Source organism: Meriones unguiculatus, chromosome 14 (assembly GCF_030254825.1).
Source record: "Meriones unguiculatus strain TT.TT164.6M chromosome 14, Bangor_MerUng_6.1, whole genome shotgun sequence".
NCBI lineage: Eukaryota > Metazoa > Chordata > Mammalia > Rodentia > Muridae > Meriones > Meriones unguiculatus.
In genome coordinates, this window is record NC_083361.1 from 35,420,754 (window position 1) to 35,481,701 (window position 60,948).

Here is a 60,948-nt window from a genome sequence, read left to right on the forward strand (position 1 = left end):
GCTGCCCTCTGAAGGGGCTTGGAGTTCTGGGCCTTTAGAAATTTCATTCTCTGAGGCTTCCTGTATTTTTTCCTTTGTCTTGGGACGGTCTTGCTCTGTAGTCCATGCTAGCATGAGACTCAGGCTGTAGCCTAGGTTGGCCTCAAACTTGTGGCAATTCTTCTGCCTCAGCGTAAGGAATGCTGGGATTACAGGTGTGAGATACCATATTGTCTTTTTTTTTTTTTTGTGCTGGGGACTGAACCCAGGATGTCAGGCATTCTAGATCAGGCTACTTATCTCACCACATGACATTTCCCTCATGCACACACTCTCTGAGACATTCTGGTTCCTCACAAGAGGCTCTGTTGCCAGAGCTGCCTGCGTTTGAAGTTTTGGTTTCCAAAACTGTGAACTAAATAAGACCCTTTTCTTGATAGTTGTCTAGCCTCACGTGTTTCATTACAGTAGTGAAAAATGAACTAATACAGCCACTGAGATTGTACTCTGTCTCATTCACAACAAACGGTGTCAAGTGAAACTGACATGTCAGTCTTCTGCCTTCATGTGAAGGCAGCCATGTGGCAGAGAACACAGTACCAAGTGCACACTGGGCTGTGTGTGTAATTCAGTGTAATGTCCCCCCCCCCCCAGGCATTAGAGGCATGATGAACTTGCCTGTAAACCTCAGTTCAGGAGTGGTGTGTGACACTCTTCCTGGGGAGATGTGAACAAATGTGTGCTCATCCCAGATAGGCAATGGATGACAGGCCGAAGTAAGGATGCCGTGAAAGTCCCACTTTGTGAGCCAGTGAGTTTTATTGCCCTGTTCGAGGGCAGCAATACCCCCACTGATCTAATACCTCCACCCAGGTTCTACATCTGTCTGGTCCTGTTAGCTTGATCTTAGCACATTGAGATCCAGCTTTCCTCACACCAATCCCTGAGAACATGCTCAAGCTGTATGCAAATCACAGGAAAAAAAAAGTCCAGGCTGGGGGCAAGATGGCGGCGCCGGGAGGACTCTCATTCTGAGCAGCAGCACAGCAGGATCAGCACAGTGAACAGCAATCAGAACTCTCGGCCATAAAACACAGTCATTGTGTTTCCCAGGTGAGAGGATACCCCACGGTGGGGGATTCAATCAGCTTTTAACTCACCCGGCTAAACCGCGGAAGAGATCCCGGTTCCGCCAGACGCTTGGCTGCGGGCCGCCAGCCCCAGCCCCAGCCCAGAGCCACAAGCCAGTGTCTCTGGTCACGGTCCCAGACTGAACCGTGTGCACCACACTATCAGAGACTGGAATTTTCAGTTGAGAGATAACCCCAGGGTACAGGAAACGACTGGGACCGGCCGTAGGTCACCCAGACATCCCCTGGAAAAGACTCGGGGTCCACGGGCACCCCAGGAGCCAACCCGGAGCCAGAGCCAGGGACCCAGGTTCCGGCACTGAGCCCTGCCTGCCTGCGCGCCTGACTGTCCGCCTGAGATAGAACTGTGGGCACCAGGGCACCAGCGAATGAGTTTCACTGTCGGGTGCAAACACATAGGGAGGGAAACGGCTGGTCTGATCTCAGAGCACTCAGCCGACACCCCCAACCTGAAAAGGTCCCCGGAAAATTACTCAGCTTAGGGAGGCACCCAGGTTCCCAAAGGCTGTAAAGGCAGACACAGGCAGTTTCTGCGCACCAGACAGCTGGCAGAGACTGAGCCGCCATCACACAGCTGTGCTCCAGGCACAGGCAGTTTCTGCGGTCAGCCAGCTGGCGGACACTGAGCAGTGTGCACCAGGGCAAAAAAAGACACTGGGAGTCTGTGTCTTCAGAGAATCCACAGGGAAGGAAGGAAACTGTACTGACCTAAATCACCCAATCCTTCCCTAGAAAAAGTCTAGCAGACTAGTGGGGCCGAGGCGTCAGCACTCAGCTGTGCTCTAGACACAGGCACAAACAGTTGATGTGCGCCTGATGTCCAACTGGGTCACAGCAGCTGATCATTAAATTTACAACAAGAAACCCAGAAACAGGGCAGCTGCCCTCAGGACTTCCCTGGGTGAGAGGAGAACCCTCTCGACTAACAAAGACCACAGTTACCACTCAGGTCTATATCCCTGAGGTGAGCAACTCCTGAAAAAATGCCAGCCATCCAGGGACTATACCCAAAAAGCTGAGAAGACATCCTTCAGGAAAAACCAGCTTTCTGCAAAGGGGATTCTCTCCACCACAGGATCCCCAGGAACCACCAGAAAATAACCCCAAACACCTAAGATAGCACAATAGGTAGAGGCCAGCGTAAAAGCTCAAGCAACAAAAGACAGAGCAATATGGCATCTCCAGAACCCAGTTACCCAGGGGCAAGTAGCCCTGGACACCCCAGCATAACTGAAATCCAAGAAGATGGCCTAACAACTATGCTCATGAAGATGATAACAGAGGAAACAAATAAGATTCGTAAAGACATAGAGGAAGATAAACTCAAACAGAATATTGCCATCCGTAAAGAAATAGAGGAAGCTGCAGCCAAACAGTTTATGGCCTTTAGAAAGGAAATGCTTAAAACACTGAATGAAATGAAAGAAACAGAGTTGAAGGAACTAAAAGAAAAACAGGAAAGTACAATCAGACAGGTGAAGGAAGTAAACAAAACGACTCAAGACCTGAAGATAGAATTGGAAAAATTAAAAAAAACACAAATGGAAGAAATAATGGAAAGGAAGAATCTAGGGAAGAAAACAGGAACTACAGAGGTAAGCATAACCAACAGACTACAAGAGATGGAAGAAAGAATCTCAGGTGTAGAAGATACAATGGAAGAAATCGATGTATCTGTCAAAGAAAATGTTAAATCCGAAAAATTCCTGACACAGACCGTCCAAGAAATGCAAGACAATATGAAAAAACAAAACCTAAGAATAATAGGTATAGAGGAAAAAGAAGACTCCCTTCTCCAAGGCCCAGTAAATATTTTCAACAAAATCATTGAAGAAAATTTCCCCAAGCTAAAGGAGAGGCCAATTAGAATACATGAGGCCTACAGAACACCCAACAAATTTGACCAGAAAAGAAAAACCTCCCGCCACATAATAATCAAAACAGTAAGTATACAGAACAAAGAAAAAATACTAAAAGCTGCAAGGGAAAAAGGCCAAGTAACATATAATGGCAAACCCATTAGAATCACACCTGACTTTTCAACAGAGACTATGAAAGCCAGAAGGGCCTGGACGGATATCATGCAGACCCTAAGAGAACACAGATGTCAGCCCAGGCTACTATACCCTGCAAAACTCTCAGTCCTCATAGATGGAGAAAACAAGATATTCAATGACAAAAACAAATTTCAACAATACCTACAAACAAATCCAGCATTACAGAAGACACTGGAAGGGAAAATACAACCCAAGAAAGCTAGCTACATTCAAGAAAACACAGGAAATAAATAACCTCACTTCAGTAAAACAAAAAGCAACCAAGCACACAACCTGATGACCACAGCCAACATCAAAATCAAGAGATCTAACAGCCACTGGTCATGAATCTCTCTCAACATCAATGGACTCAACTCTCCAATAAAAAGACACAGATTAACAGAATGGATACGTAAACAAAACCCAGCAATCTGTTGCATACAAGAAACACACCTAAGACACAAAGATAGACATTACCTGAGGGTAAAGGGTTGGAAGATGACTTTCCAAGCAAACGGACCCAAGAAGCAAGCAGGAGTAGCCATTCTAATATCTGATAAAATAGACTTTCAACCAAAATTAATAAAAAGAGATGGGGAAGGACACTTCATACTCATCAAGGGAAAATTCCACCAGGAAGACATCACAATCCTGAACATCTATGCCCCAAATACAAGGGCACCCACATTGTGAAAGAAACATTGGTAAAATTTAAAGCACATATAGATCCCCACACATTAATAGTGGGAGACTTCAACACCCCACTCTCAACAAAGGACAGGTCAACAAAACAGAAATTAAACAAAGAAACAATGTCTCTGACAGAGGTCATGAATCAAATGGACCTAACAGACATTTACAGAACTTTACACCCAAACACAAAAGAATTTACCTTCACCTCATGGAACCTTCTCCAAAATAGACCATATAGTGGGTCACAAAGCAAGCCTCAACAGATACAAGAAGATTGAAATAATCCCATGTATCTTGTCTGATCACCATGGAATAAAGCTGGACCTCAACAATAACAGAAATAACAAAAAGCCTACACACACATGGAAACTGAACAACTTGTTACTAAATGACAACTGGATCAGGGAAGAAATAAAGAAATTAAAGTCTTTCTAGAAATCAATGAAAATGAAGACACAACATACCCGAACTTGTGGGACACAATGAAAGCAGTGCTAAGAGGAAAGTTCATAGCACTAAGTGCCTTCAAGAAGAAATTTGAGACAGCTCATTCAAGCACCCTAATGGCTCACTTAAAAACCCTAGAAAAAGAAGAAGCAGACACACCAAGAAGGAGTAGACAGCTGGAAATAATCAAACTCAGGCTGAAATCAATCAATTGGAAACAAATAAAACAATTCAAAGAATCAATGAAACCAAGAGCTGGTTCTTTGAGAAAATCAACAAGATCGACAAACCCTTAGCCAGACTAACTAAAAGGCAGAGAGACACCACCCAAATCAACAAAATCAGAAATGAAAAGGGGGATATAACTACAGACACTGAGGAAATCCAAACAATCATTAGGACTTACTTCAAAAGTCTATATGCCACAAAATTTGAAAATCTAAATGAAATGGACAATTTTCTTGATCGATTTGACTTACCAAAGCTGAATCACGACCAGGTAAATCAACTAAATAGTTCTATATCCCCCAAAGAAATAGAAGCGGTCATCAAAAGTCTCCCATCCAAAAAAAGCCCAGGACCAGATGGCTTCAGCGCAGAATTCTACCAGACCTTCAAAGAAGAGCTAACAACAATTCTCTTCAAACTATTTCACAAAATAGAAACAGAAGGAATATTACCAAATTCATTCTATGAAGCCACAGTCACCTTGGTACCTAAACCTCACAAAGACTCAACAAAGAAAGAGAATTTCCGGCCAATCTCCCTTATGAACATTGATGCAAAAATACTTAATAAAATACTTGCAAACCGAATCCAAGAACACATCAAAGATATTATCCACTATGACCAAGTAGGCTTCATCCCAGGTATGCAGGGGTGGTTCAATATACAGAAATCCATCAATGTGATCCACCATATTAACAAACTGAAAGAAAAAAACCACATGATAATCGCCCTACATGCTGAAAAAGCATTTGACAAAATCCAACATCCATTCATGTTCAAAGTATTGGAGAGATCAGGGATACAAGGCACATATCTAAACATAGTAAAGGCGATATACAGCAAGCCTATAGCCAACATCAAACTGAACAGAGAGAAACTTAAAGCAATCCTACTGAAATCAGGGACAAGGCTGCCCACTCTCTCCATATCTCTTCAACATAGTGCTGGAAGTCCTTGCTAGAGCAATAAGACAGTTGAAGGAGATCAAGGGGATACAAATTGGAAAGGAAGAAGTCAAATTATCACTCTTTGCAGATGATATGATAGTATATATGAGTGACCCCAAAAACTCTACCAGGGAACTCCTACAGCTGATAAACACCTTCAGCAAAGTGGCCGGATACAAAATTAACTCAAAAAAATCAGTAGCCCTCCTGTATACAAAAGACAAAAGGGCTGAGAAAGAAATTAGGGAAACAACACCCTTCACATTAGCCACAAATGACATAAGGTACCTCGGAGTAACCCTAACCAAGTAAGTCAAAGACTTGTATGAAAAAAATTTCAAATCTCTGAAGAAAGAATTAGAAGAAGATATGAGAAGATGGAAAGATCTCCCATGCTCATGGCTTGGCAAGATTAACATAGTAAAAATGGCCATCTTACCAAAAGCAATCTACAGATTCAATGCAATTCCCATCAAATTACCAACACAATTCTTTACAGACCTGGAAAGAAAAATTCTCAACTTCATATGGAATACCAAGAAACCCAGAATTGCTAAAACAATCCTCTACAATAAAAAGATCTTCTGGAGGTATCTCCATCCCTGATCTTAAGTTGTACTATAGAGCAACAGTTTTAAAAACTGCATGGTACTGGCATAGAAACAGAATGGTGGATTCAATGGAACCGAACAGAGGACCCAGAAATAAATCCACACACTTATGGACACCTGATCTTTGACAAAGAAGCCAAAACCATACAATGGAAAAAAGATAGCATCTTCAACAAATGGTGCTGGTCTAACTGGATGTCTACATGTAGAAAAATGAAAATAGATCCATATTTGTCACCCTGCACAAAACTGAAGTCCAAGTGGATCAAAGACCTCAACATAAAACCAGACACATTAAATCGGCTTGAAAAAAAAGTGGGAAATACCCTAGAACTCATTGGTACAGGGGAAAACTTCCTGAACAGAACACCAACAGCACAGGCTCTAAGAGCAACAATCAATAAATGGGACCTCATGAAACTGAAAAGCTTCTGTAAAGCAAAGGACACCGTCATCAAATCAAAGCGACTGCCTACAGATTGGGAAAGAATCTTCACCAACCCTTTATCTGACAGAGGACTCATATCCAGTATATATAAAGAACTAAAGAAGCTGAAAAGCAGCAAACCAAGTAATCCACTTAAAAAATGGGGAACAGAGCTAAACAGAGAATTCTCTGTAGAGGAATACCGAATGGCAGAGAAGCACTTAAAGAAATGCTCAACCTCACTAGCCATTAGGGAAATGCAAATCAAAACAACCCTGAGATTTCACCTTACACCCATGAGAATGGCCAAGATCAAAAACTCAAGTGACAACACATGCTGGAGAGGTTGTGGAGAAAGGGGAACCCTTCTGCACTGCTGGTGGGAATGTAAACTTGTACAACCACTCTGGAAATCAATCTGGTGCTTTCTCAGACAACTAGGAATAGCGCTTCCTCAAGATCCAGCCATACCACTACTGGGCATATATCCAAAAGAGGCTCAAGTACACAAAAAGGACATTTGCTCAACCATGTTTGTAGCAGCTTTATTTGTAATAGCCAGAAGCTGGAAACAACCCAGATGCCCCTCAACTGAAGAATGGATGCAGAAATTGTGGTACATCTACACAATGGAATATTACTCAGCAATGAAAATTAAGGAAATCATGAAATTTGCAGGTAAATGGTGGGATCTGGAAAGGATCATCCTGAGTGAGTTGTCCCAGAAGCAAAAAGACACACATGGTCTATACTCACTCATATAGACATACAACATAGGACAAACCCACTAAAACCTGTGCATCTAAAGAAACTAAGCAAGAGAGAGGACCCTAACAAAAATGTCCAATCCCCATCCGGAAAGGCAAAGAGGATGGACATCAGAAGAAGAAAACAGGAAACAACCTAGGAACCTACCACAGAGGGCCTCTGAAAGCCTCTGTCCTTCAGACTATCAAAGCAGATGCTGAGCCTGATGGGCAACTGTTGGGCAGAGTGAATGGAATTTTAGGTAAGAACTGGGAAATAGTAAGAGCTGGAGAGGACAGGGTTTCCAGAAGGAGAGCAACAGAACAAGAAAATTTGAACACAGGGAACTTCCCGAGACTCATACTCCAACCAAGGACTATTCATGGAGATAACCCAGAACCCCTGCGTAGATGTAGCCCAGGGCAGTTCAGAGTCCAATTGGGTTACATAGTAATGTGAAGAGGGACTGCCTCTGACATAATCTGATTGGCCTGCTCTTTGATCACCTCTCCCTGGGGGGGAACAGCCTTACCAGGCCATAGTAGAGGACAATGCAGCCTCTTTTGATGTGAACTGATAGACTAAGATCAGAAAGGAGAGGAGAACCTCCCCTATCAGTGGACTTGGGGAATGGCATGCAAGCAGAGGGAGGAGGGAGGGTGGGATTGGGAGGGGAGGAGGGAGGGGCTTATGGGGGGATGCAGAATGAATAAAGTGTAATTGATGAAATTTAAAAAAAAAGGGAAAAAATAATTTAAGAACCTTAAATGACTTTCAAAAGTGGAGGAAAACATGGAGTTAGTCAATTGGCACGAGAGTTAGTGGAGTTAGTCATGGAGCACGTCTCGCCCCTGGGGGCAATGGTCTCCTGAACCTACTCAGACCTCGGACACCACCACTGCTAGTTCTAGAACTGATGCAGGATGTTCCAACGAGGGGGTTAAGGCTTCTCATAATATTTCCTATAAGCCCACACCTGTTTGTTTATATCCCCCATTTTTATTCATTATTAGCCAGATAGAGCCAAGTAATTGTGGTAATGATACTTGCTTTTTTGCCCAATGCTGGAATGCTAGTAAATTTAAGTATGCCCTGGTTACTCGCATGCCTCGCTGGGTGCCTGTGCCCGTTGATGCCCCTCATGCTATGACTCTCTTCAAACAGAAAAGGGATCTTGGAACTACAGCCACCATTGTTACTACCATCTCATTGGCGGCTGTTGGAGCTACCACCGGGGCATTAGCCATGAGTCATACTGGGCAGACTGCTCAGACCCTGAATAATCATTTAGCCAATGTAACTCATGCCTTAGTTGTACAAAAAGGAATTAATGCTCAACTAAAAGGAAGCTTGATGGTGTTCAATCAAAGGATTGACCTCATGCAGGAGCAAATTGATACCCTATGGCGAATCGCTCAACTTGGCTGTCAATGAAAATATGCTGGACTTTGAGTCACTAGCATATAACATGAGAATTTTTCCTGTGCTGCAAATCTGTCTAAACAATTGTCGAGCTATATTTTAGGTAATTGGACTGGAGAATTCGATACTACGATGGAGCAGCTGAGAGTGGCCATTGTCACAGTAAATTCTACCAGAGTGGACGCAGGACTAGCCACAGGATTATCAACATGGATTGCTGCAGCCATGAATCATCTGAAGGAATGGGCGGGCATGGGAGCGTTAGCAGGCCTTCTGGTGTTGGTCTCCTTGGTTTGCCTGTGGTGTATATGCAAGATTAGAGTCTCACAACAGCGTAATGCAGCCATGATCATTCAGGCCTTTACAGCCATTGAAGCAGGACAGTCTCCCCAAGCATGGTTGGCTACCATAAAAAGCTAAAATGTTATGCTCAGGATGCGAGGCTAAGCACTGCACTCAGGGTCAGCCGCTTTGGACCCAGAGAAGAGCATGTCTGGTTGCATGCATGGGTTGATGCCCCAGGTCCCGCCTCTGAGAAAAAGGTATCGGTCGGGTCTGATGATCTTTGGGTGGATGACACCTAAATGAACATCGGTACAAAGTCCCAATTTATTTCTAATATCAGAGATCAGACCTCTACTCTTGCCTGATGCGTCTAAAACAAAAAGGGGGAACTGTAGAGAGCTGCGGAATGCTATGCCTTAAAGATGGAGCTGGTTTCTGCCTTCCACCTTCCCAATGGTGAGTGCTCTCTGTCATGAACAATTCCACATTTGGCTAAGGCTGAGGATCTGGCTTGCTTCCATGTATGTGGACCTATCTGCATTGCCCACGTGGCACGCCTGGGTTGGCTACCCAGAGGCTATTTAAGCTGTGGGCTGGCTTTCCCCTGGGTCAGATGATTGTTCAAGGTTCCTGAATAAACTGCATTGAAAAAAAAAAAAAGTCCATAAAACCTCTTAGATATAGACAGGAGGTGACGCAATGGATGAGTCTCCCTTAGAGCTCTGGGAGAGGTGCTTTTGAAGAGCCAAGAATGGGAGTGTATTGCTTACCTTTCTGTGGCTGTGATAAAACACCATAACCAAAGCAACTTGTAGAAGGAGTTTCATTGCAATGAGCATTTCTAGGTAAAGATGAGTGGGCACATGGGTGTACTGTGTGGTATACAGTATGACACACTGTGACACGCTACAGATTTCACAATGTTTTTATTTTTTATTTTCTTTGGGTGGGGGAGGTTGCAGGGCTGGAGGGCAGATACAAAGAGATGGGAGATGAGTGGGCTTGGGGTGCATGATGTGAAACTCACAAAGAATCAATAAAAAGTAAAAAAAAAAAAAAAAAGAGTTTATTTGGGCTTATGATTCCAGAGAGTTAGGAATCCATCATGGCGACGTGGCAGGCAAGATGGCAGCTGGGACATCAAGCTGAGAGTTTAAATCTTAAACCATAAGCATAAGGCAGAGAGAGCTAGGTGGGAATGGCACAAAGCTTTTAAACTCAAAGCCTAACTGGATAACTCACTTGTTCCTACAAGGCCACATCCCCTGATACATCCCACACAGCTAGGGACCAAGTATTCAAATATTCAAGACAATGGGGGACATCTTCTCCCTTAAACCACCACAGGGAGTCAGGTATTTTTTGGCTCATCTGTAGTCCAGCACTTAGAAGGTGGAGACAAAGGATCAGAAGTTTTAGGCCAGCCTCTGCTATGCTAATGAGTTTGAGGTCACCCTGCACTATAGAAGCAAAAAATGACTCAAAGACAGCTGCATCATCAAAAGCCCATCCCATCATGAGTGACAGCTCATGAAAGCTGGAACCCTGGAGCACAGGCAACTTGACAGTTTGGAGCCTGTCTGTCTTAGTTAGGATTTCTATTGCTGTGAACAGGCACTACGACCATGCCAACTATTATAAGGAAAACATTTAACTGAGGTTAGCTTGCAGTTTCAGAGTCCATTATCATCATGGCAGGACATGGTAGTGTGCAGGCAGACATGGTGTTGGAGGAGCCAAGAGTTCTATATTTTGATCCACAGGCAGCAGGAGAGTGTGTGCCACACTGGGCATAGCTTGAGCATAGGAGACCTCAAAGCCCGCCCCCACAGTGACAGACTTTCTCCAGCATAGCTACACCTCCTAATTGTGCCATTCCCTAAGGGCCAAACATTCAAACACATGAGCCTATGGGGGCTATTTCTATTTAAACCACCATATTTTCTCTTCTAAGTAGCTCAGCTGGACTGAGCATCAGCTTGTCTGGTATGAGATTGTCTCTCAGTTCTTACTGCTTATATATGCTTGGGAAGGGAGAGAATCTAGTGAATCTAGTCTGTTTCAGGGACTTCCTGAAGATTTTAAGTTGTTTATTTCCTGAGCTTAATGAGTTTACTTGAAGCATGGAATGTTTTACCTCCTTTTAGAACATCCTATGTCTTAAGAAGCTTCCCTTCAAAATGAAATGTTTTATCCACGAGGAAACTGCCACACAGTAGGGATGCAGCACTTCCTTGAGATAACATGGAGGTAGTTCATCCCTAGTAAGTTGGAACCCAATTAGGTTTGGGTTATACATATCTTCTCTTCTAATGGTACAGTTGGCAGCCTTGCTTCTTTACCTATATCTTCACCCTTCATTTGTGTGTGTTCTGAGGTTCAAACCCTAGGCCTGACAACTTGTCTGACAAATGCTTAACAATTGAGCCATCCCCCCAACCTGGCACCAGCCCACCAATATTCTTCCTGGCTTAGCAGAGCACTATTTTATTGTGCTGGAGACTGAACCCTGGGCTTTATGTATGCCAGGCAGGTACTCTACCACTGAGCTATACCCCAAGCCTTTTTCACAGGTTCCTTGTTTTATTTATTGGGAAATGGTCATATGTACTACAAGCTGTCTTATGAACTCAGTATGTAGCTGAGGATGATCTTGCATTTACAATCATCCCTTCTACCTCCCAAGTGCAGGAGTGTGCCATCACACCCGTTTTTGTGGTGCTGGAGATGGAACCCAGGGCTTTGTGCTGGCTGGCTAGCCAAGCACTCTACCAACCTTGCGGCTTCTCCAGCCTCTCTCATAGGCTTTTACCTGATGTCTGCTCAGGTTTTCACTTATTTCCCTAATCTTCTCTGACCACAGCCTAGAAGTCATTTACACAGTGCAGAGTACTTAGGGTGGGTGTCAGGCCCCCTTCCCGTTCTCATTACCAGCGTTAGAGTCTAAAAATCCCAAACAACCCAAACAGGCACAAGAGTCTAGCAAAGCAAGATCTTTATTTCAATTAGGCAGCAAAAACTGACCAGTCAGGAATGACAACACAGATTTTAGACTGCATCTTCAAACATTCATATTAGTAAGTATTTGAGCAGGTGACAAAAATTTATTGTACTCAGGCCACTGCTGGTCAATTAGGGCTGCAGAACAGAATTATGAGCTGAACTGCGACCTGAGCCAGAATGTTAGAGTTTTTTTTTTTTTTTTTTTTTTGAGACAGGGTTTCTCTGTGTAGCCTTGGCTGTCCTGGACTCACTCTGTAGACCAGATGGACCTCAAACTCACAGAGATTCGTCTGCCTCTGCCTCCCTGAGTGCTGGGATTACAGGCATGTGCCACTGCACCCGGCATGTTACAGAGCTTTTTTTTTTTTTTTTTTTTTTTTTAGCTCCAAACCCATAAACATCTGTGCCAATTTATCCCACCAATCAAGATTTAGGGATAGGGGACTTCCTTGGGAACATGTCTTTGTGGCACACTCGTTCTGCTCTCACTGGTTGGGTTAATTGAACCATGGTGGGGTGACACTTGCCTAGCATTCATGTCTTAGGTTGCCAACCAAGATGTCAGTTACTCACATGCATGTCTCCTTCTACCAACCAGCACATCAGTTATCCAGAGAGATCTTGGGGACTTAAATGTTATTTAATTCCTATCCAAAATGGATATTTTGTACAAAATGGCTTCAGTTTGGTTCCTTCTTACACCAGGGATCAAATAGAAAGCCTCACAAAGGATAGGCAAATATTTGGCTTCTGTCCCTTGTCCTGAGGTCCTCTTTAGTGGATTCTAGGTATGTGTCCAGCCCCTCACTGGGGCATTCTAGGCAGGTTCTCTGTCATTGAGCCATGTCCCCAGCCTCTTACTGGTGGATTTTAGGTAGGTGCTCTGTCTGCTGTTGAAGCCATAACCCCAGCCACTCAATTTTCGATTTTAGGCAGCCACTCCATCACTGAGCTATAACCCTGAAATACCCAGATCGCGAGTCCCCAAAAGACCAACAGGCTTTGAATCCGATGTAAAACACACGAGGGTCCTTTATTACAAACTCGAGCTGGGTGGCTGCCCTTACAAGAACAAAGGGGGAACAGGGTTTTTAAGGGGTCAAAACGCAAGCAGGGAAGTGTAGGTCTTGGTGTTACAGGATTGGGTGAAAGGGTCTCTAGGGGAGCTGACCTTTAAAATGATTGCTTTGCTTTTAGGCGCCAAAACTGCAAACGGTTAGGTCTGGCTACCTGGGGGACACCTGGCCACCCCCTCATACGTGCAGGTTAGGCTGTAGCAAGGGGGAGGGGGAATTAACACATTCCATGGGCTTTCTTAGGGCCTACGTGACCCTAGTCACACTCTAATGTTAATTTAGGTAGGGGGCTGCTGCTGGACCTCTGCTCTGGAAGGACTGTGATTTCACCCCAGTCGTAGGAATTAACTCTAAGTTTTAGAACCTTTCAACCCCAGCTCTCTTTTTTGCTTTTTGTATTGAAACACTAACCAGTTGAATTGCCCAGGATGATCTTGAAATCCCTGTGTAGCCTAGGAAAGGCCAGAACTTGGAATCCTTCTGCTTTAACCTTTCCAGTATCTAGCATTACAGGCTTGTATCCCACACCCATTTTCTTCTATTTTCTCTCTTTTAAATTTTTTTGTTTATTATAATTTATTCACTTTGTATCCCAGCTGTAGCCCCCTCTCTTATCCCCTCCCACTCCTTCCCTTCCTCCCTCTTCTTCTCCCATGCCCCTTCCCCAGTCCACTGATAAGGGAGGTCCTCCTCCTCTCCCATCTGATCCTAGTCTATCAGGTCTCCTCAGGACTGGCTGCATTGTCTTCTTCTGTGGTCTGGTAAGGCTGACCACACCCCCTGAGGGAGAGGTGGTCAGATTGCCAGCCACTGAGTTGATGACAGAGACAGCCCCTGTACCCCTTACTAGGGAACCCGTGTGGACACTGAGGTGCCATGGGCTACATCTGTGCAGGGGTTCTAGGTTATCTCTATGCATGGCCCTTGGTTGGAGTATCAGTCTTGGAAAAGACCCCTGGGCCCAGAGTTTTTGGTTCTGTTGCTTTCTGAGCTCCAGTCCCCTCCAGGTCTTTATATTTCCCCATTCTTTCACAAGATTCCCTGCACTCTGCCCAAAGTTTGGCTATGAATCTCAGTATCTGCTTTAATACGCTGTGAGGTGGAGTCTTTCAGAGTCCCTCTGGTATGCTTCTGTCCTGTTCCCTGTTTTCTCCATCCGAGGTCTATCCCGTTTGCCTTTCTGAATGAGGATTGAGCATCTTTTCCAGGGTCCTCCTTCCTGCTTAGCTTCATTAGATACACAGATTTTAGTATGATTATTCTATGTTACATGTCTAATATCCACTTATAAGTGAGTATATACCATTGTTGGGAGCGGTGCCTCTGGCAGCTGCTTTGATATTTAAATCTCAGCAAAGAGACTGCTTTTAATAGGCCTTCACTAAGTCAGGGTAGAATTTGCAAGTCCATCTCCTTCTGTTTGTGACAGCAGGTGGGATAGCATGTGAGGATCACACCTGTTCCTCAGGAAATTAAGCCATTGTTCTGAGATGTTTCTACTCTGGCTTAAAAACTCTACAATAAAAAGACAGGCCAACAGTTACTGCTAGGGGCTGACAGTAGCTGCTAAGTGGCTGCTAGGGCTGCTAGTTTTTGCTGCAGAGGCTAAGGTGGCTTTTTGCTGAGTCTGGACCTTCTTAAAAAAGCATCCTGTGTGTTGTGTGTTATTTTATTAATTTTAATCCTCACTCTGGCTCCAGAGGATCCAAATTCTCTTCTGGCCTCTACAAGCACTACACTCAGATCCACAATCCCACATATCTATATAAATTATAACAAATTTTTACAAACAAAAGGAAAAATGTTTAGTGATTTTACCCCTTCAGACGGAGACCAGACTCTAGGAGCATCCACAGATTCTTGTAGGTTGATAGCATCTCTTCAGGAGTGGCTCAGCCTGGCTTGGGGAGAGAAGAATGTCCCTCTAGTCCAAGCTTTTGGAAACTTCAGTCCTCTCTGCACTATTGTATGGCTGTGTTGTGACACTATGTTTCTTTCTTTTTCTGCAAGGTGTGTCTACAAGGACAAATCCATCCTCTCTGCCCAGCCAAGAGCTATGGTTCCTCTATGACAGTGGTTCTCAACTTTCCTAATCCTGTGACCTTTTAATACATTTCCTCCTGTTGTGGTGACTCCCAACCATAAAATTATTTTCATTGCTACTTCATAACTGTAATTTTACTACTGTTATGAATCATAATGTAAATATCTGATACATAGGATATTTGATGTGTGACCCCTGAAAAAAGGTCATTTGACCACAAAGGGGTCATAACCCACAGGTTGAGAACCTTAAGGAGGAAATGTGACTTTTTGTTGTCACTTGTCAAACACCTAAGACACATTTCCTTCTAAAGAAGAAAACCTGACTTTATTTCTAAACTTTATTCAAGAAGGCCAGAAAAACCTCAATATATCCTTTTTCTTCCAGGCCCCCGCAGGGACCTACAGATGCTTTGGTTCTATCATTCACCCCCTCCACAAGGGGTCAGATCCCCGTGCCCTCCTGGAGGTGATTGTGATAGGTGAGGAAGCTTCAGTCCAACCAAATACCTTTCCAAGCGGAGGGCTCTGTATGTGTGTGTGAGTGTAGTGTTCTGCCGTGGTGAGGCCAAAGGATTGGCACTGATTGACAAGGAGGGTCAGTCATTAGGGAGGAGAGCCATGCCACACCATGCAGAGCCACTTGGAGAAGTTGGGCTGGCTGCAATTCTGCAGGAGAGAAGAGAAAGGAGAAAGGAGAGGGAGGAGAGGAGAAAGAGAAGGGAGAATGTAGGAGAGAGAGGCAGGGTCAGGATGCTTTGTTGTGGTTTTATGGAAAAGCCAGGGCAAACAGGTTTCAAATAGATCCATTCCAGTGGTTTTAGCATCTCTGGGGTGCACCTTAGTTCTCTGTGGACTGACCTGAGGTCATTAGGGAAGAGAAACACTGAGACCTGGAATGGAGTGAAGGTGTGTGGAGCGTGGGCTCTGACTTGGTGGATTTGGTATGAACAGTGCGATGGTTGCTTTGTTTATGACTTAGCCCTGGGACAGGAATTCTCCAGAGGGCCAATTAGGCTCCAAGATTCCAGACCATCAGGAACACAGAAAACAAGAAAATAGTCAATTCAGAGGCCACAGAAGTGACCCCAGGGGCTCCCAGGCGCATGAGCGGGAGTCTGGGCTCTGAGTTTACGCCCTCACAGAACATGCAGCCTGGGACCATCAGAACTCGTTTCCTAGGTGGGGTAAGTTTTGAAAGAGGGGTTAAATTTGTGTCCGGGGGATTCTTCAGGATCCACACTGTAGAAACAGGCAAAGAGAAGGCTGAGAACAGTACTAACAGTAGCTGAGCCACTGCATTGCTGGGCTCACGGGCTAAACAGGAAGTGGGAGGGCTTTGTGGAGTGAGTTTAACTGGGTCAGGAAGTTACTGGTCATTAATTTATCTGGCCATCGGAAAGGAGGGGGACTCACAGGGTGAACTAGAGCAACATTAGGAAGCTGTCAGGTGTCTGCCGTTGGACCGACATTCACTCTGCGCTGGGAACTTCCTCTTAGAGTGAGTCAAATGAACTAGGTTTCTTTTGTCCTGCTGAGCATGGGCGGGGCGTGATTTTCCACACAGGGGCTCTATGGCAATAGCTGGGGACAGGTTGGTTATGACTAGGGCGTAGTGTAACTACTCACATGGTGGGTGAAGTCCTCGGGCGCTGCCAGCATTGTAAAAGGCACAGGATAATGGGCTTGTCTGATGTTTTTAAATAGACATCAAGGAGGATTTTAAAGACTGACTCACAAAGAGCTTTCCTTATGCACATCTCTGTTATTGGGATGGGCATCCATGAGCATAACCGTGTAGGAGCCCAAAGGAACCCTCACTGTGACGCCTGTTCACCACTCACATGCTTTTCCTCTTAGGTCATGTTATAACATCTGTAGGGACTCTGTTATACATAATTGACCCAGACCAGTGGGTCATTCTTCAATGACAGGGTCATGAGAGTGAGGGCCAGGAGGTCAGAAGAAAAGAGGATAGAAGGTAGAGAAGGTAAGAGAGTTTGGGATCAGGTCTTGCACAAGTTATGTCTTATGCCAAGCAAGCTTATTAAGAAGTATGGCATCTTTAAATTTTAATTATTTATGTATTTTTAAAATGTAGGAGGGTTCTGTCTGCTTGTACACCTACATGCCAGAAGATGGCATCAGATCCCTTTATAGAAGGTCATAGGTACCATGTAGTGTCTGGGAATTGAACTCGGGACCTCCAGAAGAGCAGCCAGAGTTCTTAACCCCTGAGCTACCTCATCAGCCTGAAGTACATAGTTTTATATACTGTTTCACAGAGGAGAAATAGGAAAAAGTAGCGGAAACTGTCATACAATGGGATAAAGACAGCAAGAGGCTAATCAAGCAATGCTTTACAAAGGAACACAGGATATCTCAAGAACATATCAGACTTAGCACACAGTGTGACTGATAACTCCATATCTCTTCAAGGGGAAAGGCCACATTCACAGGAACCAAAGCATTAATTCCTTTGAATCCCTGTCCCCAACCCACACTCGTCTTTTCAAATCCATCCCTAGCAAAGAATACAGATCGAGAAGCCTTGGATTGGCCTGTCTCTCAACACATAGTTTTGGGTGCCTTGACTTGATAAGCTGGTTATCTTGAGGCTCATTGACCTCTGCATACTACTCCTTTCATGTGCTATCATATTGGCAAGATTTGTTTCAACTGAGAGATTCATTAATTGTCTATTTGTATGTGTGCATTTATACGTATGTGCATATGAACTTATCCATCATCAACATAGAGATTTTAATGAATGCTTTTTCAACTGGGGAAGGAGAGAACAAACCAAACCCCAAAATTAGAATAGAGCTATGCTGTCACAGAGTGGTCGGTATTATTAAAGAAAAACAGAGCAAGGTTCTGAAGTAGAGAGGGATGGTGATACTTTATTGATGCAATGGGAAGGAAAGCCCTCTACCAAGAGGGTAGTCATCGCACTGTGGAGTATTCACACCATGATGTGGAAACAGAGCATGCAAAGGCCTGGAGGGTAGACATGCTTGCTGTACTCCTCGAAGAACAAGGATTGTAGCATGGGTGGAACAGAATGTGCACGTGGTAGACTGTAGATGTCACAGCAGGGTATATCAGTCTTATGGTGGCCATATTGAGAAGTCATTTCCAGAGGAGGTGATGGAGTGTGTAGGGGTTAAGTGTAGTTAAGAGGTTGTGTCCCTTTGATTTACTTGGCTTTCTCCTCCTCTAGGAATGTACAAAAAGCCACAGATTTTCAGCTGTGCTCAGCTGCTCTATGGCATCCTGTAAGAAGACCATCCTGCAATGCAGAACTATGGTGTGATGTGTTTCTTCTGTTCTAGGAGCACAGCATGAACTTTACCCAAGGCCTGAAGTCTCAGTACAGGCAGGCTCTTTCAGGCCAGCCTTGTGATGGGCTCTGAGTGGAAGGCCCGAAGGGACACCCACAGATGCCAGTGTGCTAAGTTCTTTTCCATTTCTATGGTTAGACCCTAGTGAGCCCCTGGCATCACAAGGAGAGGGAAGTGAGGAGTGAAGATGCTGACCTCTGTTCTGTGCAGGATCTTAGACCCCCACCCGTCATCTTACTTTTATCTGTGTCCTTGGTGATGTAGAGGTGACCCAGATTCTCTGAAGACAGAGAAAGAAGTTAAAAAATACAGTGTATATCAAGGGATACCCGTCCTTCATGGCAGGAAAAGCTCACTGTGGCTTGTTTGTGAGCCAAAATATAACCTTCAGGCCATGCCACAGGGGCCTATGTACCAGCTAGACCTGTATTTTAAGAGTTCTACAACGTCTCAAACAAGAATGCCAGTTGGGAAATGTAGGAGCATATCGAGGACATTTCACATTCAAACCATTCTAACTGTCAACGTGACACAGCTTAGATTTGTCTGAGAAGTGAGTTCTAACTGAAGGAGTGTCCAGATCAGTTTGGCCTGTAGGCATGTCTGTGAGGGATGGTCTTGATTTTTAATTGGTATGGAAAGACGATTCCCTGGACAGGGTGTCCTGGGATATATAATAAATCTGAATAAGCATGAGTTCACAAGCCAGCAAGCATCATTCCTGGCTTTCTCTAGTGATGGACTACAATATGGAAATGTAATCCAACTAAACTTTCCTCTCCAACTTCCTTTTGGTGATGGTGTTTGGTCATTGCAGCAATAGAAACCCTAGCTTCTTTCCAGGAATTCTCATTTAGAGTGAACGTATTTAATGTCATAGAACTGTATCTGCCACCTCACCATAAGTTACACAAAAGAAGAAGTGTTGGTATACATCTCATGTGAAGAACACTTGCTGCTCATTCAGAAAACCTGGGTTTGATTTGTACCCACATCAAGGCACTCATAACTGCCTGAGCCCTACCTTCAGGGAACCAGACACCTTCTGGTCTCAGTTCAACATACACAGAAAAATAAAAAGAACACTGAAGATCTCTCTTAGGGAAATTTAAGTATACAATACAGTACTGTCAGCTAAATGGACTTGGCTAGATGGGCACAGGAATGTCCTGCACAGCATCCATGTACTATAGAAGTGCTGGTTCTCTGCACCTTTCCTTGTCCTCTCTTCTCACCCTCCATTTTCTCAGATTTAGTGTCTTCCTGTGCTCTACCTAGAATAGCCTAGAATAGTAGTGGATTCCACATTTTCATTCAGTGCTGTCCAGCTGCACCTAAATATAGCACCTCCCATGAGTTTCCTACATCAGAAATGCAGAGGCCAGGGGACAGCTCACAGACCTCACATGTCTGTGGCTAACAGTCAGAAGAGGAAGTGTAAAGAGGAACTTTTAGTCATCCCGAGAAACTTGAGGAGAATTGAGAGGGCAGAGCTGGTTCTTGTGTGAAGAACAGCTCCCTCTTCTCTCTTCTTCATCTTTGCACCAGGTGTTAGCATTTTGACAGGCGTTCCTGGCTCCAGTCTGCTCTGTCCATGGGTGTCCCTCTGTGCAAATTGTGTTACCAGTTCTCAGTTCTGTGTGTGTGAAGATCTGGCACAAGATCTGCTATGGACACTATGGTTACTTGCTGTTTGGACTTCGTAAGTGCTGTAGGGGTCACCATTATTACACAGAAGGGTAATGACTGTAAACACCCAGATTCATAATCTGGTGGCTACGTACGTAGGCCATTATTCCTGGCACCCATTTCTCTATCTGAATCTAATCTCTCCTCCCCCCCCCTTTTTTTCTGTTCGAGAGGGTTGCCAGTAGAAACTGGTTTATTCCTAAGTCAAAACACCTCAATACAATGAAGGGGTTTGTGGAGAAATCAAATTTGTTTACTTTGACCACCTGTCTGTGTGATCCTCACATAAACAAAAGGAAGTGGCCTTGGCAAAACATCCTGCCTATCCCTGTCTGCAGGTGAAGGCCAGGGTGAAAACATGTTTTTTACTGAGAGATCTCCACAGGTCTCCTTTTTTTATATTTTTAAAATTGACCATAACTTAAGAGCTATGGAGCAGAAAATTGTGCTTGTCTTTAGTTGTCTCGCTTGAAAGATATCTTCTTTCCATCATTCATGCCCTGTCTTAGGTTGAATGTTTTTCAGAGAGATCTTACCCATTTTTGACAAGTAACCTCCACTAGGGTAGACACTGGAGTTTAATCTTATGCAGATCAGCTTTAACATTTATCACTGGTAGGAGACATGCTCCTAATAAAGAGTAATAAGCCAAGTTTTATAATACTTGATAAAAGTGACTTAAAAGATGACTCCTTATGAGAACACCAACCCTGAGAAACATTTACAGGAACCACAATAAAAGAAGGCTGTCGAACAACCAGAACCTGTTGTCCATTTGAAAACTTAGAAATACAGTTTGTTAGTTTACACTGATGAACCTAATCTCTTGCCCTGAGCATCAAGGTTGGGATCAGTGTATTAATGACCAATGGTTTTTAAAAGGGATTAATATATATATATATATGTTTATATAAAAATGAATATATATTATATATATCTCATCCTGACTGCAATTTCCCCTCCCACATCTCTTTTCAGGCCCTCCCCCACCTTCTCGCTTCCCTTCCCCCCATTCATGCCTCCTCTGTTTCTCTTCACCAGAAGGCGGGCCTCCCATGGATTTCAACCAAACATGGCATATCAAATTGCAGTAAGACTAGGCATCTCCTCTCCCATTGAGGCCAGACCAGGCAGCCCAGTAGGGGAAAATAGTTCCAAAGGCAGGCAACAGAGTCAGAGACAGCCCCTGCTCTTACTGTTTGGAATCTCAATATGAAGAGTAAGGCCTAGGTCAGTCTCACACAGGCTCCCTGGTTGGCAGTTCACTCTGTGAGCCCCTATGAGTCCAAGTTAGTTGATTCTGTGGGTTTTCTTGTGGTATCATCGACTCTTCTGGCTCCTACAGTCCTTCCTTCCCGTCTTCCACAGGCTTCCACAAACTCCTCCTAATGTTTGGCTGTGGGTCTCTGCATCTGTTTCCATCAATTGTTGGGTGAAGCATCTCTGATGACAACTGGGCTAGCCACCAGTCTATGAGTACAGCAGAATATTATTAGGAATCATTTTCTATCCTAGGTCTCTGGGCTATCCAGTTTCTGGGTCCTGGCCCTCTAGACAGTGTCAGGGGTGGACTCCCTCTCATGGCATAGAATGATCAGTGATTTATTTTTATTTTTTAAAAATAGTTCTTTGTTGTATGTATGTTTATATGTATGAATGCTACAATCAGTGATTTTTAATTCCTGTTATTTTGTTGTTGTTATTGTTGCTGGATGTGTGCAAATATACACACATGCATGTGCATGTGTGTGTGTATGAATGTGAGTGTGTGCTTGCGCTTTCCTTATTTTTGTTTTGCTGGTGAAATATTATTTATCTACTGTGTTTTCATGGATGTAGTTAATCTCCTTGGTTGGAGTTTTCCTTCTAGCTGTGCTCTGGTGGTGACATATTACCTTGGCTGTTGTTGACTGTGTTCTTATGCTGGTGTCTAGGTGTCTGGGTTGGTGGTGATTAAAGATCTAGGTGCATATTTTTGGGCTTGTCTTTGTTGAATGGGGATTTTGTTTCTTGGTTTCTGTTTCCACTCTGGTGTTCTGGTTGGTTGAACTGTGGTTGAGCTTGGGGTCTCCACCCAAGTTGTAAGTTGGACTTCTGGTGGCTGGCATGGCCTGTGGTAGAGCAGGGGTCTCTATTGGAGTTGGGAGTTGGGACATAGCAACAAGGAGGCGAGGGGTGATTGGGGATATTGTCAGTGGGAGGGCACTGAGAGTGTAGCAATGGTCCAGGGCTGTGCAGCCTCTCCGGAGTTATGGAGGCCAGAGCTGCTTCTGGTGAAGCAGGGGACCTGAGTTGGGGGCTGGGATGAGGAGGAGAAGGGGATTGTGGAGAGTGTGTGTGTGTGTGTGTGTGTGTGAATGGCACTGAGAGAGTATAGGAGATTAGCGGGCAGGTGGGCTACCTAGAGTTCTCAAGGCTGAGGTGGCCTCCTGTTGTACAGGGGCTCAATCATGTTACTTTATTCTTGTGTTTTTAATGTTTCAAGTATAACATGTCTCAAGGAGTTTCTTTTCTGGGCTTGTGTATTTGCTGTTGTATTTGCTGTTTCATGGGCCTCTTGTATCTGCATGGGCATATATTTCTCCAGGGTTGGGAAATTTTCTTTTAGGTTTTATTGAAAATACTTTTGCTATGGTTTTCTGCTATAAATAAAACCTAAAAGAAAGTCATCTTTCTTGTGTGAGCAGAGGTGTTTGCATTTTCAGGATGGACACAATTCCTTGCAGGTTTGTGATCTTTGTTTCTTCTGTTTGTCGTGTATTTGAGGACACAGCTTCTATCCAGATCTTCTGTTTCTTTGCTGTTGTCTGGCATCCTCAGTAGTTTGGTCAAGGAGCTTGGAACAAGTTTCTGCTGGTTTTATGGTTTTGTCCTGTGTCTCAAGATTAGCCAGAGCAACTAGAGCAGTGGTTCTCAACCTTCCTAAAGCTCCTACTACCCTTTAATACAGTTTCTCATGTTTGGTGACCTCCAACCATAAAACTATTTTTGTTGCTACTTCATAACTGTAATTTTGCTACTGTTATGAATTATAATGTAAATATTTTTGAAACTAGGTTTGCCAAAGGGGTTGTGACCCATAGGTGGAGAACCTGTGAACTAGAGGGTCCCAGTCAGGCAGGTGACAGGACTCTTGGTCTCCTGTCAGCTGAATGGCTGAAGGAGGACTCACAGTCTCATCAAATCCTGGAACTGGAGTTATGTTTGCAATAACCATGGGTTTGTGTTGAAAACAGAACTCCTTATCTTCCATCTGCCTTATTTTTAGAAGCAGCTTTTGCTTATTACCCTGTCACTAGGAAGCTACTCAGATGAAGCAGTATTTGACCCCTTCTTTGTGTCACCTATCCTTTTTTCTGCCCTTTTCATATATCCTTTCATTTACTTTGTGGGTTGTCAAAGTCCTTCTTTTTTCTCTTTTGGAACAGAGTCCATTTTCCTCTAATTCTGACTATCTTGCTCACTGGCTTACAAGCTGAATCCTCTAAAGTCATATTTTTAAAAATAAAATCCTGCTGTATAGTTTAGGGTAGCACCGAACTTGCAGTCCTTCTGTCTCAAACATCCAAGTGTTGTCTTTACAGATGTGACCCCAATGCTCAGCTTTATTTGTGTTTACAGATGTGACCCCCAATGCTCAGCTTTATTTGTGTTTACAGATGTGACCCCAATGCTCAGCTTTATTTTTTTTAATTCTTTGAAATTTTCATACATGTATACAATATATTTTGGTTCTATCAACCAACCCCTCACTCCATCCCAACTCCTACCAGATTCTTCTACCACACCTTCATCTTCTCTTCTCACAGTTCACTGAGACTAATGAGTCCTTTCTTTGTGTGGGTATGGGACATCTAGTAGAGCATGGGGATCTCAACAGAGGACATTTTCCTGACAAGAATTCTATTCCCTCTTTTTTTCAGCCTTCAACTGTCAGAGTCCTTCACATAAGGGTGGGGCTTAATGATGTTATCTCTCATCTATGCAGAAATGTTGACTGGCTTGGATTTGTATAGGTCTTATCTAGGCAAGCGCAACCACTCTGTCCACAAGATAGTGTCTTCTTGTAGCTATTCTCCCCAACTTCTTACCCTTAAAATGCACCCCCTTCAATGTTCCTTGAGGTCTTTGGGGAGGGAGCATATTGGATGTATTTGATGCTGAGAACTCTACAATAACTTATCCTCTACACTCTGATCATCTGTAGATCTGTCTTGATTGTCGCTGACTGAAAAAGCTTAATTTGTTCTTAATGGAGTTTTAGCGGGTTGTGGCTGTGAAACCCACATTGTTGTGTGTGCTAGCGTCAGGGTCTTGAATACAGGTGAAAAGGAGACAAAGCAAATGTTTGTTAATGAATTAATTAGATATGAGGTTGGTTGGCCTGGAGAAAAAGGGACATTTATAAGAATGATGACCATGGGATTCAGTCCCAGGCTGTTGAGAAACAAGCAGAGAAGCCACTCAGTATGAGAAATTACATTCTAGTGACATCAGTGTTAAGCAGGTGCCTCATTCTTAATATGTGGGATGTTAGGAAGTGGTGAGTTCTTAGGCACATAAAGGAGAAAGGGTACAAAGCATGTGTGTTACAAACACAAGTAAAATTGTGATGAATGAGGAGGCTATCTATGGGAGTGTGGTAGTTAACTCACACGGGAGAGCTGTAATAATGCTGACACGGTCTTGACTTTGGTTGTATGTGTACAGTGATGGTGACGGGTGAGGATGCATTATGTGGAGTAACAATTAAGTCTTACTAAGCCCTGTAGAGCAGGTGTACTGCTCATATATCATAGCAATAGGACTAGAGTAACTGGAGGTTATGGGGGCAGTACGGAAGTGATTAATTTATTTTAGGAGGACCTTGGGAGTCATGTGATCTTGGAGGTAGATGTAGTGGTTGCATTTTATGTGAAAGGGCATAAAGACATTGGACAATGATTTTTTTAATTTTAATTTTTTATTTTAATTATAGTTTATTCCCTTTGTATCCCCAGCTGTAGCCTCTTCCCTCATTCCCTCCCAACCCTACCCTTTCTCCCTCTTCTCCTCCCATGCCCCTCTCCAAGTCCACTGATAGGGGAGGACCTTCTCCCTTTCCATCTGACCCTAGCCTATCAGGTCTCATCAGGACTGGCTGCATTGTCTTTCTTTGTGGCCTGGTAAGGCTGCTTCACCCTCAGGGAGAGGTGATCAAAGAACCAGCCACTGAGTTCATGTCAGAGACAGTCCCTGTTCCCCTTACTGGGGAACCCACTTGGATACTGAGCTGCCATGGGCTACATCTGTGCAGAGGTTATAGATTATTTCCATGCATGGTCCTTGGTTGGAGTATCAGTCTCAGAAAAGACCCCTGGGCCCAGATTTTTTTGGTTCTGTTGTTCTTCTGTGGAGCTTCTGTCCTCTTCATGTCTTTCTATCTCCCCCTTATTTCATAAAATTCCCTGCACTCTGCCCAAAGTTTGGCTATGATTGGCCAATGATTTAATTAGATACAGTATTGACTGGCTTAGATAACTGGGGACAGTTTAGATGATAAGAATGGTGACCCACCCAACCCCGCCACAAAAACCCTCGACCCACAATTTGTCCTGCCTACAAGATGTGCAGAGGTAAAGTTGGAGCAGAGATTGAGGGAAGGGCTAGCCAATGACTAGTTCAACTTGAGAACCATGTCATGTCTACCCATGACACTATTAATGATATTCTGCTATACTTGCAGATGGGAGCCTAGCATATCTGTCATCGGAAGAGAGGCTTCACCTAGCAACTGATGAAAACAGATGCAGAGACCCACAGCCAAACATTAGGTGGATCATGGGGAATCCTGTGGAAGAGGGGAGGAAGGATTGAAGGGAGCAGAGAGGCCACAGACATTGAAAAAAACAAGCAAGCAAACAAACAAACTACAGAATCAACTAACGTGGGCCCAAAGGGTCTCATAGAAACTAAACCACCAACCAGGGAGCATGCATGGGACTTACCTAGGCCCTCTGCACATATGTAACAGTTGTGTAGTCTGGTCTTCATGCGGGGCCTCTAACAGCAGGAGCAGGGGCTGTCTCTGACTCTGTTGCCTGCCTTTGAATCCTTTTCCCTTTACTGGGCTGCCTGGTCTAGCTCCAGTAGGAGAAGATATGCAGTTCTTTCTGCAACTTGATATGCCAAGCCTGGTTGATATCCATGAGATGCCTCCTCTTTTCTGAGGGGAAAGAGAAAAGCAGTTCACGGTGGGGGATGGTGAGGTGAGAGGGAAGGACTTGGAGGAGAGGAGGGAGGGGAAGCTGCAATCAGGATGTAAAGCAAATTGTAATGAGAATTTTGGTTTCTTTAAAAACACAGAAATTTAATGTGAATAATCTTTCTGTTTTAATCCCAGGTGTGAGATATGGGGTGGCTTCTGATTGTCCACAGTAGCTAATTGTGATTTGTCTTGTGCCCTGGCAGGGTCTTGGTTTTGCTAGCTGCAGATAGTTTACATTTGGAATTCTGGGGACTCTTCAGAGGATATGTAAATAAATGACAGAGCTCTGATAGAAGGGGCTTGATGGCCAATTGGTGATTGGATGCTGTTGGTTGCAGTTTGTCAAGTGATTGTGTGCAAACAGATGAGAAGAATTAGATATCCCGATGTGAAGATCAAACTCACCCCCCAGGAACTAGATGTCCCTAATCAGCAGGAAGCAGTCTACCAAGATCGGCACTCCCTTTCTCATCTAACCTCCCATACCTAGTGTTGGGGAGTTGGAAGGGATAAGGGTGGGGTAGGGTGGAAGGGAGGTAGAGACATAAGAACCCAAAAAGTAGCCAAAAAAGTCTAGCCACAGTAAATGATTAATAAAGACAAACCTCAACACCAACCAACCAACCAACCAACCAGCCAACCAAAGAATGGTGACCCAGAAGGTTTCCTCCCAGGCTGGTAAGAGACCAAGTGGGAAGCCACTCAGGTGAAGAGTGAGAGTCCGTGCTGCACTGTCATGAAACACAGTGTGGGTCAGGGCATTGGAAATACACTGGAAGTGTGACTCATTCGTGTGTGGACAAACTATTCTGGAATTCAATTAGGAGTAAGTGTGTGTGTATATGTGTGTGTGTGTGTGTGTATGTGTGTGTGTGCATATGTGTGTATTCACATAGACAAATAAATGAATTATATGTAGATATACACAACCTACTGCATAGGTTATATAGAGATAGGTAAGTGACAGAATGGTGATAGATGCATAGAAAGGTGGGTTACAGATTGAGGGTATTGAGAATGACTCAAGAGTAGATTTTTGTAGAAAAGAGAAATTGATAAAAGGTCTGAGCTCAAAGACTCTCCAAACTGTAGTGTAGTTTGAAGATGACAGAGAACATCAAGGAAACTAGGAAGCATTTTCAGGGCAGACAATGGAATGTGGCCTCTGGAAAAATAGAGCAGGCTGGGTGGTGACACATATTTCTGGTATATTGCGGTGCAATATATGATCTCAACATCTGGGTGAAGGGCTAACATTCCTACTCAGAGCCACCAATCCTGATGAAGCATGTCCGAGATATACTGCTAGAGGTCACGGCTCAGATCCTGGGGTCTAAATCACCATGTGGTCAGCTACTCCACCGCTCCTTAGGAACCAGGCTCTCCTGAAATCAGCTAACTTGAGCTCTTTTTCTGTGACTCTCCAGGTCCATTGCCCCAGGCTTCTATTTGGGCAGTTCCAGGAGCTGTGATTTCACAGGCAGTGCTGTGACCGTCTTCTGCAGGACCCCTCCAGGAGGGACCAGAGTGTGTCTAACCCACTATGTATCTTATAGAGAATGCCATGATTGTATTGCACAGGAAACTCAGGAGGTTTTTTAGTTCAGTCTGCAGAATGCAACACACACCAATGCAGGAGTTTACTACTGTTTATATAAGGAAAACTGATGGTCACTACCTAGTGTCAAACTGGCGCTGGTGGTGACAGGTAAGCAACTGTCGCGAAGCACTGTTCTTCAGCCTGAATCTCTGCTGCCTACCTCACTGAACCACATATGCCCCATCATGGACCCTGCACTCTACGTCCACACCCATGTATTAGTCCTTTCTCTTTCCCTTCTTCTCCTCCTCTTCCCTCCCCTTCTGTCCCATTTTGTCCTCTCCCTTCCCCTACTCTTCTCTTTTGTCCCCTCTGTTTTCTTTACCTTCCTTTGCTTTCTCTTCTACGTCCCCTCTTCCTTTTCTTTATTTTTTAAAATATTTTAATTCACTTTACAGCCTTGTTGTAGTCTCATCCCTCCTTTCCTCCCAATCCCATCATCCCCTCCCTCTCTTCCTTTTCTTTCTTCTATCTTCTGTCTTATTTTATCCAATTCCTTTATTTACTTTTATTTTTTTTGGGGGGGGACTGACTTTCATGTATCTCAGGGTTGCATTTACCTTGCTCTGTAATGGAGTATAACCTTGAAAGTATGATCCTCCTGCCTCTACCATCATACTGCTGGCATTATGGACATGGACCACTGTACCACTTATATTTTGCTGAGACTTAAACCTGGGACTTTATACATACTAAACAAAAACTCTACCTCTAAGTGACATTGCAGAGCTTCTGTGCTAGTTTGTGCTCCTCCCTCTGTGATAACTGCAGTCTCAGCTCCCTTGACAATGGTTGAGTGAAATACAGAATGGAAATGCAGTTTGTGGGAACTAACAACAGCCTTCTCTACTCACATAGGTCTTGGTTTATAGAAAATGAAGCAAACATATTTTGTGATCTTTAAAGATTAGCAATGGATAAATATGTTTTTGTTTTTATTTTTCTCGTTGGTCTAGCTGTGAATTGTGGGATTATTTCATTAATGGTTTTTTTTTTTTACGTTTTTTTGAAATGTTTGCTTATTTATTTATTTATTAAAATGTATTCACTTTGTATCCCTGCTGTAGCCCCCTCTCTCCTCTCCTGCTAGTCCCATCCACCCTGCCTCTTCTCCCGCTATGCCCCTTCCCTAGCCTCCTGATAGGGAAGGACCACCACCCCTTCTATCTGACCCTAGCCTATCAGGTCTCATCAGAGCTGGCTGCATCATCTTCCTCTGTGGCCTGGCAAGGCTCCACCCCTCAGGGGAGGTGATCAAAGAGCCAGACACTGAGTTCATGTCAGAGACAGCCTCTCACCCCCTTACTAGGGTACCCACTTGGAAACTGAACATTCAGTGTATGGGCAGGGGGTCTAGATCCTCTTTATGCATGGTCCTTGGTTGGAATATTGGTCTCTGCAGGGGCCCCTGGGCCCAGGTTTTTTGGCTCTGTTAGTCTCCTTGTGGAGTTGCTGTCCCTTCCAGGTCTTTCTGTCTCCCACTTCTTCCAAAAAGTTTCCTGAACTTTGTCCAAAGTTTGGCTATGAGTCTCAGCAGCTGCTTCAAAACCCTCATCAGTAGAGTCTTTCAGTGACCTTCTGTGGTAGGCTCCTGTCCCATTCCCTGTCTTTTCCTGCTTCTGATGTCTATCCCATTTGCCCTTCTGAATGAGGATTAAGCATCTTCCCTAGAGTCTTCCTTGTTGTTTAGCTTCCTTATGACTACAGATTTTAGTATGTTTATCCTATGTTATATATCTAATATCCACTTAAAAAATTTTTAATAATTATACTTTATTCACTTTGTATCTCCCCATAAATCCCTCCCTCCTCTCCTCCCGATCCCACCCTCCCTCCCCCTTCTTCACGCATGCCCCTCCCCAAGCCCACTGATAGGGGACATCCTCTTCTCCTTCCTTCTGATCTTGGTCTATCAGATCACCTCAGGAGTGGCTGCATTGTCATCTTCTGTGGCCTGGTAAGGCTGCTCCCCCCTCAGGGGGAGGTGATCAAAGAGAAGGCCAATTAGATTATGTCAGAGGCAGTCCCTCTTCCCATTACTATGGAACCCACTTGGGCAATGAACTGCCATGTGCTACATCTGTGCAGGGGTTCTAGGTTATCTCCATGAATAGTCCTTGGTTGGAGTATGAGTCTCTGGGAAGTTCCCTGTGTTCAAATTTTCTGGTTCTGCTGCTCTCCTTGTGGGATTCCCATACTCTCCAGCTCTTACTACTTCCCACTACTTACATAAGAGTCCATGTACTCTGCCCAACAGTTGGCCATAAGTCCCAGCATCTGCTTTGATTGTCTGCAGGGCAGAGGCTTTCAGAGGCCCTCTGTGGCAAGTTCCTAGGTTGTTTCCTGTTTCCTTCTTCTTCTGATGTCCATCCTCTTTGCCTTTCAGGATGGGGATTGAGCATTTTAGTCAGGGTCCTCTCTCTTGATTAGTTTCTTTAGATGTACAGATTTTAGTAGCTTTATCCTATATAGGTTTATATGTCTATATGAGTGAGTATATACCTTGTGTGTCTTTCTGCTTCTGGGACAGCTCACTCAGGATGATCCTTTCCAGGTCCCACCATTTACCTGCAAATTTCATGATTTCCTTATTTTTCATTGTTGAGTAATACTCCATGTGTAGATGTACCACAATTTTTGCATCCATTCTTCAGTTGAGAGGCATCTGGGCTGTTTCCAGCTTCTGGCTATTACAAATAAAGCTGCTACAAACATGGTTGAGCAAATGTCCTTTTTGTGTACTTGAGCCTCTTTTGAATATATGCCTAGGAGTAGTATGGCTGGATCTTGAGGAAGCGCTATTCCTAGTTGTCTGAGAAAGCACCAGATTGATTTCCAGAGTGGTTGTACAAGTTTACATTCCCACCAGCAGTGGAGGAGGGTTCCCCTTTCTCCACAACCTCTCTAGCATGTGTTTTCACTTGAGTTTTTCATCTTGGCCATTTTGATGGGTATAAGGTGAAATCTTAGGGTCCTTTCGATTTGCATTTCCCTAATGGCTAATGATGTTGAACATTTCTTTAAGTGTTTCTCTGCTATTCGATATTCCTCTATTGAGAATTCTCTGTTTAGCTCTGTTCCCCATTTTTTAATTGGATTACTTGGTTTGCTGATTTTCAACTTCTTTAGTTCTTTATATATACTGGATATTAGTCCTCTGTCAGATAAAGGGTTGGTGAAGATCCTTTCCCAATCTGTAGGCAGTCGTTTTGTTTTGATGACAGTGTCCTTTGCTTTACAGAAGCTTTTCAGTTTCATGAGGTCCCATTTATTGATTGTTGCTCTTAGAGCCTGTGCTGTTGGTGTTCTGTTCAGGAAGTTTTCTCCTGTACCAATGAGTTCTAGGGTATTCCCCACTTTTTCTTCTAACCCATTTAATGTGTCTAGTTTTATGTTGAGGTCTTTGATTCACTTGGACTTTAGTTTTGTGCAGGGTGATAAGTATGGATCTATTTTCATTTTTCTACATGTAGACATCCAGTTAGACCAACATCATTTGTTGAAGATGCTATCTTTTTTCCATTGTATGTTTTTGGCATCTTTGTCTAAGATAAGGTGTCCATAAGTGTGTGGGTTTATTTCAGGGTCTTCTGTTTGATTCCATTGATCCACCATTCTGTTTCTATGCCAGTACCATGCAGTTTTTATAACTGTTGCTTTATAGTACAACTTAAGATCAGGGATGGAGATACCTCCAGAAGATCTTCTATTGTAGAGGATTGTTTTAGCAATTCTGGGTTTCTTGGTATTCCATATGAAGTTGAGAATTTTTCTTTCAAGATCTGTAAAGAATTGTGTTGGTATTTTGATGGGAATTGCATTGAATCTGTAGATTGCTTTTGGTAAGATGGCCATTTGTATTATGTTAATCCTGCCAAGCCATGAGCATGTTTCCATCTTCTCATATCTTCTTCTAATTCTTTCTTCAGAGACTTGAAATTTATTTCATACAAGTCTCTAACTTGCTTGGTTAGGGTTACTCCAAGGTATTTTATGTCATTTGTGGCTAATGTGAAGGGTGTTGTTTCCCTAATTTCTTTCTCAGCCCTTTTGTCTTTTGTATACAGGAGGGCTACTGATTTTTTTTTTTTTGAGTTAATTTTGTATCCGGCCACTTTGCTGAAGGTGTTTGTCAGCTGTAGGAGTTCCCTGGTAGAGTTTTTGGGGTCACTCATATATACTATCATATCATCTGCAAAGAGTGATAATTTGACTTCTTCCTTTCCAATTTGTATCCCGTTGATCTCCTTCAACTGTCTTATTGCTCTAGCAAGGACTTCCAGAACTATGTTGAAGAGATATGGAGAGAGTGGGCAGCCTTGTCTTCTCCCTGATTTCAGTGGGATTGCTTTAAGTTTCTCTCCGTTTAGTTTGATGTTGGCTATAGGCTTGCTGTATATCGCCTTTACTATGTTTAGATATGTGCCTTGTATCCCAGATCTCTCCAATACTTTAAAAATGAATGGATGTTGGATTTTGTCAAATGCTTTTTCAGCATGTAGGGAGATTATCATGTGGGTTTTTTCTTTTAGTTTGTTAATATGGTGGATCACATTGATGGATTTCCGTATATTGAACCACCCTGCATACCTGGGATGAAGCCTACTTAGTCATCGTGGATGATTTTTTGATGTGTTCTTGTATTCGGTTTGCAAGTATTTTGTCGAGTATTTTTGCGTCAATGTTCATAAGGGAGATTGGCCTGAAATTCTCTTTCTTTGTTGGGTCTTTTTGAGGTTTAGATACCAAGGAGGCTGTGGCTTCATAGAATGAGTTTGGTAATGTTGCTTCTGTTCTATTTTGTGGAATAGTTTGAAGAGAATTGGAGTTAGCTCTTCTTTGAAGGTCTGGTAGAATTCTGCACTGAAACCATCTGGTCCTGGGCTTTTTTTGGATGGGAGACTTTTGATGACCGCTTCTATTTCCTTGGGGATATAGGACTATTGAATTGACTTACCTGGTCCTGATTCTGCTTTGGTAAGTCGAATCAATTAAGAAAATTGTCCATTTCATTTAGATTTTCAAATTTTGTGGCATATAGACTTTTGAAGTAAGTCCTAATGATGGTTTAGATTTCCTCAGTGTCTGTAGTTATGTCCCCTTTTCATTTCTCATTTTGTTGATTTGGGTGGTGTCTCTCCGCCTTTTAGTTAGTCTGGCTAAGGGTTTGTCGATCTTGTTGATTTTCTCAAAGAACCAGCTCTTGGTTTCATTGATTCTTTGAATTGTTTTATTTGTTTCCAATTGATTGATTTCAGCCCTGAGTTTGATTATTTCCAGCTGTCTACTCCTTCTTGGTGTGTCTGCTTCTTCTTTTTCTAGGGTTTTTAAGTGAGCCATTAGGGTGCTTGAATGAGCTGTCTCAAATTTCTTCTTGAAGGCACTTAGTGCTATGAACTTTCCTCTTAGCACTGCTTTCATTGTGTCCCACAAGTTCGGGTATGTTGTGTCTTCATTTTCATTGATTTCTAGAAAGACTTTAATTTCTTTATTTCTTCCCTGATCCAGTTGTCATTTAGTAACAAGTTGTTCAGTTTCCATGTGTGTGTAGGCTTTTTGTTATTTCTGTTATTTTTGAGGTCCAGCTTTATTCCATGGTGATCAGACAAGATACAAGGGATTATTTCAATCTTCTTGTATCTGTTGAGGGTTGCTTTGTGACCCACTATATGGTCTATTTTGGAGAAGGTTCCATGAGGTGCTGAGAAGAAGGTAAATTCTTTTGTGTTTGGGTGTAAAGTTCTGTAAATGTCTGTTAGGTCCATTTGATTCATGACCTCTGTCAGAGACATTGTTTCTTTGTTTAATTTCTGTTTTGTTGACCTGTCCTTTGTTGAGAGTGGGGTGTTGAAGTCTCCCACTATTAATGTGTGGGGATCTATATGTGCTTTAAATTTTACCAATGTTTCTTTCACAATGTGGGTGCCCTTGTATTTGGGGCATAGATGTTCAGGATTGTGATGTCTTCCTGGTGGAATTTTCCTTTGATGAGTATGAAGTGTCCTTCCCCATCTCTTTTTATTAATTTTGGTTGAAAGTCTATTTTATCAGATATTAGAATGGCTACTCCTGCTTGCTTCTTGGGTCCGTTTGCTTGGAAAGTCGTCTTCCAACCCTTTACCCTCAGGTAATGTCTATCTTTGTGTCTTAGGTGTGTTTCTTGTATGCAACAGATTGCTGGGTTTTGTTTACGTATCCATTCTGTTAATCTGTGTCTTTTTATTGGAGAGTTGAGTCCATTGATGTTGAGAGAGATTAATGAGCAGTGGCTGTTAGATTCCTTGATTTTGATGTTGGCTGTGGTCATCAGGTTGTGTGTTTGGTTGCTTTTTGTTTTACTGTAGTAAGTTTAATTATTTCCTGTGTTTTCTTGAAAGAAGCTAATTTTTTTGGGGTTGTATTTTCCCTTCCAGTGTCTTCTGTAATGCTGGATTTGTTTGTAGGTATTGTTGAAATTTGTTTTTGTCATTGAATATCTTGTTTTCTCCGTCTAAGAGGACTGAGAGTTTTGCGGGGTATAGTAGCCTGGGCTGATATCTGTGTTCTCTTAGGGTGGGCATGATATCTGTCCAGGCCTTTCTGGCTTTCATAGTGTCTGTTGAGAAGTCAGGTGTGATTCTAATGGGTTTGCCATTCTATGTTACTTGGCATTTTTCCCTTGTACCTTTTAGTATTGTTTCTTTGTTCTATATATTTACTGTTTTGAATATTTTGTGGCAGGAGAATTTTCTTTTCTGGTCTAACTTATTGGGTGTTCTGTAGGCCTCTTGTATTCTTATTGGCCTCTCCTTTAAGTTGGGGAAATTTTCTTCAGTGATTTTTGTTGAAAATATTTTCTGGGCCTTGGAAGAGGGAATCTTCTTTTTCCTCTACTCCTATTATTCTTACGTTTTGTCTTTTTATGTTGTCTTGAATTGCTTGGATGATCTGTGTCAGGAATTTTTTAGATTTAACATTTTCTTTGACATATTCATCTATTTTTTTCATTGTATCTTCCACAGCTGAGATTCTTTCTTTCATCTCTTGTAGGTTATGCTAACCTCTGTAGTTCCTGTTTTCTTCCCTAAGTTCTTTCTCTCCACAGTTTCCTCCATTTGTGTTTTCTTTAATTTTTCCAATTCTATCTTCAGATCTTCAGCCGTTTTTTTTATTTCCTTCTTTTGTCTGACTGTATTTTCCTGTTTTTCCATCAGTTCCTTCAGCTGTTTGTTTGAACAATCCTCTGTTTCTTTTATTTCATTCAGTGATTTAAGCATTTCCTCTCTAAAGCCCAGAAACTATTTAGCTGCAATTTCCTGTATTTTTTTATGGATGGTCATAATCTGTTTGTTTTTATCTTCCTCTATTTCTTTACACATTTTATTTGTTTCCTCTGTCATCCTCTTTATGTTAGGTCATCTTCTTGAATTTCAATTATGCCGGGGTGTCTAGGGCTACTTGCCCCTGGAGAACTGGGTTCTGGAGATGCCATATTGCTCTGGCTTTTGTTGGTTGATCTTTTACACTGGCCTCTACCCATTGGGCTATCTTAGGTGTTTGGACTTGATTTCTGGTTGTTCCTGGACTCCTGTGGTGGAGAGAATCCCTTTGGCAGGAAGATGGTTTTTCCTGAAGGATGCCTTCTCAGCTTTTGGGTATAGTCACTGATGTCTGGTGTTTTTCAGGAGTTGTCACAGCTCACCTCAGGCGTAGAGCCCTGAATGATAACTGTGGTCCTTGTTAGTCAAGAGGGCTCTCCTCCAGGAGAAGTCTTGAAGACAGCTGCCCTGTTTCTTGCTGTGAATTTAGTGATCTGCTGTTGTAACCTGTGTGTCCCATAGTTTGGTCGGTTTTGTTAGGGATAACTGGTTGCCCCTTGGAGCAGTATCTGGGGATTGATCTTGGGGATCCTGGGCTTTTGTAGGTCTGAGGTTGGGGCTCTCTGCAATCGGTAATCTGTGGCAGGTGGGTACCACTCTTCTGGTAACAGCAGGCTATCTGGTGCACAGCAGGTCCCTGGTTTGGGCCAGTCTGCGGGACCTTTTCTGTGGATATACTGGGTGGTCTAAGTCCATCCCTTTTGCTTCATTCCATGTGAGGATTTCTCCCGACAGTGACTCCAAGTCTCTGGTGTCCTGGGGCGCACAGTTCTGTCTGTGAGGAATAGTTAGTTCAAAGCAGGTCTCTGATCTGGCAGCGCGCACCGCCCGCTAGTCTGCGGGAGCTGGGTGCCCAACAACTGTCTGTGCTTCTGGCTTGGGTCCAGATCAGTGATGGCGGCTCATACCCGCCGGTCTGTGAGAGACCTTCCCCAGGCAAAGCCTGGGTGGCCCAAGTCAGCACTGTTTCCTTCCTTCCCTGTGGGGGCCTCTCCGAACAGGGACTCCCAGTTTCTGTTGCGCTAGGCCGTGCAGCTCCATTTGTGCTAGAGAGCTGGGCATGCAGTCACTCTCCGTGCTGGCGCTGGCGTCTGGAGCCCTGTTCAGTGTTCAGTGATGGCGGCTTGTACTACCCGGTCTGCGAGACTTTTTCCAGGGAAAGTCTGGGTGACCTGTGGCCAGTCCTGCTACTTTCCTTCCCTGTGGGTTTTTCTCGAGACTGGGACTTCCAGTCTCTGGTGTTTTTGTGCCCACAGTTCAGCCTGGGAAGGTGATTGGGACACGTAGGCATGATCTCTTTCGGGTTCTGGCTGGGTGGCCTGAGCATGGACCCTACTGGTTCCCATGCGGTGGGGGTTTCCTCTCACCTGGGAAACACGATCACTGTTGTTTTAGGGCCCAGAGTTCAGTCTCTTGGTCACTGTACAGAAAATGTTGTCCTGCTCCTCAGATGCAGTGTTCTCCTGGTGCCGCCATCTTGGTTCACCCCGCCCCAATATCCACTTTTAAGTGAGTATATACCATATGTGTCTTCTGCTTCTGGTTTACCTCACTCAGGATGATCTTTTCTAGTTCCCATCATTTGCATACAAATTTCATGATTTCCTTGTTTTTAATTGCTGAGTAGTATTCCATTGTGTAAATGTACCACAATTTCTGTATCTATTCTTCTGTAGAGGGACATCTGGGTTGTTTCCAGATTCTGGATATTATGAATAAAGCTGTTATGAACATGGCTGAGCAAATGTCCTTGTTGTATACTTGAGCATGTTTTGGATATATGTGTAGGAGTGGATCTTGAGGTAGCACTATTCCTAATTTTCTGAGAAAGTGTCAGATTGATTTCTAAAGTTGTAAAAGTTTACACTCCCACCAACAATGGAAGAGTGTTTCCCTTTCTCTACAACATCTACAGCGTGTGTTGTCTCTTAGGTTCAGATCCTGGCCCTTCTGATGGGTGTAAGGTGAAATCTCATCACTTTGATTTGCATTTCTCTGATGACTAAGGACATTGAGCATATCTTTAAGTGTTTCTCTGCCATTCAATATTCTTCTGTTGAGAATTCTCTGTTTAGCTTTGTACCCCATTTTTTAAACTGGATTACTTAGTTTGTTGGTGTTTAACTTCTTGAGTTATTTATATATTCTCTGTCAGATAGAGGGTTGGGGAAGATCTTTTCCCAGCCTGTAAGCTGTCATTTTGTTCTGATGACAGTGTCCTTTGCTTTATAGAAGCTTTTCAATTTCATGAGGTCCTTAATGGTTTTAATAGCATAGTCTACTTACATCTAGGTTTCTATAAGGACAAACCACTCCTGAGTGTTCATTCAGAACCACAGGGGGCCACAGGAAGAAATGTAATGTTCTGTCACACACTTCATTTTTACAACATTTTTTTCTTATGTAGAGATGGAAATGCTTCCTTTCCCTATATTTGCTCACACCAGGACCACAGCACATTCCTCATCTCCCTCTGTGGGACCAGAGGGTGGGAGCACCCAACGATGCTTTGGAGCTTTCCAAGACAAATTCTGTTTGTGGTCCCTGGCTAGTGACCCCCTTGAGCTTTCAATTACAGGTGAGTGCATGTCTTACACTAACTCTTTAAGTTTATGCCCAGAGAAACCTCGAGATATGTTTAGCAGACAAACCAAAGCCACTGTGTGTCAGCTGTGTGTTGTTTGTTGTACACTCCACCACTGTCCTATCTGGAGTCAGGTCATTTGCATTCTGGAAACTGAACATTATCTGATAATTATGAGAATTAGGGCCAATGCAGGTGTATTTTATGGTGGGAGAGATGTCATTATCCATCATGATATGTGGTGTGATACTCAGTTGATGGCTGTGTAACTTACTGCATCAAACACAGAAACACACAAACAGTCACAGAGTCTGTGCTTCTGCCAGTTGCCATGTAGATGTTTATGGTCTCTGCTTCCATTGCAGGTCATGTTGATGTCTGTGGTCTGCATTACTACCAAAGGCCATGGGGATGTCCTGGGTCTGTGTGACCACCTGAAACCATGTTGATGCATGTAGTCTGCTCTGCCACCAAGGGCTATGTTGGTGTCTTGTTTCTGCTGTAGCTGGGGATTGTGTTGATGTCTATGGGTAATGTTACCACCAAAATCCATGGGGATGTCCATGGTTTGTGCTGCCACCCCAAGCCATGTTGACAGACGTATTTCGTGCTACCACTGCTGGCCATATTTACACCTGTGGCCTGTGCTGCAACCTGAGGTCTGTGCTCCATGCTATGCCAGGGCCATGAAGGTGTCCATGCTGCAGACAAGGCTATGCTGACGTCTGTGGATTGTGCTTCAGCCTGAAGCCATGTGCATATTTGTGGTTTGTGCTGTGGCCAGAGGCTGTATTGTACTACTGCTGGAGGCCATGTTGATGTCCATGGTCAATGTTACCACTAAAGGCTGTGTTGATGTCGATGGCCTGGGAATGTCTGGGGTCTGAGTGGCTACCTGAATAGTGCATGCTGCTGCCAAGGACCATGTTGGTGTTCTTGGTCTTGCTGTGGTTGGGGATGATGTGGATGTCCAGGGCCTGTGCTACATCTGAAGGCCACATGGATGTTCGTGGTCTGTTATGACATCTGAATCCATGTTTGTGTTCATGACCTGCCCTGTAGCCAGAAACCATGTGGAAGTTCATAATCTGTGCTGCCCCTGACTACAATGTTGTATTGATGTTTGCAGACTCACAATGGAGATTGAGAGACATAGAAGGCTTCTGTGACCCTGTGACAACATCTTCCCCCAGTCACCCTTGTGACTTCCCCAAAACAAAAATTTAAAAATATGAAAAAATCAGATCCAAAGAAAGAAAATATCGAGTCCAATTTGTGTTGCCCATATACTCATTGGGGTATAGTCAAACTCCCAGTGGGCCGTCCCTTAAAGAGAAGATAATCCTTCTCCTTTCCCCACTCCCACCCCTGCCAGAAGGCATGACCTGTGAAGAGCTGCAGTTCAGCATCCCTACCACAACTTTTAAGAGGACTCTTTAATGGCTTCCTGTCTAGACCATTTCTTTGTGAAGAATGTTTAATAAACAACACAGTTTATTGATCTTTTCCTTAGCCCCATTCATGCTTTTGATCTTCACTAACCTCTTTGCCTTGTTAATGCCACATGCATTTTATTCTTACACCTTTTCTTTAAAATCCATTTTCCCATTCTTGTCTCATTTCTGGTTACATGATGTCATCCCTCACATATAGATATGCATCTAAGTTTATTCTTCTGCAGTGGGATATTCAGTTTTGCCAACACCACTTATTGAATAGGCTGATCCATGGTTTGTGGCTTATTTTGACACCTTTGTCAAAATTTGGGTGTTCATATCTATGTAGGCTTATGTTTGTATCCTTTGTTATGGTATATGGGTTTGTACGTCTGCTTTTGTGTCAACAGCATCCTATCTTAGTCACTCTTGCTGCAGAGTATAGATTGATGTTAGGTAATGTGCTGTCTCCAGCTGTGTTCCATATGTTTAGAATTACTCAATTTATGCTTATACCCATAGACAAATGCTACTCTCAGCCTTAACCAGAGAAGACTCTCTTTGCAGTGACAGGTAGTTAACGCAGAGACATTAATACTCAATGTGCTAAGGATAAGTAACCGAAGAATTAGTACTTAGCCCTAAATAAGGTATTTACACCATTCATATAAGGTTCCTGCTGTACTTGGAAAAGTAGTTGGAAAAATGTAAGAGCTGGAAGATGGTAAGAAGAGGTATAGAATGCCATTCTTTCGACTTGAGGTAGCATTGAGTTATGAACTCAATGCAACATTGAGGCTGTATCTTGCCACTGCAGCTTGCCACTGAGGCTGCATCAGACTGAGCTTGTAAACATCCAACTATGAATGGAAGAAGGGATTAAGAGGTCCTGACATCCTCCTGATGAACTAGTCCCCACTGGCTTATTTTGGAAACTGTGGAGTCACTTCCACTGACTTTGCAATCGTTTGTGAGTTTCTGTGGAGAGCTGCAAACCCCTGGTCATACAGACAGCCATGGTTATTAAACACATTGGCTCTCACCGAAAACAAAAACACATAAGTTTATAGGAAAAGGGGTTTGTGAAGAGGATGGTACAGGCTGGTAGGAGAGAAGGCAGGATAGGAACCCAGAATTATCAGAATATACTGTCAAAGAACTGAGTACACAGAGACATTTAGTGTTCATGAAACTGACTAGATTGTTGCTATCTATTGTGAAATTAAAGTTAAGAAACATAGCACAAATTCGAACATTCACTTTGGAAATAGTAACTGGGTCTTCAGTAGTTAGTGGTTGGGGTTACGCAACTGATTCTAGTGACTATACTAGAAACAGAAAATCCACAATGATAGTATTCTAGCAGTCAGCACCAATTCCATTCCATATTGCATGTGATGATTTTGATATGGCTCCAAAATGCTTTTTTTGTGATTTGTTCCAAAGAAATACAATCCTTGCTTGAGTCTAATAGTGTAGAAGGGGCAGTAGCTGCACTTTGTAATCTATTTGCTCCTAGCTCTCCTATCCAGGAAGCCTCCTCAACTCTTCCTACAGTTCTGTGTGTTTGGCAGAAGTGGTCTTTGCATAACTCATGTAGATATGTATTCTGTTCTAAGACCAAATTTGTGGTCATTTAAGCAAAACTAACCCATAATAAATTTGATCTTTATAATTATATCTTTTGACATAAAACTTTAAATATTTTTTTTTCTCCACAGAGTCTTCTACTTCAGATTACAGATTAGAGAACTGACTGACTCTAGCTTAGCCTGGCTATTCCCTTCCTGTTGGGCTTTGGGGTTCTATTTTTTGATGCTTGCAAGATCAGGAGTAGTCTTTATAGGGCCCACAGGAAGCCCTCAGCTCAGAGCCTTGCTGTCTCTTTTTAGACTTTTTCAAGATACTGTGAATAAAGAGTCTAAAAGGAGTTGTGATTTCTCTAATGAGTGTTCAGTGTTTCGAGATGTGGTACAATACCTGTGATGTCTTCGGAATTTCAGAATTCTTTGTGCATTGTTAGCAGAAGAGATCCTGCAAATAGTAGAGCCCCATTTCTCTTTTCTGTCTCCTGTGTGACTCTCTGTGCAGTGCCCATCCCTCATTTATTTCTTTGCATATTATTGTTTTGCTTTTCTTTATTCCCTTCTACCCTGAGGAGAACAGATTTTGGAATGTGAGCTAATGCGCACTGTCAACATGAGCACAGCCATGTCATGGATACCAACACCCTAGACTCATGGGAAAACGCAAGCCTTCCCCTGCCTTTTGTGTAGATGTTGATAGTGAGTGCAGAAAAAACCATTTTCAGCTTCTTCATCCAGGATGAATGCAGCCTCAGTCTGCTCTCCTGCAGAGACCCTCTTTGAGACTAGCTGACTAACCCCTCACTCCTGAAGCATATATAAGTGACTCAATGAGTTCCCAGTTTGCCTGTGTAGATCCCTCAGAGGGTGTCCTGTCCACCCATCACAGCTTTGCTGGTTTGACTTGAGTCTTTGTTTCTTCATTTCTCACTGTTCCAGTCAGTTTCTCTCCTTCAGCTTCATGTACTTCATCTCTACCACATCTCATGCAATCAGTTCCCTGCTCTGTCCTGCTCTCTCACTGTGCTCCTCCATCACTCACCTTGTGAGCAACATCCAGCCTCCAGAAGGAGTTTCCTTGTCAAGTACAGCCCCTGTCGTCGTCGTCATTGTCATCGCCGTCGTCTTCTTCTTCTGCTTCTTTTTACATTTATTCATGTTTATTGTCTATTGAGAAAGATTCTTCTCTCATATAATACTGCCCAGCTACAGTTTCCCTTCCCTCTACTCCTCCTGGGTCTCTCTCCTCCCATTTCCCCCGGAACCACTCTCCCTCTGTTTCCTCTTTTGAAAAGAGTTGGGTTGCAGGAGATGACAGCCAGACAGGAGAAACCAAGATACAAAGAGATAATGTGAAACACCTCCTATTGAGGGTAGACAAGGCAACCCAATAGGGAGAAAAGAATTTAGAGAACAGGCAAAAGAGTTAGAGACAACAACATGAATAAATAATAATAATAATAGTAAAAAAGAGTTAGAGATACACCTGCTGCCACTGTAAGGATTCCCACAAAACCACCAAGTTAACAGCCATAACATATGTGCAGACCCATCCACGATGTCCACTCCACAAGGAGCCCATGTCCTGTACTGCTTGGATTGCCAGAAACGCAGGTGTGGACAGGCCAGAAACCTAGGGTAGAAACAAACATGACTTGTCTAAAAACACAGTGAAAGGATTCCTAATAATATTCTGCTGTACTCATTGACTGATGCTTCAGCAGTCATCATCAGAGAGTGCACGTGTCTCTGCAGCAGGGAATAGAATCATTTAGTTATTTGCCAGGAGCAATATAGTTGGGTCACATGGTAGATCTACTTTCAGTTTTCTGGGTAACTACTACACTGACTTCCACAGTGGCTGTACCAATTTGTATTCCAGCCAACAGCAGATAAAGTTCTCATTCACCACAAAATACACAAATGTGTTTTTTCTCCTTCCTTCCTTCCTCCCTCCCTCCCTCCCTCCCTCCCTCCCTCCCTCCCTCCCTCCCTCCCTCCCTTCCTTCCTTCCTTCCTTCCTTCTTTCTCTTAGCTCTTTATGGATTCTTTATGAGTTTCACAACATGTATCCTAATCCTGCTCATCTCAGCATCCCTTCTCATCCTCCCTCTGCCCTTGCAACCTCCTCCCCAAGGAAGATGAAAAACAACAACAACAGAAATCCAAAAGCAAACATAAAAGAATCTCCTCATGGAAGCTGCAGTGTTTCTGTGTGTCACACAGTACACCCTTTTGTCCACACATGTTTATGCAAATGTTCATTGCAACGAGTCACTGGTGTGGTTTAACACCTCTGGCTTCTGCTACACTACTGAAACGGGACCCTGCCTGGGCCTCCTCTAGAGTACTGTTGTTGCCCTGTGTCATGGAGATCCGGCAGCATTGGTTCTGTAGGACCAGCTCTTTCCAGTGCTCCAGTAGTTCATAGATGAGGCTGATGTTGGGGTGGGCCAAATTAGACTGTGGATCTGGGCCTGGGTGGCAGCTGAGTTGCTCAGCCCACCAGCTCTCCACCACCCACACCACCAGAGTGAGCTCTCCAGCACTGCTGTGGCTTGCTAACCCAATGCCTCAGCTGGCAAAGGGCAGGACCAGCTGTCCTTCTCTCCAGCCTGTAGGGCTGGCTCACCCATGCCATTGCCATCAGGGCCAGCTCTATTGTGCAGCCCAGTTGAGGTGCAGGGCCTACTCTCCTGAGTGCTGCAATCATCAAGGGGTTGGCTAGCTCTCTAGAGTGCTGTGGCCTTTGAGAGGCGGGGCTAGCTCTTCACAGCCCTTGGACATCAACATGGACCCAGGAGGCATCCCAGAGCAGGGACATTCACATGGTCTTTTGTGATAACATGAGCCATGCTGTTCATGGCCATGAACCTGACATAGCTCTCAGCAGCAGCATGGGCTTGAACTGTACCATGGGCTCAGGTGCAGGGCAGGTCATTATTTTTAGCCACATCAGGAATTTCCCCTCCATTCTCATGTGTGTAGTTCTGCCTGTCTTTATAATTCTCAAACCATGCCGTTTCTCTTTCTTTACTATCTCCATACCACATACTTGCACATCATAGTGGCTCCCACTGCAGGCTGCAGTGGGTTGGCCTCTGGGTGCCTTTCATTCACCTGTGCCACAGGCTGTGGCTGCTGACAGGCCTCTGGTTGTCTTCCCTTATGTGTGGCATGGTCCTTCTTTTGTTTTTTTAATCACTCACTTTGGATGGGTAATAAGAAATTTCAAAATAGTTTTAATTTGAATTTCTGTGATGGGCAAGGATTATGAAAACTTTGGAAATGCTTCTTAGCCATTTGTTCTGACAATTCTGTGTTTAGTTCCATAGCCTGCTTTTAAGTTGGGTTATTTATGTTCCTGTGTGTTTCCCTTTGGTATTGTCAACTGTAAGGATTTGGCTGTGTAGTCATTTGGTTGGGATGTATTTGCTGAGAGCATTCACATATTACAGAAGCATTGGTGTTTTTTTTTCCCCTGGATCTCTCCTCCTGTATTTCAAATTGTCATATTTCCTGTCTTCTTATATTCCATCCTGAATATTCTAACTGTTGCATGGGATTCATGGAGTATCTGGGATCCATGTTTTCTGCCTCCATCTCAGTTTTCTCTGATACATTGCCTACAAGTCTACAGCAGAGGATAGTATACCCACACTCATAATTTCTGTGAGACTTTAAATCCAGAACAGGATTACTTGGCTTGCTGCTTTTCAGCTTCTTTAGTTCTTTATATATACTGGATATTAGCTCTTTGTCAGATAAGATTCTTTCTCAATTTGTAGGCAGTCGTTTTGTTTTGATGATGGTGTCCTTTGCTTTACAGAAGCTTTTCAGTTTCATGAGGTCTAATTTATTGATTGTTGCTCTTAGAGCCTATGCTGTTGGTGTTCTGTTCAGGAAGTTGTCTCCTGTACCAATGAGTTCTAGGGCATTCCCCACTTTTTCTTCTAACCCATTTAATGTGTCTGGTTTTATGTTGAGGTCTTTGATTCACTTGGACTTTAGTTTTGTGCAGGGTGATAAGTGTGGATCTATTTGCATTTTTCTACATGTAGATATCCAGTTAGACCAGCAGCATTTGTTGAAGGTGCTATCTTTTTTCCATTGAATGGTGTTGGCATCTTTGTCAAAGATCAGGTGTCCATAAGTGTGTGGGTTTATTTCTGGGTCTTCTGTTGGGTTCCATTGATCCACCATTCTGTTTCTATGCCAGTACCATGAAGTTTTTATAACTGTTGTTCTATAGTACAGCTTAAGATCAGGGAAGCTGAAAAGCAGCAAACCTAGTAATCCAATTAAAAAATGGGGAACAGAGCTAAACAGAAAACTCTCTGTAGAGGAATATTGAATGGCAGAGATACACTTAAAGATGCTCAACGTCATTAGCCATTAGGGAAATGCAAATGAAAACGACCCTGAGATTTCACCTTATACCGATTAGAATGGCCAAGATGAAAAACTCAAGTGACAACACATGTTGGAGAGGTTGTGCTGAAAGGGGAACCCTCCTCCACTGCTGGTGGGAATATAAACTTGTACAACCACTGTGGAAAGCAATCTGGCGCTTTCTCAGATAACTAGGAATATCGCTTCCTCAAAATCCAGCCATACTACTCCTAGGCATATATTCAAAAGAGGCTCAAGTACACAATAAGGACATTTGCTCAACCATGTTTGTAGCAGCTTTATTTGTAATAGCCAGAAGCTGGAAACAGCCCAGATGCCTCTCAATTGAAGAATGGATGCAGAAATTGTGGTACATCTACACAATGGAGTATTACTAAGCAATGAAAAAATAAGGAAATCATGAAATTTGCAGGTAAATGGTGGGACTTGGAAAGGATCATCCTGAGTGAGCTGTCCCAGAAGCAGAAAGACACACATGGTATATACTCACTCATATAAACATATAATACAGGATAAACCTACTAAAAATCTGTACATCTAAAGAAACTAATCAAGAAAGAGGACCCTGACTAAAATGCTCAATCCCCATCCTGAAAGGCAAAGAGGATGGACATCAGAAGAAGAAGGAAACAGGAAACAACCTAGGAACCTGCCACAGAGAGCCTCTGAAAGCCTCTGCCCTGCAGACTATCAAAGCAGACGCTGGGACTTATGGCCAACTGTTGGGCAGAGTGCATGGATTCTTATGTAAGAAGTGGGAAATAGTAAGATCTGGAGAGTATGGGAACCCCACAAGGAGAGCAACAGAACCAGAAAATTTGAACACAGGGGTCTTCCCAGAGACTCATACTCCAACCAAGTACCAGGCATGGAGATAACCTAGAACCCCTACACAGATGTACTCCATGGCAGATTAGTGTCCAAGAGGGTTACCAAGAAATGTAACTGCCTCTGACATAATCTGATTGGCCAGCTCTTTGATCACCTCTCCCTGAGGGGGGAGCAGCTTTACCAGGCCACAGAGGATAACAATTCAGCTACTCCTGATGTGATCTGATAAACTAAGATCAGAAGGAAGGAGAGGAGGACCTCTCTTATAAGTGGTCTTTGGGAGGCACATTTGTAAAGAAGGGAGAGGGAGGGTGGGACCGGGAGGGGAGGAGGGAGGGGTTTATGGGAGGATACAAAGTGAATAAAGTATAATTAATAAAATAAAATGAAAAAATAAGTCCAGAAGAGGAAATACATAGAGGAACTGTTGCCTGGCCCAGAGCTTTGATGTAGAAATAAGGAGTCAGAAGCAGATCTTGTGCAAGAGAATATCCTCTTCCTGGATTTTGAGATGACATCATCCTTGACAGGGTTTCTGGGCCACAGTCTACTCTCCCCCATAGGTGTGTCCACTGTGCAGACTGTGCCCCTAGTTTTCTGTGTGTGTGTATGTGGAGATCTGGTGTGAGGCACTGCCATGGGCCTTGAGGCTGTTCTTTTTGGATTTGGTAAGTGCTACAGGGATCGTTATTCTTAGCCTGAGGCTGGTGACTCCAGACTCTCAGATTTCAAACCTGGGATCTTGTCACAGAACTTTTCCTCTTTGAAGACCTGGAATGGGGACAAAGCAGTCACTCCTGACCAGAGTATGTTCACCTGGCCCTGGTCTTTTTTATCTGAGCTCTAGTGTTGGGGTCAGTGTATGACATGACATCTCTCATCAGGTCTTTTCTTTTCATGTTTCAGTGTGTTTAATAGAGCAGAGGATCTGGGCACACTCTGGTGAGTCTGTTCTCTGCTTTTACGTTGGGAAACTGAATTTGTGTGGGAGTAGCATGGGAAGCAGCTTGCCACATCTTCCTCACATCCTGAGATGGATGTCCACCAGCAGCCACCCACACACTTTCCTCATATTTAATCTGTATGTTGCAGCCATCTTTGGAGTGTGGATTCTCCACTTTGGTCTAGTAATACTCACATGATATCTGGCTCAGAAGCATATCAAAACACACACACACACTTCCTGAGGATATAGACACTTAATTTTGTGTGTCCTTTCCTCTCTCTCCATCTCTGTTCACTTGGCCTGTGTCTTCCTGTGTCCACTCCTGGGAAGACACATCATCCATGGGACAGAACTGAAGCTAATGCTGAATATTGAGGGTGTGGCACAGACAGGATTCCTTTATTTTCAGAGGCTCCCAGATGTTGTGTGCTACTGGAGGTGTGCAGAGTGGTTGGCAAGAGACAAAGTAAGACATAGGTCAGGTATTTATTGGGACACCGTGGTGACTGTCCCAGGGAAGTGGCATGATGTGGTGCTAAGAATGACAATGCTGAAGGTTCGTTCCTGGGCTGGCAGTTGATGAGAAGAGAAGACATTAGATAGCAGTAAGGGATGAGAGTTATTCCAACATTGTTTGTGAACCAGAAAGACGATTAATTATGCCACTTGAAATAGGTCAGGAATTCTGAAAACTGTGAGTTGAGCCTTCACGTTGGAGGTGTCTGGTTAGTTTTCTTTCAACACAAAATAAGCTGAAGTCATGTGGGAAGAAGGAATGCCAGCAGAGGGATTTCTTCCACCATATTGGCCTGTGAGCATGCCTGTGTGGCATTTTTCTGGATGAATGATTGATGTGGGAGCCAGTGCATAGCTCTTTGGGAACCAGGCTCTCCTGACATCTGATTGCTAGAGTTCTTTTTCTGTGTCTCTCCAGGTCCATTGCCCCAGGCTTCTATTTGGGCAGTTCCAGGAGCTGTGGTGTCCACAGGCAGTGCTGTGACCATCTGCTGCAGGACCCCTCCAGGAGTGAGCAAAGTGTATCTGGTCCATTCTGATTCTCATAGAGAGTGCCATGATTTTACTATGCAGGGAGCCCAGGAGGTTTTTGAGTTCAGTCTGCAGAATGTGGCTCATGTCAATGTAGGGGATTACTACTGTGACTACCACAAGGAAGACGGATTGCCTGCACGTAGTGAGAAACTGGAGCTGGTGGTGACAGGTGAGTAACTGCCAAGAACAGTGTTCTTCTCAGTCTTTGTTGGCTCCCCTCACATATGTCCCCTCACTGGCCCTGCCCTAATCTGTGCTCCAACACCTTGGTCTCTCCTCTTTCTTTTCCTTTCCTCTATTTTCCTGTTGTTTCTTCTCATATCTTTTTCTGTCCTCTCCTTCTTTCTCCTCCTCTTCTTTCATTTCATCCTTTTGTTTTCCATTTCCATTTTTCTTTACTTTTATTTTTTGAGGCAATATCTCAAATATGTCAGTCTGGTCTTCAAGTGCATAGAAATGTAATCTTGAACTTCTGCTCCTTCTGCTTCTAGGACTAGCCTCAACAATCACAGCATTCATGAGTTGACAGGAACAGAACCCAGGGCATTGCTTGTGTTAGGCAAGATCATACCAAGTCTTATTCCCTGACCCTCTGTCAGTTTGTGACCCTCTCTCTGTGCTGACTGTGGTCTAGGCTCCCTTAAGACTGGTGACTATGGTCCCTAAGAGATGAAGTTCGTGGGGAATGACAACATCCTTCTCTAACTACACAGAGTCTCTCTATGGTCCTGGCTTATAGGAAATAAGAGAAACACATGTTGTGGTTCCTACAGATTACCAGTGGATGAATTTCCTTTTGTTTTCACCTTTTTCCTCTCTCTGCACAGACTGTGAATTGCAGGCTTAATTTTAATAATGTTTTAAATAACAGGACTTTTTTGTGATCTTTTTTGAGAGAGGGTCTCACACGTAACTCTGTCTGGTCTTTGAATTTCTATACAGACCAGGCTGGTTTTAAAGTTGCAGAGGTCTATTTGCCTCTGCTTCCTGAGTTCTAGGATTAAAGGCATGTGCTACCATGGCCAGCTAATAACAGGGTCTTTTCCCTTCCAGGTGTTTACCATGAAAAGCCATTGCTTACTGTTGATTCAGAACCCCAGGGACTCTCAGAAAGAAATGTGACTCTCCTCTGTCATCCACCTACTTTCTTTGACACCTTCATCTTCTGCAGAGATGGAAATGCTTCCTTTCCCCAGAACTGCTTATGTCAGGACTCCAACACATTTCCTATCTCTCCTGGGAGCTCAAGGCACAGGAGTACCTATAGATGCTTTGGCTCTTACAGAGACAACCCTAACCTGTGGTCACTGCCTAGTGACCCTCTTGAGCTCTCTTTCTCAGGTAAGCATGTCTGATACTTGTTCATTTTCTCTGTGTGTAGAGATGCTTCAGGGATGATGCCATGTGGGATATATCAATTCCATCTTATGTCTGCTTTATTGCACACTGCACTGGTATTCTGACTGAAATTTCTTCATTTGCATTAGGGGCTATGAATATTATATGTTACTGATATTATTTTGGGCAGATTCAATTATGTTGATCTGTGAAATAGAATTCCTTCCCTACTCATAATGAGAACCCTGCTGAATGATTCTGTACCACTTGATTGCTGACTGTTTTCCACCAGAGGTATGTAGGTATGCGTGTGTGTGTGTGCGTGTGTGTGTGTGTGTGTGAGAGAGAGAGAGAGAGGGAGAGAGAGAGAGAGAGAGAGAGAGAGAAGGAAATCACTTGGCAATAACGATAGAATGTTGAAAGAGAGTCTGGTAGATTTTTCAATGAACATGACTTTCTAGAACTCAAAAGATCACGCCTGCCACGAACAGGCCCAGTCGGGCTCCCGGTGTCTGAGGGAGAACAAGGCTTCGGACAGGAAGACACGGATTCGGCGAATTGATAGACAGACCAGTGAGGCTTTGAAATCTGCTGCACTTTACTGAAATCAAGCTAGTATTTTTATAATGATTTTACAAAAGGCACCTTAAAGTTGGCATACTTCCCAGAACATTTAGACTTTTACCAAGAATACAAAGTTTACATTTTAACTCAAAAATGTAGTCAAACATAAAGCAGTGCCCACAAGAAATCTTGGCCTTAAAACTTTTTGATCAAAGCAAACAAAGAAAAAGAAACCTCAAATGTAGTTTTATTATTGCTAACCAGTGAAGAGGAAAGTCAGGAGCTAAGTCAGATGCCTGCCAAAATCTTTCTCTATATCAAAATCTAATTACACCTTTGTTAACCATCCTCCCATATGTCCTGCTAAAGATTTACGATCTTCCCTAGGAACAAGGCACTGAAGGGAGGGGAAACTTCCGCCAGCTGAACCTCTCATGCTGCTTTTTCTTAAGAAGGAGCCCATTATTTTTTTTTACTATTCTTATAATATCAATTGATACGGAATCTGATTCATTACTTTTCTTAAACTTATTCCTTTTACATATTATTTTTATTAAAGCTTTTAGTAATCTACTAGTAATAAATTTCTTTATAAAATTAGTTGTGCTGTTTCAGGAGTCACAGAGAAAGATCAAAGAATTCAAAATTCCATTCCCAAGACGGCGCCCGAAAAGCACAGAAATCTCAGAATACATCTCGTTGCCAAGTGGGATGAGTCTGCCAGGGACCTTCCAGGGAGCGAATTCCCGAAAAAAGTGTGTCTCCCGCCCTGTAGCACATGCTACTATGGCGACACTGGCGTGGGTGTAGCAACACCTTTCTTTCCTTTTTTAGGTTATAATATAATTTAATATAATTATATCATTTTTCTTTTCCTTCCTTCTAAACTCTCCCTTATTCCCCTCCTTACTCTCTATCAAATTCATGGCTTTCTTTTACATTAATTGTCAAATGCACACACACACACACACACACACACACACACACACTATAACCACCTCAATCTGTATAATGTTTTTGTATGTATGTTTTCAGAGTTGGTATGCTCTTCTCTGGGGAAGACTGTTTCTCCCATTCTCAGCATCCCAAGTTCCCTGTAGTTATTTGGGCAGGGTTGAGCCCTCATCGGCTTTCTACCATTCACACTGGCATGCCTATTTTGGTGTTTTTGTTCAGCTCATGTTTAGGCAGTCATGTTGGTGAAACTTTATGGGTGTTGCTTCTGACATTTCAAGGAGACACAGACTCACAACAAATTCCCTGTTCCTTTGGCCCTTATAATCTTTCCTCCCCATCTTTCACAATGTACGTGATTTTTTGGTAGATGAATTCATTGCATCTGAGTTCCATACTCTGCATTTTGATTTGTTGTGTTTGTAGTGGTGTATGTAATGGTCTTCATTTGTTAAAGGGAAGTTATTTTTGATGAGGGATGAGGATTCCACTTATCTGCCCCACCACATTTCATCATCACAGTGCTACCTCTGAACAACCCTCTGTCCAGTGGAAAATGTAGGAAACATTTACAGAAGAGAACTCAGGAGGGTTCCCTTGAATGTCCATATTCATGACACAAAAATAGAAAAGAGACTGGATAAGAATAGAAGACTGGTGGGACTGGGAACAGAGACAAAAGAAAGTAATGGAGGCAAATTCTCAGAAGAGAACATGGCAGTGTCAGCTTTCTTGGTGGAGGGAACTTGCTTTTGTATATCTTAGAACTTTTGGTCTTTTGGGATGTCTTGGGAGTTTAAGAGATGGGACATGTTTCAAGAATGGGGAACAAAGGAGGCAGGGCCATGGAAGTTCAACTTGACAGTTATAGAAAACATCAAGGGGGTATGGGTTAAAGATGGAAGATGGTCATGAGGAGGCAGGGGAAGAAATCCCATGTAGAATAAAGAAGAGGATTGAGCACTGAGTTTTTACGTGAGCAGGTGGCTTATAGGAGTGTTTGTGGGGTCTTCACATACTGAGACATCTACTTCTGTGCAACATTTTCTGATGGCTTTTAATATTACTGCTGCAGCCAAGAAATACTGTTTGACCTTCAGAATTATATCTCCAACGGGATATTTGAAATCTGTCTTTTCAGCCATTTAGCACACATCTCAACAGAGCCCCAGACTGGAAAGTATCCACACATCCTCCTCACTTCTGTCCTTGTATTGACAGACAGTCCGTCTGTCTTTCTTGAACCAGAATTCCTCAGGCATCCTCTTTTACTGTCAGTTTTCACATTGTCAAACTATCTTCTGTGTCTGGAATATTTTTTAAATCCTGTTTCTTTTTTGTTGTCATCTCTGTCATGCCATCATCGCCTTTAACCCAGCAACTTTATTGTCTTTCTTCTTTCTACCTGATGTCTTTTATCCATTTATCCCACAGGAAGTTCACATTAAATATTTTTTGTAAGTTTCTGTTCATGGCACAAAGTGATAGGTTTCATAATGACATAATGATACTGTTGTTTAAGTATATCCCATACAATGACAATATTCATCTCCATTCCTTTCTTTTGTCTCTGACTCCTGTCAGTCTTCTATTATTATCTAGTATGTTTTCTACTTTTATGTCACAAATATGTATATTCTGTAGACGTGTACACACACACAGACACACATCTCAAGATTCCATAGACATCATTTGAGTTTGGTTTATTTTATTCAACATGAGAACCCCATTTTCATTCATAATTCTGGAAAATTACATGTTAGTTCATCTTTATGTCTGAATGAAACCTCATTCTGTATATTCTACTGTTTTAGGTACCTTCTTTATTGCTGCAATGAGACATGTGACCAAAGCAACTTAAGGAAGCCAAAGTTTACTTCATTTCATAGTTTGAGGTATTTGAGGTACCTTTATCATAGTGAGGAAGCCATGGTGGCAGGAACTTGAAGCAGTTGGTCATGTTGCATTAGCATTTAAGAAGCAAGGAACAGAGAGAGGAGATTGCTTGGGCTCACTAAACTTTCTCCATTTTTTATACAATGCAAGACTCTAGTCCTGGGAATGGAGCATCTCACTTTAGAGTTGGTGCTTCCACTGCAGTTAATATAGCCAGTACTATCTGTCATAGGCACGGCTAGGTTACCTCTAGGTTACCCCTGAATCTAGGTTACCCCTCATAGACATGCCCAGAAGCTTGCCCCCTTGGTAGTTACTGCCTAGTTGCTAATCAGTACTATCATCACAAGCACATTTATAAAAATGTTTTTGTATTAGGACACACAAAGTAGTGAATTTTATTCAAGCATCATTGCACATATGCCATTATACTTTGTTCTCATTGTCCCCCCTCCCCCGTGTCCCTTCTCTGCTGCCACCTGGTTTCCTTCTTCCCCACAGTTAGTCCCCAGTTCTCCTTTTTTTTTCTTTCTAAGTGTGAGTTTGTGTGGCTTGTGAGTGGTGTATCACATGAGGATGTGGATGATACACACATGTGGAGGCCAGAGCAAGATGTCAGGGATTTTCCTCTACCACTGTCCATCTTAATTCCTTGAGATAGGGTCTGTCACTGAACCTGCAGCTCACTCTTCTGGTTATGCTGGCTGAGCACGGAACTCTTGAGACTCTCCTGTCTCCATTCCCCAATGCTGAGGTTACAAGCATAGACAGCTTATGCCCACTTTTTCATGTGGATGCTGGAGCATTAGACTCAGCTTCGCATGCTTACAAAGCAAGTAATCTTATGCACTGAGCCATCTCACCAATCTTTTGCTTTTTTTCTTTTTAAACAAATGATTTTTTTTTTTTTTTTTAGTCAGGTTTCTTCTGTGTAACCATGGCTGTCCTGGAACTTTCTCTGTAGACCAGGTTGGCCTCAAACTCAGAGATCTGCCTATCTCTGCCTCTCAAGTGCTGGGATTTGAGATACAATGCCACCACTGACTGGCTCAATTAACTTTTAAAGTAAAACTTCAGGCCAGGTGTGTGCCACACACACACCTCTAATCCCGGCACTCAGTTCTCTGTGAGTTCAAGGCCGTGTGTATTATATTGCTACTTGTTTCTCCCCCAGGGAGGTCTCTACTGCTGCTTTCCCATTACATTTTCCTATTATGCGTTCAGTTTCCTCCTTATCCTGAGTTCTCTTTCTCTCATGATCCCTTGAGATCACACACACACACACACACACACACACACACACACACACACACACACTCATATACTTTTAGATAAAAGTGTCATATATGAGTTAAAAACATCTGGTATTATCCCTCTGAGTCTGGCTTACTTGGTGTAATATATGATTTCTGGTTTCTTTTATTTTCTTATTGTCATGATTTCATTTCTCTCCAGCTGTGTAAAGTTTCACCCTGTCTATGTACTATATTGTCTATATCCATTTATCAGTGCATGGACATCTAAGCTGGCCTGGTTCAATTTCCTGGTGCTTGCCTCGAGTAGTAGTTAACACAAGTGTGAAAGTCCCTGCTATGTTAGAGTGTGCCCATGTTTTTAAGAGGCTCTGTTCTTCTTGTTAAAAACAAACAAACAAACACAGTGCTTAGTCATTGCATGCCAATCACCTTTTGTAGGCTGTATTTTCATTTAGACTTGTCTTGGTAGCGTGCTATGTTTTTTAGTTTCTGACTGTTGCATGTCACTTTTGACTTCTGATTTTTATTAGAAACACCTTCCCATCCTGATTGTCCTTTCTGTATGTGTTTCACTCAGGCTTCTGCTCAAGATTAGTGTTTGTTCTTTGTAGACTATTTGGGAAGAGTTCTCCCTGAGCCTCGGAGGGCTGGTGTTTTTTTCCTTTATGGACCTTCTCCCCAAATGAATTTTCTTTGGTATTGTATTTAATTTGTCTCATCAGTTGTGTGTGCTGGTGCATTCCTGTGATCCCAGCTTTTGGCATCTGAAAGCAGGATTGTCTCAAGGTTGAAGTCATCCTGGTGAGACCTGGTAAGATGCTGTGTTTAAAAGACTCATCAGAGATACTACCTATATAATCAATAAGACATTGATTGATTGCTTCAAGTATTTTATTAGGTAGGTTCCGTACAGTCTTTTAAATGCTTAGTTCTGTGTTTGGTATAAGGTAAGTACTCAATAAATGTTTGAATGAATGAGTGAACTAATGTAACAGATGTTTAATAACAGATCAATACTGTTTTCTTGTTCCAGATTCACTAGGTCTTTCTGTGGTTTGGGGCTCAGTTGCTGCTGTCTGCTTCCTCCTCTTCCTTATTCTCCTCTTCATCTGTCTCTGCCACCACTGGGCCAAATGCAGTACGTGCCAGGGTTGGGGAAGTGGATAATCTGGGATGGGTGTGTGGGGATTGGTGGATTCTATGACTGATATATGTATATCTGCAGGGACCACCAATGGCAAGACCAGGAGCCAGGTGAAATATAAGAGGTAGGGAAATTTGGACTCTCCCATGAGATACAGCTAAGAGTTTTGTCTGAGCACTGGGAATTGAAGCCAGGGCCCCTTCCTGCTGGACAAGCATTCTATTATTGAGCTATCCACACAACTCCTAAAAATCCTATGTATAGTTTCGCAGGCATACTTTAACATTTCCACTTCTTTTCATTCAGCTCCAGCCCAGCCCTGGACATTGAAGAAAACAATAAATGTAAGGTGGAGTGAGTCTCACTGAGGAAAGGGATGCTTGTGGGGCTTAGGAGGCCTTCAGGGAAGAGCAGAAGAGGTGGGAGAGGTCACCTTGCTGTGTGATGTTATTGTCTTTCCTTAGGGTTCTGCTGGTCGTCTACAAAACATAAAATACAACATTACATGGTTTAAAGGCTCACATGAAACAGACCCATCTTCTCACCTTTTCTTCCAGATGATGACTTGGAGGGCATTCAACCTGAGAACAGCAGCCAGGTGGACACACAGGTGAGCTCTCTTTTCCTCCCTGCTCTCCTTTTCTAGAATCCTGGGTATTCTCTTCATAATTTGTGTCTCATGATGGCAGGTGTCTGCAGCAGAAGACTCACAGGAGGTGACTTATGCCCAGCTATGCCGAGAGATCTTCCCAGAGAGGATGGATTCACATCCCTCCAGTAGTTTTCAGGACATGTCTACACAGACCTGTGTATATGCTGCCCTCACATTATCCCAAGAGGAAGTTCAGAGCTAGCAGTGAGTTGTGCAGGTGCTTCTTCAGCAGGGGGAGGCTCCAAGAACAACACTTTTCATGTTCTTCAACTCAAGCCATTAGCCTGGAATGCCAATGGACTCAAGTGTAGAGATGCTTGTTCACTGTGAAGGGACTCTGGAGCTCATAAACATCTTTCAGGAAACTTCTGATTCCTTGTGATTTGCTCACTCACCTACTCACTAGTGTACATGTCAGATGTGTGCTTTCCTTGGGTTCATGTTAACTTTGTAAGCCATGGTTTATATCATTTAGTGAAAGAAATGCTGCACAGGCTAGACCCCTGGTGATTAGTGATGCAGAACACATCAACCTTGACTGTCAGGTTGATGGACTTTAGAAGCATCCAGGAGACATAGCTCTAGTTATGTCTGTCAGAGCTCTTCCAGAGATGGAAAGACATACTTTGAATATAGGTGATATTATTTCATGGTTCAAAGTCTTAGATTGACTATAAAGGAAAAATTAAGTGTAACATCATTACTCATTGATCTTTCTCTGCTTCCAAACTGTACACACAGAATGATCTGATGTATTGTGCTCCTGCCACTACTTCTTGAGGCATTTCATCTACTGTATTCTCACTTCCATGATAGACTACACCTTCAAACTACATCAAAACAAACCCTTGGTGATGGTTACTTTCAATTGTCAACTTGGTGATGAGAGACCAAAGATTTAAAAATTAGATTTTTGGGGTATTTGTTTAAAGTTTAAATCATAAGTCTGAACAAAGGCCAGCCAGGTGTAGACATGTCCAGCCACCTGGGTAAAGGACCTAGCTTTACTGCATTCTTTTCCTACCCACTAGAGATACAGTTGTTAGAAAACTGGCCCAGATGGCCACGCCAGAACCGCTTATGGTCTTGGTGCCTAAAGTAAAAGTCAATTTCCCTTACCCAATCATGTACCTAAGGCATGTAACTCTCTGTTTGCGTTTTTTTTCCTTTAAACCTTGTTCCCCTAGACCACGGAGCCACATTCTTTTCCTGCTTCTGCAGGAAGTTTTTGCAACCCGTGGCTCAAATATTTATACAATAAACCCTCGTGTATTTGCAGTGGAGTTGATTTCTGGTGGTTTTTGGGGTTCTAATGAACTGGGCGTAACAGTGAGAAATAGTCTCCTAGGAGACTACAGTTGGAGGTACCTGCTGGTTGAGGTTGCAATTCTTGCCTGGTCCAGATAGCCATTGTGAGGCAATACTCCTTCCCCTTAGCAGGGTCCCCTGCTCTTTGCCTGGCTTCATCTGGAGAGTGTCTTTAGACACAGATACTTCTAACCACATTTGATATATGGTCTCTGACACACCTTCCCGCTAGTTCTCCATTCCCTGCACATATATGTTAATTACGTACTGTGTTTTCATTCATATGATACGAGTATGCTGTATAATGTAAATCAAGCATCCTTGAAGTGCCTAGTTGCAACCAATTATGTACACCTATTCTTGGAGCCCCCACCCCACAAGAGGTATATAGCCTTTGTTCTCTGGAATTAAAGTTGAATTAGCCATCAGCTGTTCCCTGGGTGTGTGATCCCTGTACTTGGTGCTTGGTGCTCGGTGGCCATCCTAGGCATACTTCTTGTCTTGTACCCCTCCTGACTTCCTGGGCTGCTGGGAGACAGCACTCAGGCAAGAGTGTTCTGCCCAATTCTCGAACCCCAAAAGACCAGGAATAAATAGACTCTGCTGTAAATACATGAGGTTCTTTTTATTATAAATCATTACAAGCTGCAGCTTGCTCCCCGCCCCCCCCCCCCCCCCCCCCCCCGCTGAAGCAGTGAGAGCCAAGAGCCTCATGCTCAGGTTAGTTGAGTGATTTAAAGATTCTGGTCCCTCCCAGCATGCCCAAGGCAAAGGCGATTCCTGCCTGGCAAGTATCTATTGGTTGAAACACTACATTTTGAATTGATTGGCTATAGGAAGGTCCCCAAACCATTAATGATCTGGTGTCCCTCCCTAGGGGGATGGGCCAGTTTCCTAGCAACTGTTTCTCTAGTGGGTGGGGAAAGAATGCAGTAAGGCGGGTTCTTCCCCTCAGGGCATTACTGGAACTCTCCACCCACCTAGTTCAGGCCTTAAATATTATTAACAGCTGCTGATTTTTAATCTTTTTGGTCTCTCAAGAGGAGAACCAACAACTGCCTTCTGCACATGCTTGTGAGGGACTGTTTTGATTAGGTTAATTGAGGTGAGAAGACCTGCCTACTATATTCTCTGAGCTAAGAGATTCTGGACTAGGTAAAATGATCAGGTGAGCACAACGTTTCATCACTTCCTTCTTTTTGGTTGTAGGTACAATATGTTAGCTACCTCAGGTTACTGCTGCCATGACTTCATCACCATGATGGGCTGTAACTTTGGACTCTCCCTTAAGTTGCTTTCTTTGTCAAGGTGTTTTATCACAAAAACAGAAAAAGTAGCTAAGACACCTTCTCTTCTCAACTTGGTTTTATCACAGTCACCAGAAAAATAACTAACACAGAAAGTGAGAAGGTAGTCACTCTCTAGAGCTTTTTAAATGAAACTTTTGGTTTCCGGGTGGGTAAAAGCACTCAGATCTGCTTAAAGAGACATACAGGCACCAGGGAGAAGTCAAAAATAAAGAAAATTCTTGCTACAACTTGGTGAATAATGCTGAAACAAACATGGGAGTGCAAGAATCTTTATGAGATGGTGATGTTATTTCATTTGTGCATATATGCAGAAGAAGTGATTACGGTAACACAGTAGACAGGTCTTTTCAAATTTATTTAATAACTGTACTGTTTTCCATCAAGGCAGTACCAGTCTATGTTCCCTCCAGCAGTGTACAAGGGTTCCCTATTCTCCACACTCCTTAAAACCCTTTGTCACCTCTTCCCTTTGGTGATGGACATCCTAGCATGTGTGAGGTGATGTCTTACAGTGGCTTTGATTGGCACTTACAGTATGGTTAGTGATACCGAAAACCTTTCTGGGTACTTACTGGGAATTTTATATCTTTTTGAAGACAAATAAAATCCAGGACTTTGTCCATTTTATTTTTTATTAGTATTTTTTAGTTAGCATATAAAACAATGTGCTTCATTAAGACATTTTCACATATGTATATCATTGTACTTTGTTCATATTCCCATTACCCTCTTATGTTTTCACCTCCTACAACTGACAGTAGTCAGTAGTCAGTGGTCAGCTCTCTCACTGACAGTAACTCTGATGTACCTGATACTGTCAGTAACTCTGACAGTAACTCTGATAACTACTTATAGGTACTTTGTATAGAAGAAGGAGGAGATGTAAACTAGTCTTTGTGGGAGGTGTCTGTAAGGAAAAAGTCTCAGGTTGTAGTCATCATGGAAAAGGAAGATGTGGTTGCTGGTTTTTGCCCATGCTGGTCAAAAATTTTTAAACATTCTTGCTTGGACCAGAAGAAGGCTTTGCCATCCTCTGAGCCTTACCGCAGGAAGGTTTTGACATTTTCATGGATCTGGAGCATTGAGGTCCCTGACAGGGTTGTTTCCATGTCAACAATACACATGCAATCAGGACTTTATCTGTTTCCCATAGGTATAATCATATTTCATCATATTCATGTATGAAATTCTTTTTTTAAATTTAATTTTATTTGTTTGTTTACTTTACACCCCAAACTACTCCTCCCTCTCCTCCTCCTTCCCTTCTTTTTTTTCCCCCAGAGAAGTTGAGACCACCCCTCCCTCGTATCAACCCTCCTCAGAAAATTTAGAAGCATCAGGACTGAGCATATCCTCATTCCCTGAGGCCAGGCAAGGCAGCCCTGCCAGGGGGAACTGGTCCAACTCACCAGGGAACCTACACGAAGACCAAACCACCCATCAGCCATGTATGTGGAGGGGGCCAGACCATGCATGCTCCTTAGTTGATGTCTCAGTTTCTGTAAGCCCCCATGGGACTGGGTTACTTATCATTGTTGGCCTTCTTGTGGGGTTCCTGTTCCCTCCAGATTCTTCCATCTTTCCCCCAACACTTCCACAGGACCCCTGGAGCTTATAAGTGAGTACATACCATGTGTGTCTTTCTGGGTCTGGGTTACCTCACTTAGAATGATCTTTTCTAGTTCCATCCATTTGCCTTCAAATTCTTAAAGAATAAAAATGGGGACAGGGACTGTCCTGACATGAACTGATTGGTCTGCTCTTTGATCACCTCCCCCCGAAGGGGGAACAGCCTTACCAGGCTACAGAAGAGAATACAGTCACTCCTGATGAGACCTGATAGACTAAGATCAGAGAGAAGGGGAGGAGGACCTCCTTTTTTAGTGGACTGGGAGAGGGACACGGGTGGGGTAGAGGGAGGGTGGGATTGGGAGGGGAGGAGGGAGGGAGGTACAGGGGGGATACAAAGTGAATAAACTGTAATTAATAATAAAATAAAATAAAAAATTGTAACAAGAATGTTTTCATTAAGTGTTGACAAAAGTAGGAAGCAGACACAGCGATGAAATGCCTAAGGGGCTGCCATCTTGTCCTGATTCTATTTTGTGTCTGCCTAGACACTCCTCAGCTGTCCACTCCCCATGTGCCACATAGCCACATCTACCTTGGCAATGCTTTTGGAACTGTTCACGAGTCTGACCATGGTCCAGATGCATTAACTAGAATAACTGATGTTTGTGCACAATAAAACACAAAACTAAAAAAACTAAAAGGAAGTGTGAATCAGAAACATGGTTGTGTGGTATCTTGAAAAAACACTGCAAAGCTTTGCAAAAGCATAGGTGTT

General features: G+C 43.2%; 1 protein-coding gene across 5 annotated transcripts; it reads left to right on the forward strand.

Annotated features, from left to right (window-relative positions):
• Positions 1-46,733: 46,733 nt before the first annotated feature.
• On the forward strand, positions 46,734-60,352 carry LOC110542590 (leukocyte immunoglobulin-like receptor subfamily B member 3-like). Of its 5 annotated transcripts, XM_060367148.1 has the most exons (10): positions 46,734-46,851; positions 47,090-47,125; positions 48,064-48,348; positions 49,233-49,520; positions 55,221-55,325; positions 55,413-55,455; positions 55,638-55,675; positions 55,889-55,941; positions 56,021-56,187; positions 59,883-60,352. In XM_060367148.1, the coding sequence occupies exons 1-9, from the start codon at positions 46,821-46,823 to the stop codon at positions 56,183-56,185; spliced, it is 1,044 nt and encodes a 347-aa protein (XP_060223131.1). In that variant the 5' UTR covers positions 46,734-46,820; the 3' UTR covers positions 56,186-56,187; positions 59,883-60,352. The 5 variants fall into 5 exon arrangements, with proteins under 5 accessions (XP_060223131.1, XP_060223130.1, XP_060223134.1 ...); XM_060367147.1 differs by lacking the exon at positions 59,883-60,352 and having other exon boundaries at positions 56,021-57,266; XM_060367151.1 differs by lacking the exons at positions 55,221-55,325; positions 59,883-60,352 and having other exon boundaries at positions 56,021-57,266.
• Positions 60,353-60,948: the final 596 nt, after the last annotated feature.

Bases quoted from the DNA above. Each gene is read 5' to 3' on its own strand.
- LOC110542590 (XM_060367148.1), top strand. From the start codon at position 46,821: ATGGGCCTTGAGGCTGTTCTTTTTGGATTTG. The intron at 55,676-55,888 runs GTAAGGTGGAGT...CTTTTCTTCCAG, and splicing joins CATTGAAGAAAACAATAAAT to ATGATGACTTGGAGGGCATT. The intron at 55,942-56,020 runs GTGAGCTCTCTT...TCATGATGGCAG, and splicing joins GCAGCCAGGTGGACACACAG to GTGTCTGCAGCAGAAGACTC.